This window comes from Ambystoma mexicanum, chromosome 1p (genome assembly GCF_040938575.1).
Source record: "Ambystoma mexicanum isolate Mex_15411 chromosome 1p, UKY_AmexF1_1, whole genome shotgun sequence".
Taxonomy (NCBI): Eukaryota; Metazoa; Chordata; class Amphibia; order Caudata; family Ambystomatidae; genus Ambystoma; species Ambystoma mexicanum.
Window position 1 is genome coordinate 1,399,701,598 of NC_090921.1, and position 72,089 is coordinate 1,399,773,686.

A 72,089-nucleotide genomic window follows, 5' to 3' on the forward strand; every position below is an offset into this window, starting at 1 on the left:
ACTCTAATCATTTCACACATGTTCAAATAATACATTCCTGGAGTTGAACATACAATGCCCTTCTGCGTGAACGAGATTGTCATGTTTAACTTTGTCATTAGGTCTCGTCCCAATATATTCACTGGTGTCTGCCTTGAAGATAGCAGTGGCACTTTCATGTCACATTCTCCTATAGAAACAGGAAGTTCTTTTGTAAAAGGAGCACAACTTGTTGCTCCTGTAAAGCCTTGAGTATTTATGGCATCGCTGGACAAAGAAAACTTGCCTTCACGTATACAAGAGCATGTCGCACCCCTGTCAACTAAGAAAGAATAATCTTTATCCCCTATACAGACATCTACCCTTGGTTCCTCGTGAGGTTTCGGTGTCAAAGATAGGATAGAACACTTCAGGTCTCCCAGTGAGCTGTCCTAGTCCATATATGATCTTATCCCACTGTGAGTGAATGGATTTCCTCCATCACCAGTGGCATGTCTTATTCCAGAATTCAGTGCCTGTCCTGTACCTGTTGTTTGTGACAGTTGCATTGGGGACTGTTGAGACTGTCCTTGTGGAAAATGTGTCACATTCTGCTCTGGCTGCAAGCTTTGCTGTACTCTTGGCGCTTGCTGCCGCACCGTGTGATTCTGCACAACTCCATTTCCACCCGGCTGCAAGAACGCAGGTGGATTCACCATCCCCCCTCTTGTGAATTTGTCGTTTTGCACCATTCCTTGACTCCTGCACATGAGTGCTAGGTGCTCTGTTATCTCACATGTCCAACATATTGGCGGTAGTCTGATTAATTGTCCATTTTGCATATCCCGGTTTCCGCCTTGCATGTTTTGAAACCCTCCTTGATTATTTTGAAAACCTCCCTGATTATTCTGCCATCCTCTTCCTCGAAAGCCTCTTCCTCTTGGGTAAAACCTGTTATTGCTTTGATCAAACTGTCTTTGGCTATTGGCCTGCTGCATGTTTGATCCACCTGTATTATTTATCATTGCCCCTTCAATGGCATACTTCGATATTTTTTCGGCACTAATTTAGCCTCCTCACCTTTTCATGCAGCATCCTTTTTACGATTCTTCTCTTGCAGCAATCTGCAATAATGTGCGATGGTCAGCTGTATTTCAGCCTCAATCCCAACCAATTTCTTGAGCTGCTTCTGTACCTCTTCTGGCAGCCCTTGGCATAATATATGGTAAAACACGGGTGTAGATTTCCCTCAAAATTCACGAGTTTCCAGCACCCAGGCATCTTGGAAATTCTGAATATAAAGCAAAGGATCATCTGACTCCTTCATCTTACGTGTCATTATAGCTCCCATATCAGAAGTGTCCGGGTATAGCACTCGAAGCTCTTTCCATACCGCGGATCTGCAATTGTTAAATGGCACCCCGTTATGTGCAGTATTAACTGTAGTCACTCTAAGGTAACCTGCTCGTGTCCACACATCATCAGCTCTATCACCAAGTATGGCGATTAACTCATGTATCCATTTTCCAGCTCCCGATGTCAACATTGGGAGCTTATTTTTCAGGTTTTCTCTATCCATGTGTGGCCAAAGTATATATGTTGGCCGTGTTCCTCCTTTTTCTAGTAAGGGGAACTGTCACACATGGCACTCCTTTTCCTCTCTCATCATTTTTCAGTCAACCGCAGGGGTAATATTCCTGCAACGCCATCTACCTGGCAATGTCTGTAATATGTTCACATAGGGTGGTGGAGACACCCCCCTCTGACCGTATGATGTTCCTTCATGCCGATCTGATTATATGGCTAACTCCGATGCCTTAGGTGCAGACCCACTAGAATCTGACCATCTTATTCCCTTTCCCCTAGAGAAGTGTCTTTTGCATCTTCTCTCGTCTTCTCTTTCTTCACATTCTTCTTTTTCTGCGTCCGATATTGTCTGTACTCAACTCGTGCAACTTCTCTCGTCCTCCTCTCATCCTCCTAATTTCTATTTAGAGTCAGCCTGTCTAAGGTAGCTCTCCATTTCTGCTACTTCGGGAGGCATCCTCAGTATCGTACAACTGAGTGCTCTGAAGACGCACATCCTCTTCTTCCCTTTGGGGTACCTTTTCTGGCCCCATTTTACCGATTGTCTCTCCGATGCTTCTGGTGTCGAAGTCATCTTCTATATTTGCTCTAGACGTGCCTGGTACTGAATCGTACACAGGAAAGCATTCTTCTATATCTTCCCAGTCTACTACTGGATCAGGTTTTTTAACCTCTCTTTGAAGATATTCAAGATCCCATGCTCTCTGTCTTCGCTTGTGTTCTATGTCATCATCAAACTCTCTATGCTTACTCGCTTCCTCTCTGACCCTGTCTTCTTCTTGCTTCCTCACATCTCTTCGTTCATTTGTCCTTCGCATTTCCTCATCTCTTTGTCTTTTTATTCTCTTCTCCTGTTTATTTTGTTCTTCTTCTTCTATTCTGCTATGTTCTGTTCTAGCCTGATCATCAGCTGTTCTCTGCTTATGATCGTGTTTTCTTTGTTCCTCTGCCTTTTCCTGTTTTCTGACCTGCTCATCACGATATAACTGCTCTTGTTTCTGCCTATCTTTTTTCTTAGTTCCTTCGTCTCTCAATCGTGTTTCCTTTTCCTTCTCTTTCCTTTCTATTTCGTCCTGTTCTCCCCTTTGTCTCATATCCTCAATGCCTTTATCATTGAGTTTCAATAAAATCTGACCTCCCATCCATTCGCTCTGTGTGAATGGCATCTCATCAGTCCTATCCTTGTCTCCTTTCCATCTCTTTACCTCTCTTCCGGTATCTAGAGATGCACTTGCGTGTGCTTGATCTCCTTTTTCCTTTTCACGTCTCTCCTTGTCCTTGACATTGGAGGTAATATCTCTTTCCCTGTCCTTCTCTGGGCTTTCGTCACTACTTTGCATAGGTGACTCATATGACGGGTTGATATATCCCGTGGCTGCTTTAAGTTCCCTTAATGGGTACAGTACTTCATTTTTACTAGCTTTGCTTTTAATTTCAGATGGGGCGGGTGGCGCAGAAGGCTCCTCACCCCCTCTGTGCATATAATCAATATCCAATCTAACGGTGGCTCCTACTCTTTGCCAGTATACGTGGCGTGCAAATATGTCATGTGCTGCAGGACTGTTTTAGATAGTGATCCGCCTTGTGGCCATGGCATAAACATTTGGTCTGCGGTCCCTTAACCCATTCTGCAGTATACTGTTTAAGCTCAGGTGCCTTGTCCGGCAGCTGTTTGCACATGTGTATCAATGGGGTACTGTCTTCCATGCTTGACCTGTTTATCTCATGTTTGTATACCACTTTGTTATGCTTTACATTTCACAAACAAGATCAACAATATGAGCGAGCACCAATCGTCGCAAGCTCCAATTCTGTTTTTCCAACAATAAGTTCACTTTTACTTTTGTTAACTACAACCATCAATCTATGCCATGCAACATCATTTTTTTTTTAAGTTGTTTACCTTATGACATCATCGATCTACCTAAACACATAAAACAGACAGACAGACTACGGCCGGCCACACAAATATCATGCCATCTGCTTCCTCAGATTCATTCTGCACCTAATTTGTATTCCGACATGGAATTTTAGCCCATTTCTTTCAGATCGTCTTTAATCGATCTGGTCTCCTACATCATCTTATCAATTCAGGACCTTAAATGAAGGCTTCGGCTAGTGCTCTTTAAAACCTAGGAAAATGGGCGTATAGTCTTTTCTCTGTCACTCCTGGTATCTCTCTATATTGCTCGGCCACCCTAGAGTCAATATTTTCCCCTTACATATACATTACACTCTTACATTATTTTATGTCCCACCTCCCTCCGTTACCTTCCCTTTACTTGTTTTTAAGGCATGCAACTTTTTGCCATAGCATTTCGTCTTTTTCACTCACCGTTTGCATGTTTTTCCTCTCCGGACGCTCGGGATCACTGCCTTCGTTACTGCCTTTCCGTGCCTCTCGTTCGATCGGCTCCTCGTAGACATGGGAAGAGGCTCTTGGGGGAAAGCAAAGGTCCCTTCACACCTAACCTGCAGGGTTTTTAATTAAACTGACCACTATCTACGTGGAGCTTCTCGTTCTTCAGCCGGATGGCAAAGGACTTGTGATATTGCTGAGGACCCGAAGTTACTTATGTCGACGGTCAATGGGTGGATTATCTAATCTAACCATCTAATCACTGCTACCAAGTGAACTGGATGGACCCCAGCGGCCCATGTGACTGGGGGTCTCCAAAGAGCCCTTTAAGATGAGTAGCAGCACCCTCGAGATAGATGGGGATGCAGATTTGTACTCTTGCACCAAATAATTATGAATACTCAATAGTTTGGCAAAGGGAGTCTGCTTAATGACAAGTACAAAAAACAGGGAGTTCAATGAACATCAGCAACCGCTCGATGTTCCTTCTCGCTTAAAACTCCACTTCAGAAAAAACACATTATTTATATCAAAAACTCGTCATCACTGACACGTAATCTTAAAAAACCTAACATGCAATGTGATTGGTTATAGGAAGTTAACGTTAACATAGGTACTATAACTGTATGTGGGAATGGGGAGAGGGGATTGGATAATCAATGTCAGGTGGGGCAACTAAAGGACCCTAGATTACAAGGTCCACTATGATTGGGTTAGCATCAACCCCACTCATACTTTTCCTTTGACGTCTAGCAGCATGCAGAACAACCAGCCAGGTGCAGGGAGTTTGACTGCACCCCAGCTTTCCTCCAATTATGTTACAATCAATTATCACCTCAGTGGTCATGTGTAAATACATTTGCCTTTAAGTTTGCTTCTTGGTCTGAGAAAGTTAAGGATTATGGGTATGGCAGGGATCCATGCTCAGGTGTGAAAGTCTCATCACTTCCAGCCTGGGTTGTCACGTGACTAGGACACCGTGAAATCAACCTCTTCTTCATCTATTTTCGTGTATTTGAGTTAATTATGCCAGTCTTCTACCATCTGTGGCTTACCTTGACCTTTCTGAAGAGGATATTCTGTTCTTTTCTCTTTAATTGTATCCACTGTTGGCCTTTTCCAGCCCGATACGACCTTGGCTTCTTGGCATGGTTACCTTCAGCTGGGTGTCTCTCCATCTTAAAATTCTCCATTTGTTTGCTGCAACACTCTCCTCTTGAGACCTTTAGTAACCTCTGTTCAATTCTGCCTATGTGCGTAGTGGATTTTCACTCATTTATAAAGTGTCTTTTTGAGGTATATATATGTATAGTTGGTGCTTGCTGCAATCTATTTTCTACCAAGCATAAGCAAGCTTCACAATTTCTTTGCTTCTTGGTGGTTTCTTGCATCTGTACACGTTTAAACTAACTGAATATCTTCATTGTGCATATGGTATACGTTTCTTCATCTTGACATCAACTGTTTCACCTTAGTCACGAGATGTCACTTGTCACGTATCCATGGTATTTCATCTCTTTGTCAGCATTCTCATGTCTTTATATCTTTTATATGTGCGTCAGTCCGATTTCTTATGACGTTACCATTCGTCTTCCTTCAGTATCTTCTTGCCTTCTTCGGGTCTTCCATTCTGACAAACATCATTTTGTCTTGCCTGTAGATGTGGTTTTCTCAATGGGTACCAAACTGTCCAGGTTTTCTTAGGTGTCAGTACTCCATAGGTGCTGTTACTCTCATAGGCACTGGGCAGAGCCCAACTGCGGCTCTCTGCTGGTTTATCTGTTCTCCACACGTCACATATTTTGGCGTGAACGTACCTGGTACTTCGAAGGGGGCGGCTGGATTGTGGATGGTGCTTGGCACTATCTCTTCAAACTGTAAGCACATTTGGGTAGATTATCAATTGGCACCACTTGACAAATCTCAGAGTTTTTGATTTTCAAATGTAGGCAGGTCTGGATGTCCCTGGAGCCTCTTGTCAGAGTTGCCACCTATAAATACTACTTTCTAGCGCTCTCCATTTCCCCACGAATATTCAAATCTTGAGTGCGACCCAGTTCATTTGCACTGTTTGGCACAACAGCTACCTATTGGACGAACCACCGCACAACAAGGATGTACAGAACCCAACTTCGGAAAGTCCGGAGAATATGGTTCCTTTCCATACATATTTCTGCAATCCGAAAGCTGCCACCCACTAATGTGGAACACACAACACGCTCCTCCACCCACCAGACCTTCCTAGTCTACGAGTTTAGCTCAGAGACTCTTCTCCAGGTTTTCTGCGGCAGGCCCAGAGTCGCTGCGGCACCACCCATGCCTCCATCCTGTTTGACAGATAAGTTGGGCTAAGGCTCTTCAATCATTTATGTGTTAAGGAGAGCAGATGAAAGGTGATCCTGGCATCAACTGGAAGCCAATGAAGCGCTCTCCTAGTTCAGAGATGTGAGCTCTTTTACCTAGACCTTCTACTGCCCCAAGAGCGCCGTTTTGAAGAGTCTGAGGTTTGGTGGGTGCTCCTTTCCCGGTGCCCTTCAACACACTGGCACAGTAATATATTTTTGAGTCAGAAATGGCTCTAGCAATAGTCATGTTGTTGTCATGGGTCATCAAAGGTCTACGTTTTGTCAACAACTTTATATAATAAGACGAGGAAGAGACAAGACTGTTAACATGTACATTCATATTAAGTTCTTGATCAAAGACAACACCCAGTATCCCTACTTTGGGAAGCGTAGTAATAGAGCAGCCAGCTGTGTGGAATTCACAGTATTTGGGGTCTAACTTCTTGAGCTGGGCTGCAGTACCTGTTGTCATCAACTTTATCTGGAATCATTAAGAGCAAGACCATTGTCCATCATACATGATTGAATCATGATCAATGGAGGTCAATGCTGGAGCTCTCGAGGTGAACAGTGAATGGATGTAGATCCTATTTTCCAGTAGTTCAACAGTGGGTTCGATGCTGCTAAAAAAACTATCTTCAACAAGCACAGCTATCAGGTGGCTTGTGATGCTTCAGTGCCAAAGAAAAGAAAGTGTGCTGAAGGTTAGGTACAATGCTGGCACCCACCCTTGGTGGTAGCACTCATCAGCTCCATCAATCAGGGGTCCAGAAGCAGATATTCTCCTGTGAGTGGCTCCAGCACACAAGCACATCAAAGCACCTCCATCAACTATCAACAGTGCTTACCACTGCAGCTGCAAGATTGCTCAAGGCAATTCCTCATTCAGACAGCAGTCTCCCTTGCATGGGAGGGGGAACTGGCCTGGGATAGTCTAATCCAGTGACCCAAATAGCAAGCTTATTATACACTGATGAAACTGTAGTCTGTCAATGTGTACCTATTATTTTGCAGAGGCAACTATGAATATAGGTAGAAAGCATTCTAGAAAATTGGGGTCAGATGCTGCTTATTTAAGAACGTACCCTCAGATACCCTTGAAGACCGTTTTGTAATACCAGCAAACAAACTACAATGTTGACACCTTATTATCAACCTTCAACCAAACCATGAAGGAATTGGTAGACGTAAGACTATGTGAACACAAGAAAAATGCTGGTAAAAACAGATAAACCCAAGGACCTCCTCACCTTAATGGCGTGATGTAGTACATGCTTGGCACGCATCACTGATCCTAAAACTCTGTGTTCTCCATGGCTATCACGGAAGCTTCTAACAGGAATCAAGCCCTATTTGTGCCAGCCAAACACTATTCCAATACATTAACTTACACAGTAATTGCAGTTTCCACAGAAACATGTAACACAATTAACACATTTTCCATCACCAACATATATAAAATCAGGCAACATATTGCTCACGATCGGCCCTCATGCAACACAACCCCCAGACATCCTTCATAACCCTTATTCACAAGGACTTCCATCACCAACATTGGCCTTATACGAGGACCATCCTTACCACTGCCATCATGAACTAGTTCTTAAAATCCACCCTTACCCCAGACTCCAAAAAGTCAATGCCTCACTCGATCTGGCCAATTTCCTGAGCACCTTAATAATAGGGTTAATGGTTGTCCCGGGATCTCTATTGAAGACTTATCCAGTGCAAGGGTAAGCGAGAGAATCCATCATGAGTAAGGTTATCTGGACGGCATTCAATGCGTGGTCAAGGTAACAAGTGTGTACCTTATAGAGATCCCGGACAACCATTCTTCCCATCACACGTCCTGATGAAGGCCTGCTTACAAAGCTGCACCATACAACTCTCCTAGGCCGAAACACCATTGTGTCGACGATAATACCATCCAAACAGTGCACAATTCAAGCATTGTTGTTGTGCTTTTTTGTATATATGTTCAAGAATGTGGGTCTATGTTCATTCCTGTAACTGCACAATTGAAATGATTGGCCAACAGTAGCAGTTTTTTGTTTGTTGTTATTCCATTGAGATCTAGTCTTTTTCACTGGATCATACCTACCTGTATTTTGTTTTTAAATACTCCCGGGTGATCTATCCCCACTAATATTATTCAGATGTTATTAAAATCCATTCAGTCAAAAAATGCATTATTAGTGACTGTTATATTTGTTAGACTGTTGGAGTGTTGTGACCTCTCACCCTGAAATTTCGGTTTTGTTTATCTGGATACATCCAGGCCATCTGATGCGGCAAATGGGCTTTACCTGTGGCTATGCCCAGTTCCCTCTTTACTCAGGCTTTGCCCAAGCCATTCACTATTGCAAATATCCTGGGCCTGTTTCAGGCCGTGCTCTTCAGCCATATCCTGGCCATCTCCTAGAGAGTGGGTCAATGGGCTCATTCTCACTGCGCAAACTGGTCAGTCACTCAACATGGCATCTGGGCATAGCCTGCATTCATGTCCAGTGGCCCTGGTTGGTCCACAGGCATAGTCATGCCTGCAGGTTCATATCCGGGTCAAGCTGTGTCAGAGACCTGTCTCTGCCTGTGGACCTTCTTGAACCTGTAAGCCTAGCTCAAGACATACAGACCAGTGTTTGAGATGTGGGCTGTGTCCCATGAAAAAGATAGCAGCTGATCAAAACTGCACCATCACCGTCATAAAACAATAATAAATCAGACACATCAAACTACAAAAACAAAAAAACCTAACAATTAAAAAAAAGGTTTTGGGTGTGTGTTATAACTAAAAAAGAGGTACAATGGGACTCTTGTCATAGATTAGCCGTGAGCCTCCTTTTATGAAGTTCAGGTTCCATTATTATACTTATGTGCAGTGCCCATTTACAATTAAGCTTGGGGCAACAACATCCTCCACTCAAGCCTAGGCCCAGCTGTCTCTCCCATTGAAACCATAAAGCTAAAATGTTCCTGAGCTGTCATTCATGCAGCACGCACCAACATTCTATCAGCACTCATGGTTGGCCAGCAGGAACAGACATACTACATCTAAAGCTACAAAACGTCCCTTCCTTAAAGGCAATAAACCAGAAATTCAAAATGTTTTGCTCAAACAGACATTCAATCTCAGACATACTAGAACATATTCACATGCCATCCAAAACTCCAGATGACCATCTGACCCACATTCCAGCAACCGAATCATTGCAACATTGTGGATCACAACCAGGCACGCAGTGGTCCCACAGCAGGGAGCCAAGGAGGCAAACACTCAAACCAATGCAACTGTCTTGCACCCACCCTATGGGTACAGGGAGATGGCACAATGGCCTAGACATCCTTGCTACAAATCCACTGCACATGCACAGAGTGGTGTTGCAGCCACCCCATGGGTGCAACCCAAGTCATGCTGACCTAGAAAGCCTTCCACTTTGACACAAATTACCCTTGCAACCACCCCCAGCAGAGGTGAGAAAAAAGGTATCACTGCACCCCATGTCCCCACAATTCCATGTAACCACGAACTACAAGCAAACCTGCCAAAAAGCATTAATTGTCCCACAGCCACACCAGTCTTGCACTCATGTCCGCAAACCCACGCACTATTCTTTCTACATAGATTTATCAACCCAGCAAATGGTAACTCCAGGGGTGGTATTGAGAACACTGGAATGAGAAAACAAGTGTAATACTATTTAAGGAATGCCATGATAATTAACAACCGCTACATATACCTATTCCTATACCACTGATATGGTTTATCTAAAGGAATGCAGCCTAACTCAAATGGACTAAGTCTTTAATCAAACTCAGAAACCTAAAACATGGTGCAACCATTAAAATGTCATAGCAAACACCAAGCACTCCAGATAGAAGGCAGTGATGGTGAACATGCTGTCCCTACCAGCATGGGCCCCAAGCCAACAGCACACAACCCACCAATGATGGGACAACAATGTTCTGTTGTGAAACCAGTGATGGGGGCTGGGCGCTGGATCCAAAAGCCCATCCGTACTCCACAGTATTTTAAGGAAGAAAGAGGGGAGATTGATACCTCTTGCTCATCTTTTTCCCCCTTCCTGCAAAACTGCTTGTCATCCAGTGAAAACCCGGGCACAGACGATACACATGGAAAGATGCATCAACATCCCCAATGGGGCTCGTAAGAAAGAAATACCATGTAACACAACAGAAACCAGAATTAAGAATTAATAGATGTGAGCACACAGTAGGCTACATTGTACAAGAGGAGACCACTGCTGACTGCTAGCTGGCACCATAGCGATGTGATACCACTACCAGCTTAAAACTCATCAACTTCTCATCTCTTTTAGCAGCACGGATGCTAACTAACTGGTTAAAGACTGTTTCGCAGACAGAACTGCAGTGTTTTGGGAAACTGGAGCTCTCTTTTCTCCCTTTTCCCAAGAACCATTAAATTACAACTTGGCTTGAGCTGTGCCCTGCTGCCAACTGGCACTACATAGTTCCCATGAGTATTCTGAAACACCGGTTCCTTCTCCTTGACCGCTTACCTTGTGAGGATGGATGTTACATTTGGGGGCTGGGGAGGGTGCTGTTTTCTTCGGTACTCCCCCAGCTACAGCACCTCTTCATTGCTCTTTTGGGCTCCTCTTGCTGGCTCTTAAACGCTGTTGAAACTACACAGAGAAAGTGTGATGGATCCCTGGTCAGAGACCAGCCTTGAGCCTCTTTGCATGAAAGTCAAGGTTGCTTCATTATAATTGCGTACAAATGTCATTTACTCTTAGGGACAAAATGTGAACCACAAGCTTCCTCCTGCTCCTGTTTCTCTTGTGACTATAATTAGTCAGATCCAAGCAAAACACATACTTCAGGAGTTGCTAACTGCTGCCACTCCAAAACAGACCTCTTTACATAAGAAATAGCCCTGTTTCTTATCCAAAAGACATATTTTATTCAAACATTGTTTTGATAATTAATCTGGTTGCCTACACATACTAATTCATACACATATTTAAAAAAAAAACATATACACAAATCAATCTACATTAGAGACAATTGCATTCATTCTGGGTTAGTTCATTTTTGGCCTAGAGTATTTTACCATGGGGTTTTTCATACCCTTACATCTGTTTTTATACTCCTGAGGTATGTGTTTTGCTTGGATCTGACTAATTATAGTCACAAGAGAAACAGGAGCAGGAGGAAGCTTGTAGTTCACATTTTGTTCATAGACAAGTACCTTATATACCACAGGCCCCTCGATAATATAAAATTACAAGGTACAACCTATTTTTACATTTACTTTTAGGGTACAGATCCCATCCACTGGCCATTCTCATTAACACCAACTCAGGACCAACTAATCCTCTCAGCCCACTCACTCAAATAAGCTGCCAGGTTTCTCCTGATGTATCATTCATTCAGGGGACCCTCAAGGGTCATCTCTTTCCCCACTTGTCTTTAATATATATACTAACACTTTCCATGCACTCATGTGCAGCCTATAGGTTAATTACCAATATTGCGTGGATGACTTGCAATTATTATTCAAAATAACAGGAGATTGTAGGCATTACAACAAAAGCTTGAACTAGTATTTTAAAGTAATACAAATCTGCATGGTGCAAAGCTGGCACAGTCTAAATAGTAGTAGAAGGGAGCTAGCTTTTCATCAGTATCCAACAAAATGCAACAAGTCTGAGTGGACAGGGCCCATCCTGACAATGAATGTTTATGCATATATTCACAGAATGGCAGCAGAAGAAGGAGTCTCCATCTTCTAGCTCTACTGCCACAATGTCCACAGCCATGTTTTACAGGCAACATAGATGATCTGAGCCAAATTGTGTCACTGGGATTTATTCCGTACTACATTGCCATTTGCATGGTCTCTAGGTACTCTGGCAGAACTAAAAGAGAGTAAAACAGAGGGGGGAGGATCTGATTAGAGGGGAGAATGTGCAAATGTAAGATAGCGCTGGTGTCAACTTGATGCGTGCAGGCAGGAGGTACCCTGAACTCTGCTTATATGTCAGTTTCTAGGCACTCTGTATCGAGAGCCTAAATGAATGTGTGTCCCGTGGTGCTAGGATACATTGCCCATGGCTCTGGCATGTACGTTGGTTGTGTAGGCGAGGTGTTCAGATGTTTGATGTGTGTTGAGTGGGTGTTTAATTGCCATGTACTGGCAGCTTAGTTGGTGTGTATATTGTGTGTTGGGAGAAGTTGAGAGTGTAGATGAGTGGGGCAGTCAGAGACCTTAATGAGCAGGTTGATTAGGGGTTCAGACAAACTTAAAGTGATATATAGCATATCATAACATGAAATGGCAAGGCATTAATAAGACATGATAACAAAATAAAGCATTGGAAGTCATAGCAACACACAAAAAAGGCCCAAGTGCACAAAACAATCTCATATATTCCACATGCTCTTACCCCTGACCTCAGCTCGCAGTTCACTTTCCCACTTTCCCAAACGCTGGCCTCCTCTCTTTCGCTCTCCACATCTCTCTCGCCCTCAAATAGAAACACTGGGCCAGATTTTCACAAAGTAGTGCAAATGAAAGGAGGGCAGAGAATACGCTTGTTTCATTTGTGGTCAGGTTGCCTTATTCTTAGGGATGACCTGAGCATTTCTGGAGGGGCTGGACAGTAGCGCAATGATGATCTGTCCAGCTCAGGGGTGGACTGGCCTATACGGAACTCTGGAGATTTCCCGGTGGGCCTCTGCACCCTGGGCCTCTTTTCTGTGGTATTTCCAAATTTTCTCATAGGAAAAGCATTGGGCTTGCTGAAAATGTGTCATATGGGGCCACTTTGAACTTTATTTCCATGGCCTCTGTTGGTCCCCAGTAATTATTTCCAGGGCCTCTTTTAGTTCCCAGTCCAGCCCTGGTCCAGCTCCCTTGCATACATTAGTGTCAGGAGCGTGCTCCCAACAATAATTTATGACAGACTCCCAGCAGCCACGTGGTTGCTGGGAGTGCATATCACAGGGTCCGGCTTTTAAAGGGCCGTTATCAGCAAAACGCTCCTAAAAAAGCATTCCTATCCCTGTTTGGTGGATGGAAATGTAATTCTGACCGCCGCAGTTCAACCCGCGGCTGTCACACTTCAATACAAATTCAGAAATGACCCTGCCATGATTTGCACCTCCCCTGCACCTGTTTCAAAAGGTGCAAGATCCCCTTGTTTCTGGCCATCTTAAAGCACATAATGCTTTTGAATTCGGATTGCATTTTTAAATGGCCAGAAGCTCCCCCTAATTTGCGCAAATGGCGTTGGCGCATCTCATCACTTGTGCCAAAAACATTTTGAGAATCTGGCCCACTGTATTTGGTGTACAACAAAGATCTGGGGACTGGAAGGTGAAGGGAGTGGGGAATATTTCCACAAGCAAAATGGCAAGGTTTATGGGCTGCCTGTGCGTTTCGTTCAGAAAAAGGCCTGCCTGAGATATGAAGACGCCAGATGCTACTTTGACCTTCCTTAGTACGTTGACTGGCAGGCTGGAACTTCCTTAATCCTCACTCTAGCTTCCTCACATGCTGTATTTTGTGTCTCGGGAGGATAGCTCAGGGGCAACACGCTTGCCTTGGAAGCAAGACGGTGCAGAGCAATACAGGTTTGATCCCTGGCCCAATGTTTAAAAACCTCTGGGTATAAATAACCAATTATAAATTATACATATCTGGGCATCACCCAGGACAGGGACCACCATCTCTCATGAATGTTTCTCAAATATCTACATGTGCGTTTGCAGCAAGTCTAAAACTCTTCTCTCACATTGTGCACACTGTCAACCAAAAGAAGCACTGGACATTGTTTTCAAAGTGGCTCCATATTACACGTTTTCAGGAAGCCCAACCCTTTTCCTATAAGAACATTTCGAAATTAAATTGGTTATCACACAAAAGAGACCCAGGGTGCAGAGGCCTGCTGGAAAATCTCCAGTGTTCCCTATAGGCAAGTCCACCCCTGACAACCAAAGGCCTACACTAAATACCTCCTGCCCTTACCTGCCACAACCTCACCTGGTGTTGAGACAGCTCCATACATTTGGTATCCTTGTTGCTAGAGGGCAGCATGGCATTGAGACTCTTCACAGGCTCTTGACCAGGTCTGTTCACTCTTACCTTTGGGCGGACTCTATCAGGTTGGCTCAAATGTGTTACTCCAATCAATGAATCATCTCTCTTTTCAAATTAAAATCATCCAGGAACTGGTACCCTAGCTCCCCTTCCAGATTGCTAAGCATGCATACTAATCACCTATGAGGAAGGAGCCTTGCCGTAGACTTTCCATATGCCCAAGAGGGCCACATCTTGCTGTAATTACCCAGTAAACCAATAGTGGCATGTCTCAAATGCATTTTCTCTGTTGAAACTTTGCTTGTTAGATTTTGCAATGAGCTAGTACGGACATGTAATTTCAGGAGAGAGATATTTTTGTATTTGTATTCTTTACTTGCCCACTGGAAAGAGTATTAAAAGCATCCAAATGCTAATAAAAAAACTATTAAAAAAAAAGCATCCATCGCTCATGATTCACTGACCTGCTAGACGTTGATGATTTTCCAGTATAACACACCTGGGGCCAGTTCTCTGTTATGCTTTTGGGACAGGGAAGCACATCTTCCAAGCCTAAAAAGGCTTTCAATTTATTTGGAGGTCAAAATACTCTTTTGCTTATACATTTAGGAGTAAACGACTCATATGTGCTAAGATGCCCCATTCCATTCTGCAGATAATAGTCCAGTCCTGGTTCTAACTTTGCAGTTGGGGGAATGCTAGCATTTATAACGACATCCCACCCTGACAAAAGAATCGCTGTAGCTATATAATGCGCAAAACAGGTACATTTCTTCTCCATTCTTTTATTTTTCAAGTTTGAGAACAAAACGGAAGACAAAGTAGTAATTGGATTTGTAAAGGTTGGAGCCTGACCCCGGGGAGTGATTGGAGCTCCATTAGAACTAACAATACCACCACCACATTTACAAATACCTCTGCATGATCAAATTTAAAGAAATATGCCATCTATGGGAGCCTTTAACTTCCTAACTTCCTATATGCTATCTTTAGAAGTTTTTATTTTTCTTTGACTTCAAAGGTTCAACAGGGGCTCAATTGTTGCACTGCCTGGGCCAAGTCTGAACCTGAAAGCTAACAAGGTGGTCTAGTCCATAATGGTGGCGGGCCACCCATGCCCCTTGCCAGTAACAGTCAAACTACCACAGCCCCCAACACTTACAGAATGTAAGATGGAAGTATTTCTTGCAAAAAAGAGAATTTCTTCATGGGCCTGGTATTTCAAATCACAACTTTGCAGTAGCAGAGGCGATCAGTCCTTTGCAATTTATACACTAGATGGGCACCCACGCCAACCAAGATTATCCAGGATTTGGCCTTTGGACTGATTATAATTGTACTCTGGGTACACAAATAAATAATTTGCGCTGTGGTACATTTTTACAAGGCCAGGCCAAAGGAAATGAATAAATCTGCTGTAGACAAGGACACAGCCGCCGGCACACACCAAAAGAGTAAGGCAGGGAGCTGCATACTAATTTGATTCAGAATTCTCAAGTGCCAAAATTCTGAGCTAAATACCCTGTTCCAACTGGCATGTTTTGACATACAATAATAACACTGAAAGGGCAAATTGCCCATTTGGCTTGCGCTTGGTTCTGTAGCTCTGCTCGGATGTTAAATGCCATTAGGTAGTACTTCCTAGGATTTGCTCTTCCAGGACAGCCCTCTCTGTTTAGGCATCGAGTAATTAGGCATAGTAGTTTACATATTCTCTTGCTAGTCGTATCCCCTCACTGTCTGTGTAGCAGTCAAAATGGCACAGTTGAAATTAAGACTTCCTGTGATCGTGCTGCTGGGAACATATTGCCATTTGCAATTACATCTCACGCGACATTCTTTTTAATATTAGTTAAACATCGCAGTTTGTGGTAGTTGCATATATATACTATGGCTGAACATTGCAGTTCGTATTACTTCGTTTTTTGTAAAATATAAAGATGCGGGTTTGGGGTGAAGCAAATGAAGAAGTAAGAAGTTTGAAGAAATATGGAAGCAAGTCAAGGATCTAGTGAGCACAGGCCATCCATAGACTATTGAAGGTCACCATGAAAGAGAACATTTCGCAGATTGGCATAGATGAATCTATCAAATTTAAAAAAAAGTGAAAAACAAACCGTAAACAATGCAGTGGTAAAACATATGAACATATAAAACACATGAAAGGCCCAATTATGAACAGGTAATCTTTATTAATCTGAGTCACAGTGGTTACTCAATGAGGAGAGTCCTGAGTTGGGACTGTGGTGATTCATAAGCCCCTTAAAGAAAAGTTTTGCTATTCCATATTTGTTCCTAACTCCTCCACTAAACTGGGAGTAAAAGCAACTTTCACTTTCACTGAAAACTTCTGTTTGATTACCAAGCAGTTCAGAAGAACAAGGTGTCGCAGTAGAGAGGGATGTGAAGGAGTGTGATGAGGAAGAATTGGACACGGAATAAAAATTACCAGTAAGTCATTGGGCATTTACCTCCTTGACCATCTTCCTTGTTACAGTCCACAGTTTTGACTCTATGAGCATGAGCCAAGCCGGAATCCTTCCAGAGATATAGCCAAAACCGGCACATACAGGTCTTCCTTTCAAGATCACTCTATGATAGCCATCTAACTTAGAAGATGAACAGCAGCCCAGTGGTACTGAGCTAATACACTGAACATGTCAATTATGTCTTGAGTAGTCTGGGAAACAAATTAGAGCTCCAGAAGCCCTTAAGAGCAGTGGCTTTCTTGGAACTCCTTGGAAATCCAAGGAAGCCCCTGCCCTCTGACAGCCTCCTCTATAAATGAAAGGTACGTAAGAAAAATAGCCCCAGTCTTTATGTAAGGCCCAAAGAGAGTGCAGTTGGATACACCCATGGATTAAAAAGTATGAACAACAGAATGTATCTGATGCATGTTCTCACTTCCACAGCTACAACTTCTTCCAATCACCTTGGAAGGCAACATCCCAGAGAATTTGTAGAAGTTAAATGCAGGCACTGATAACCTGCAGAGCCTGGGAAGGCAGTAGGGAAATATGCCCTGACTAACACCCAAAAGCCCAAGAACAAGAAAATGATTTCCTAGACCCTTGAATTTTAAAAAGATTCTTGAGGTGTCCTGAAATGAAATATGAAGATGGAGGATTATCAATCGGAGCACTGAAAATGGCAGGTTGTCGCCATAGTAACTGAAGGGCAATCTATTCATGGACAGGAATTGCATATGAAGGGGAACGTTAAGAAGAAAGGTTTAGAAGATAACAAATGGAAGGTGGCACTAGTACATAGCCACTCATAAAAGGGCAGATAACAACAGATCCTACTCATCTTTAAGCAATGCACACATTTCGTTCATAAATACACCACATGAGGAGAATCCTCAAAGTTCCTCCTCTTATGGAAATGTATACAAATCAGAATGAGTCAACCATGCAAGCTGAGACCATCTGAAACCTGGAGATAACTGTACCCTTGAAACTGTAACATGCTGCAGCAAACACCATTGCCAACCAAGCCAGGGGGGGGTTCTTTGAGAGCTGACTCAAATCAACAAGAGAGGTGCCGCTGCAGAAAGCAGACCAAACATAACTTATAGAATAAGAACCCTAATAGTGAATCACTGACATTCCCATCCACGTGCACAATAGGTGAACTTTGACCTACCACATAATTGGCCAGCCATGTGTAAATATCTGGTAACAGGAAAAATTAAAACACATGGAAAGGAACTTAAGTGCAGAACCTAGAAGTTTGACCGAGAGATAGCCCTACCTGGCATGAGTTTGAACTCAAAATAGTAGCCTTATATGCAACCAATAAAAGTACCATAAACACATGAAAGGACTGCAGTTAGCTATTTCAGACTAAGACACCAAAGGTTAAATCCTTAGACCAACCTGCGATTGACTGGCCCTTAAGTGCTAAGGGTGTCTATGTTTATCCTAAATTCCTGAAATAATGTAGGCTCTGTCCACTCCAGCAGTTAAGTTAAACCATACAAACGGCAAGGGTGCTCAAAAGACAAATGTCAGTAGTATAAACACAAATTATTTATTGTGCATGGACATAACCCAATATAGACACTCTTGTGTTCATAGTATAGCCTTATTGACCAGGAGAGGAGTTATTATAACAGGATAATGGCCACCACCAAGTTATGGCCCAAGGCAGTTGGGGAAGTGTCGCTATCCCAAGTGATAATGCACCCTCCCAAGGTCTACAAGGCTATTAGCACAGAGAGGTAATAGCAATACATGTTTTGGAGTTTTCGTGGTGAAGTACAAATGTTACGGTTATATTTACGAAAGTAAATACAGACATTGAGTTACTGAATTAAATGTTTTTATTTTGTAGTATTTAAATAAAGTTGTCCTCATAAGTAAACTATTCAAATTGAAATTTGGTTCTGCTGGAGCAGGTTTAACATGAGTATACATTTGTTGTCATGTAAAAGGAAAAGATTTCTCTATAAGAAAGTGAAAGCATTTTTCCATTTTTAGCATTCTCTTTGTTGTGTTAAATAGGATGTTAAATCAAGGAGAACGCAATCACACTGCAGTGATGAGTTGAATTGACAAGGATTCAATTTAATCAACCAAAACTGCCGACCCGTGTTTCGACCTTCACAGTCTTTTTCAGGGCTGAATGAATACATCGTGTCAGATCAACAATACGATATTCAATCCAGTGCTCCAAGGTAGACAACAAAGTATATTGAGAATAAAAACACAATAAATATCAACCAAAACCAATATGATTATCTAGGTTACAGATTGGTCAAACAGGGGGTACAATTTGGGTGTAAGTGGAGACTGGTCAGATTTGGGTGTAAGTGGAGGTCCAAAATAAAAAACATTGTAAATGGACACATATCCAACCAATGCAAAATACAAAATACAATAAAGTGAGGGAAAGTAAAAGGAACCACAAGAAAAACAAGCAAAAAACAATAAAACAAAATATTTTCAAACAAAATAAAGAGAGAAAAACAAACAAGAGATCCAAATTACATTTAAGCTAAATGGTTCAAAATAATACAAGGCCTGATAGCTATAGTGACTCATCTGAGTCATTGCCATGCCCAAAAGTATCTCACACTGCAGTGATGATTTGAATTGACAAGGATTCAATTTAATCAACCAAAACTGCCGACCCGTGTTTCGACCTTCACAGTCTTTTTCAGGGCTGAATGAATACATAGTGCCAGATCAACAATACGATATTCAATCCAGTGCTCCAAGGTAGACAACAAAGTATATTGAGAATAAAAACACAATAAATATCAACCAAAAACAATATGATTGTCAAGGTTACAGATTGGTCAAACAGGGGGTACAATTTGGGTGTAAGCGGAGGTCCAAAATAAAAAACATTGTAAATGGACACATATCCAACCAATGCAAAGACAAAATACAATAAAGTGAGGGAAAGTAAAAGGAACCACAAGAAAAACAAGCAAAAAACAATAAAACAAAATAGTTTCAAACAAAATAAAGAGAGAAAAACAAACAAGAGATCCAAATTTCATTTAAGCTAAATGGTTCAAAATAATACAAGGCCTGATAGCTATAGTGACGCATCTGAGTCATTGCCATGCCCACAAGTGTCCCTGCATGAACATGCTTCAAGTGGTGCCCCTGCAACAGTACCTACAAGTTATTGTGCCTGTGTCCGATATCCCATATCTTTTAACTAAAACGCTCATCTGAGCTGGTTCTGGCATGTAACCTGATTAAATTGCATGCATAGAAAAAAATTGTGCATCTACAATAAGTCATAACTGGGTGTGCATTCCCGCATGCCGGCCGTTGTGGCTCATCAATCCATGGAGTCATGCCTACTGTTATGTTTCTATGGCTGTATGTTTGCCAACCTGCACAATTAATAGAACCTGTCAAGAAAACTTAAAATTACTAACTCCTGACTGGAGCCTAGGGATACCGAGATAGTAGACCAATTCAAACACCACCAAACATACTGATAAGTTGTAAGAAGAACAAAGCCTACCTCCAATTGAGCTAGGGAATGGATATAAGACACATTCCAGTCCTTGGAGTAATAATGTCTCAAAGAATAATATAGACCCGGTCAACTGGCTTGTCAAAAAGACTAAGAGTAAACAACACGCCACCATAACAGCATCACTATAAAATGCAAACGTGGGGTACCTGCAGCAAACTTGTATGCTCCTGCTATTTCACTACAATGACCAAAGTAAAGCATGCACAGCAATTATTATACAAACTGATACCCAATTCAAACACCACCCTAAATCAACATGTACATAAGGTACCTTGAGACTGGTCAGCACTTACTTATATTCAAAAGCATTCTGGCATATGCGCTCGACCTGCTCCCCGAAACCATGACAGCCTCAAAATATATTTCGAAAATGCTGCTCGGTCTGGAAGTGAACATCCTCGAAAAGCCGGGCGCCATCTTGGCGTGGAGCAGGCTAGACAGATTAGCCCCAAATTCTACTGAAACTGCAAAATAATAGCACCATGCGGCCATTGCCGTTTTCACTATTATATGTGGCCACTGTCATTAAACAATTTAGCTGAATTTCACAAGGGGTCCTGCCCTTAGCGCTCATGTTATGTGTAGATGCAGAGGCAACACGGCCCGTGTTAAAAACTGATCCTGATGCACACACCATATTGGCATGAATGACTATACTAGGAACACATTGTCCTGTCATCCTCTAACTGGAGCAAAAGAGAGCCAGTGCCCAATGATCAGTGACATGACAAAAAATGTGACATATATTGGATTCAGCTTTAATCTACTGAAAACTAAAAAGACAACAACTTGAAAACTGAATTTGGTGTTCATCTCTATTCTCTAGGGTGTGCCTGAAGACTGGTAACAAGTTGTTAATGTTACCAATACTACATGTATATAGCTGCAAAATATTTGCTTAGAAAGCTTCAATGTCCTGGATAAATATTAGCCCTCTGTTAGGGGCTCCATGGTGACACTAAAAACCAATGAATGCAAATCGTAGGTATGGGTGAATATTGATGCAATATGTTAAAATATGTAATTTTGGTATCCAGAAAGGATGTTGGTCCTATATTGGGGCTCCCTAGAATTGGCTCAGATGCTCCCTATCACACAAGAGCTGAACCTGAGAACACAAATTTCAATGCTTATCGTTGACTGATATATAGGGCCCGATTCATGGAAATGTGCCCAGAAATCCTGCAAGTGCTGTGCGCTGAGAAGGACACTGCATGAGCCTGCGTGCAGAATAAAATATACACACCCCGTGTATTCATGGAATTATTTGCGCAAAGTAACAGTATTCGCAAGTCGCTGCCGGAACGCCACCAACATGCCCACACGCAAATCATAAACAGCAAGATCAGCTACCTTTGCACACTCCCCCAGGCACAAATACACGCATCCTTCAAACAGTTTGTGTTGCCCCCCCCGCAAGCAGGCCTGCATCTCAGGGACCCTGCGCAGGATCCCCTGTAACTGTTACCAGCACCCCAACAACCTGCGTATGAAAACCTGCATAGGAAAAACTGCCTGGAGGCCGTCCCCCGGAACGCCCACTTTTGTGCAAGTTCTTACTCATTTTTGCTGTTCTGCCCCCTTCCCAGCCCCCTGCACAAGCCAGGCCCATGTCTCGCAGAGACATGCCGAGCCTGTCCGAACTCCATGCAAGTCCAGGAAATGTACTGTTCATCTGATTCCATGAATCAATGAATGCCGATTTGTGCACATTTTGGCACGCAAATACCCTTTTTTCCATGCAAATAATTCCATGAATCGGGCACTTAACATCTCAATTGAGATTCTTAAATTCAACACCACATTAGATATTCTTTGGCAAGCACAAGCAGAAACAGGTGGTATATCAGTTGAAAAGACATTATAACCCATATATTCATGCTTGCTGGTATATAAACATATGCTACATGATCATTTGAATAACCATTTTCCCCACACAAACCTAATAGGCTAACATTTTGGACAGACCCATGGCCCTACTAGAACAGTTCTGCTATGGTTTATAAAAAGGCAGAACACTCATGATCAGTGCTGAGGCCATGGGACACAGTCCTGTATTTACAGATCAAACATGCTTCTTCTTGCCTGAATACGAGCTCCCGATTCCCTCCTCATTTCGGTAACATGACCTGCAGTAATCCAACAAAGCAAAGATCTTTTATATTGTCCATTTGATGCTACAACTGCCATTGTGATGCAAATGGATACTTGACATCCTGGCTCCCAATCGATTAAAAAATCAAAAGAAGGGTCATGGAGATTTATCCAGGACTTGGGCCCTCTTAATCAAATTGTAGAGGTTGATTTTCCATTAGTTCCTAATCCTGCGACAATATTTTGTAGTATCCCAGTTGAAGCTAAGTAATTCACAGTGATCGATTTGAAAAATGTGCTTTTCTCGATCCTGTTGCATAAGGACTCACAAAACCTTACTTCCTTTACGTTCAGACAAAATAGAGACTAAAACATACTCATTTACCTCAAGGGTATTGTGAGTCCCCATCAATCTTTAAGAGGGTCCTACAAATGGATCTAGGTAATATTGAACTCAAGAGTGTGGTAATTCAGTACGTAGATGACATATTTATTTGCAATGAAACAGAAGACGAATGCAGACAAGACTCTTTTCAGTTAAGGACTATGTTGGCAAACAAGGGATACAAGGTGGACAAGGAGAAAGTACAGTATTGTCAGGAAGAGGTGGTGTACATAGCCATTTCTTTTTCACATGATGGAAAGAAAGTGACACCTGAAAAAGCTGAGGATATCATGAAGACACCCAAGCCAAACACAGTCAGGCAAATGCAACCTTTTCTGGGCTTGTGCAATTATTGCAGGGCCTGAGTGTTTGACTATAGTACATATACTAAGCCACTTTTGCAAGCATGAAAGAAAGCAGATGTTTGGTAAGGAAAATACAGAATGGACTGAAGAAATGGAGGAAGGATTTGAGGAATTAAAAAGAGCAATTTGTACAGCTCCAGTTTTAGGGCTTTCCAACTATGGCGAGGAATTGTATTTATTTTCACACACTAATGGGTCAGTAATGACAGCAGTACTCACACAAAGAACAACATTAGGATACAAGCCTTTGGCATACTACTGTGGGATTTTAGACCCAGTTATGAGGTGACATTTCCCATGCGAACAATCTTTGGCTGCTGCCACATTTGCAATTGAGAAGTCTACAAGTATTACCATGGGCTGTTCCATGACTCTCTATGTGCAGCATGCCTTATTTGCTATTTTAGAGAAACTCAAGGGTACCTTGATGTCACAAAGAGCTTCAGCTTAAGAGGTAATGATTTCCAACCCAGCCATGAAGGTAATGAGGTGTAAAATAGTGAACCCAGCCACGTTTGTAGCTGAACCTGTAGAAGAAGGTGATCATGTGCATGACTGTTCAAATTATGTTGAATTCTATGATATACCCTGTGTGAAAGACAATGCTCTAGTAGGAGGGAAAATTCTCTTTATTGATGGTTCCTCAAAAATGGAGAGGGGAGAGGTATTCAGATTCCAGTAAGACACAGACTAAATGGTGAATTTGAGGTAGTGGAGAGTGCAAGACTACCGTCTAATTTTTCAGCACAAGCGGCAGAAGTGGTAGCGCTTATTGTTGAGCACGAAAAACACAAAGGGCAGAAAGTGGCGGTGTACAGCGACTCTGCCTACGTGATGTCAACCGTACATGCAGGGCTGTCACCCTGGAAAAGGAAGAGTTACCTCCGTGCAGACGGCACTCCAGTGCAACATGTGTCTTTATTGGACAGGCTCATTAAGGCACTAGAACTCCCAGTAGCCATAGTGGTCGTAAAAATGTACAGCACATATTAAACGAGCAAACGTTATCTCTTGTGGAAACAAAGCCACAGACATAGAAGCCAAAAGAGTTGCATATTCTACAGAAATTTTGAGTTTTGATACTGAAGATACTAAAGAAAATTTGAATAGAAGCATGCTAGTATGAGAGGAGTTTAATATGCTGTCAATTACGCAAATAATAGAGATTCAGGGTAGAACCCCACAAGAAGAGCAAGAGCTATGGAAATGTAGGGGGTGTTCTTTATTGCTGATGGAAGCATTATGGTGGCAGGAAACCACTGGAAAGCCAGTGATGCCAGCGGCTTTGTTGAAGGTTGCACTTGAGCAGCTGCATTACCCCACACATATAACCAGAGAAAGTCTTGCTGTCACAATTGCAGAAGACTGGTTTGTTCCCAATCTATTGGAACATGTTGCACAGTTCATGGTGAATTGCATCATGTGTCAAAGGTTTACTGCTGGGCATCCACTGAGGACAATTAGAGAAGTAATACCATGACCAAATGGTCAGTTTCAAAATTTGTATATCGATTATGTTGATATGCTGCAGACATGTAATGGTTACAGGTATCTATTAGTGGTAGTGTGTCTGATTCATAGATGGATCGAAGCCGGTCCGTGTACACACCCTGATGCCACTTGTACAGTGATGTTTTTAGTGCACAAAGTATTTCCAAGATGGGGTGTGTGTTAAGTACTAAAATCTGATAATGGACACTTTGTTAATGAGCTATTTGAACAAATTGAGCATAAAGCATACGTTTTCCTCTGCTTATCATCCACAAGCAAACAGGATATGTGAGAGTCTCAGCAGCCTCCTTAAAGAGAGGATAGCCAAGATCAAATTAACTTTGAGGAAGGGGAGGCTATATTGCCTTCCCCTAGCCCTATATTCCCTTTGAAATCTTACTTTCCACTAGTTAGTGACAGGACGTTGCATGAGGTCACCTCTTATGCCTCCATCAAGAGTCAGGAGGGATTCCCAAGGTGTAGCAAAGCTCTATGTGATGAAATGCATGATTATTTGACATTTATGTCTACCAGTGTTTCTTTCATTGCAGATCAAGTCAAGCACTGGAGGGAGGGGTCAGGGAAGTGGACAGTCCGGTAACCAATCCAAGTAAACTATTTCCACAGCCAAAGTTATATGCTGGCAACCAAATCCTTATCAAGAGCATTACCTGCAAGTGGCACAAGCCTAGTTTTAATGGTCCCTTTTTTGTTGTGGATGTCTCCCCATCTGCAGATAATGTATTGGGAAGAAGAGCTTGGCTGCATTTAGGATGTGTGAAAATCTACAAAGGTGAGACCCTCTCTCCAGCACCCATTGACCAAGAGGCCAGACAGGAAGTGGAATTTCTGCATGTGCAAACTCGATCGATGACCAAGAAGAAGGACGATAAAACAGTGTGTGGTTAGCACATATTACTTTTGGACTGGAATTAATTGGACACACCTTAAACTTGTATCAAGAAGTGCACATGCTTGCAGAGAATTCCAGAGGTTGAAAACGTACTTTCTAGAAATGTTTTGAAGGAGTCAAAATTGCATTAATACAATGGCTAAACTTTAGCTCCTGATTAGAAATTAGAAGAGAGATCAATACTCAGATTCATTTTTAGGAGAATATCTGTTTCAATGATAGATGTATGATACCTTTCGACAGTGACACACATCGACTTGTAGTTGCTATTTTTGGGTTTATACTTCAGTCCTACCCTGCTCTTATTAGGAGAGATGTTCATATTCACACCTTTCTACATGGCCGTAAAAATGGTCCTGTGAAACGAAGACTCTTAATCTCGATTATTGAGCAGATTGTGCAAGTACGAATGCAAAATTGAACTCCTGTATTCAAAGTGATTTGTGTAGAGGATAATGTGATTATAGAAAGAGCACACGTTCAACAAGTACTGGAATGGCGCACCAAATGTTTATCCAGACGTCTATGCCTGATATATATATATGCCTGTGTATTTTCTTTATGTTACTGCATCTTACATTTTGAAGTCTCTATTTCCCTAATGGTGCGGTTCAAAAAAGAGCTTCTATGATTTTTCAAAGTATGAGTACAAATTATGATAATTTCTTTAACCTCATTGGGCATTTCAGGTGAGACAAGAGAGATGCAGAAGAAGAATACCTATCTAGATAATGCAGCTCACCTGGGGAATATTATGTGGCATCAGTAAATCAAAAAAGTGGGGTTATATCGCATCTGAGGAGAATTGCTATTTCTGCTCTCTCATTCCCTTTGCCATGAATACAGTAAAAACCTTAATTTCAAACGAGATGTCAGCACATTATGCAAAGTGCCTCTGTCATCTAGCAGCATGCACTACTAGAGGACAGTTTCAAGGGAGCTGGGCAACCTTGCAATGGAGATCAAGACAGTCGTTCCCGTACCAGTATGATTATATCAAGACAACACAAACGGAGAAAGAGCCTGGACGGACAGACGGTATGCTCGTGTACTCTGCTGCAGGACAAGCCAAGGTGATTGTTGAAGAAATTAAAATAATGAGCTGTTCTAACATGATGGAAACGACTGGAATGCCTGAATGCTGGGAATGTTCACAGCTGCTGATCTATGGATGAGCTAGTACCAACAAAGGATGGGAAGATGGAATGCTGTCCTGTGCAGCTCATCTGCTGAGGAAGGAAGCAGTGAAAGGAGTACAGAAAGTGAATGATGAGTGTCTGACGTCTTGGGCCAAGTACTCCATACTGCTGACATGGGTGGAAGATGAAGCAGGCCCGGTGTCTGTAGTCCCATTGGTTAATGCGACAATGTGCTTGCAAAGCAAAGGAAGAAATTACGTTGGACCAAATAAGGGGTGCAGAAACACCTTTGACGTTCCAGGAATGAGGAGAGGGACGGCAGTCTGAATTGATTGATATTGGGCCTGCGGATCAAGACCATATATAAAGCTACCTAGAAATTGCAGAGGAGTCTGTTCCTTGGTATATATCCATGTTTCAGCATTGGTGATTCCTTAGAGTGATCTGAAGATTGAAGAATTTCCAAAGGTGGACGATTGCCTGAGAAAGAAAAGGTCAATAGAACTTCGGCGGATGAAGAGATCGAATTGTTTCTCGCAAAAATCACTAACAGCTTGTGAAACTGTTCAGCAGAACTGCAGTGATGTTCACATCCATGTTCATGCCTGGAATCTAAACAGCGGTGAATGCCAAATGGCTACAGATCACCAGATGGGAGCGCCTGCGGGCTGTGTGAGCGCTTTATAAATGAAAAATAAAAAAAAAATCAATACCACTATAATAGGATTTAACAATATAAAAGAATAGCTGAGGGCCATAAGGCTGATGACCCTCCAGAATAGATATGTCCTCGAAATGATTACCATAATGGGAGGAGCTGTTTGCGCCAAGATTGGGCCATTATGTTGCACATTGAAACCATCTCATGACAGCAAGAATGGGACCTTGACGGAGGCCATATCAATGTTGACAGATCTACACATAAAAATGGTGGATGAGACAGAGGCCATTGGAGATGACAATTGGTTTGCACACCTGTTCTCATGGATTACTTATTGGATGACCAGCCTGTTCAGGTTCCTTGGAGCAATATTTGTGATAATCATGTTTGGATTCTGTATGATCAGAATAATAATTGGGCAATGTAGGAAGATGGCAAAGAAAGTAGTGAGAATGAAGATCATGAATGATGCAAAGGATGGACAAGGTGCTGACTGAGGATGCCATCAGAGACTACATAAATGCTAGTATTGTGGCACCTGAAGGAAACAAAATTCTGGTATCCAAAGGATAAGAATTACATGGGATTTTGGGTCTACTGTACCCTGAATGGACAATGTAGCTACATGACCTGGAATGTGGATGAACATGTTAAAACAGCGGGCACCCTGAGGTGGGTGATGAAGATGTGGACACCAAAGCAAAGAAACACTTCTTCAAGAGAAAATACAAAGAAGCAGACAAATAGAGGAGTTGGTTGAGGACTCAACCAGAGGGTGGAATGTAGAGGAGCAGCTGTATACATCTGCAGGTGATCCCGCCCCCCTACCTTCCCTGTTTTGGAGACCCTGCCTTGCTTGACACCAGCTATTGTACCAATACCGCAGCAAGTCTTTGGAAGAACATACCCATTGAGACAACCCTATTGAATGTACCTCCTAAGTGACGACAACTTGCAGGAAGAACTCCCTAAAGAAATATGAGAAGGAACTAAGCACATGAACTGATGATGTCATGAGAAAGTGCATACAACATCCTGAGATACTGACTAAAGACAATGTATGGATCCTAGAGGACGAATGACGATGTAAGGAATCCTGTAACCTAATCAACATGGAATGAAGAAGATTACACATTAACAAAGTGCTGAAGAAAACAAAAGCAGTGAATGCACAGATGCTGAAACGCAAGGTAGATCAAGTCATCATAGATTCTAGTTATGAGTAGTAAATAGAATGCAGGCAATACATTGGTATCATTAATTAAATAAGCCAGAAACCATGAAGGGCAAATGGAAAAGCTGTGTCGCAGCCGAGTAGCAGGCTCATGGGGCTGCGTCAAGATAGTAGAAATTGAGGTCAGCTATCTACTCTGAAGAAGAACGAGTGTGCAGAGGATGAATCTTCTCATGTTAAGGTGCAAGAAGAACACAAAGGATGCTAAGTTTTAATTTATTTAGAGTATTTAAAACCTGCAAAGTGGAGCAGATCATGGTCTCCTGTCACGTGAGCCAAGGGTGGACATAAAGCTTGAACTTGGAGTTCCCAACATTTATTTATTTATTTTAATTCTTCATGAAGCGCCAAATTGCCCGCAGGCTTAACAGCGCACCGAAAACAAAACAAAATGGACACACAATCAAAGACGGTCGGAGCTCAAGGATCAGAAAGAGAGCACAGCTAGGAAGTGGTGAAAAGAAAGGTCTTCAGATTCCTTTTCAAGTCAACCAGAGAGGAGGACTTGTGGTGGAGTGGAATAGAGTTCCACATGACAGGGGAAATAACATCAAACATGATATAGAGTGCCCACACTGCCGTGCATTCTCAAAGATGAGAATACTCTACAAGGCCAAGTACAAAGACAATTTTCTGGTAGAAGGCATGGGCGAAGAGAGATGCTGGGCTAATTGGGTGGTGAGCTAGCTTTATGTCCTAGCTCCCTGCACCTGGGTCTGGGCTTATGTGCTGCTAAATGAACCGAATGTTCCAGACATGGCACACGCGTGACAATCAATTGTATTAGTCCATATAACGAAGGACCTTATAGCTTGTAAGACCAATGAGAAACTGTGTACACATTTTTCTAAAGTGACATGTTTTAAGAGGTAGGCATACGTTGTCCACCTGATAAAGTACAGCCAATAACAATCCTTGATCCCATATGAGTGTATATCTAGATGTTTCCCTTAACCAATCCCGACCCTTGATAGGTTTTACACTAGTGACACATAGTATGATGTCACTCTGATGCATAATTGAGCATATGAAGTATATTTTGTGTGGAAATCATTGAGAGACTGAGCATACGTCCGTTGATGTTGGTTGTAACCTCCCTGTTTTAGAGAATTCTTTATAAAACAGTAACTTGCCATCTTCTTGAGTTTGTCCGGTTATTTGGACTCATAATTTTTCTCGTGTAATCCCATCCATTGTATATGCACGTTTCAAAGGGCCATAAACTCATGTTTGTAAAAAGGAATAGAGCACAGCAGTCTATGATACAACAGATCTCATCTCCTGTGGACTATCAGCTAAACATGTGCTGTGATATCAAATCAAATTGTTTTTATTAACCATACAATGTAGACCTTCAATTAGCAACTCACCTCGCATTTCTCCAACAAAGGGTTTTTACTAATCTGCCTGACTGAAGACTCCTTTCAATTGCAAGACATCAGATTCAGGAAAACGTAGCAAATTTCCATTGCCACTGTAAATGGTCTTCACTTACCCAAACGTTATAATTATAGAGTGGTTAACATTACCTCCAGGGAGATACATATGGTACTTTAAAACAAAAGCAGATTCATGAATAGTATAACGTCATGCTGTCTTAACTGTCATTCAACCCTGATGTAACTTGAGTGGTGACTTCCTTGGCTTCAACAGGTCTAGTTATTCTTCATGTCTGAAACAAGCACTATTCCAAAAAAACATTAATATCACACCTTTCTGTTCCCAGAGCCGGCACTGCCAACATTTATGAAACGTACATGTTGAATACAAATTTAGTAATACGTGTTCTGCCTCCTACGCACCATTCTCTTCCATGGTAATCGAGGCCCATCAATGTGCCAACCTGAACTTTTAAATAAACTCTACTGCTGAGACCCAGCCAAAATTGTACTTGTTTTCCATTGTGTAACTGAATCCAAAGAAGAAGATACACAGTTTCAAGAGTGGGGGGCACTTGAGTGGGGGTATTGAACTCATATCCGTGGGGGTTAAAAGCCCAATCCTCTAACCACTGTGCTATAAAGGTTTAGCTGAACAGAGGCCAAATTATGCCTTACATCAAGAATTCTATCCATTTCAAATATAATGCCCTATTCAAGACTATTTAATTGACCTCGTTGTTCTGACTTTCATGTGAATTTATGACTTCTTCTGACTAACACAATCCTGCAAACACATTTACACCTTATCACCCCCGTCTTTAGCCCTGGATCATCTCTGAGAGTCAGACCTCCAAAACAGACCTGCATTGTGACCTACAATGCTGGAACAATTCATAGGCCCTCTCCCAACTCCTAGCCTTCAAACGTCTGCACTGTACTCTGCCAAATCTTACCTTTCCTGCTAATGACTTTGTTCATTACTTTTCCTATTCAATCTCTAAAGCTCTCACATCCCTTCTCTCTCTCTCCCACCTTTCTTCTGTCCAACACCTCAGCTCCACTTTCTACTCGAAATAAATCTGCCCTACCTCTACTATTGAATTATCACTTATTCTTCATAGCACCTACCCATCTTGTGCTCCTATTGACTTGTTAGCTCCTCAAACAGTCAACTGCTTAGTCTCAATCATCTACTTTGCTCTCTTAGCTCTTTAAGCTCTCACTCCACTGGACTCCTTCAAATCTGCATGGTTCTATCTGGTTCTATCTCTTTTGAAGAAATCATCTGATGACCCAAATGTCATTTTGAACTATTTCTCCATTATTCAAAGGTCATCGAGTGGGTGGTTTTGAACCGAATCACTATGTACCTTGACGATGACAGCCTTGGAGATCCACTTCAATCTGATTTTCACAGTAAACAATACACTGATGCTTATCATTACAAAATGTGTTCTATACTTATACATTTGGACCTCCCTGACATTTTAAGCATTATCAACCACTCCTCACTCTCTCTCATTCTCCAGGGTCTTGGGTTTCCGAAATCTTCTATCCCTGGATTCTCTCCTACTTCGAAGGTCAATCCTTTAAAATCTCCTTAAAATCACAAACCTCTGACCCCACCCCTCTCCCTGTCAACATCCTCCAAGGATAAGTCCCTGGACCTCTCCGTTTCACCCTCTGTGCCTGTGCCCCAGGAAAAACGTACCTCATCCTTTGACTTTCACTGTCACCTCTCTCCTGAAAAACCTAAAAACCTTTTACTTTTTCTCTTTTGCCTCCTTTACTTCACCTATCTCAGACTGCCCCAGTGCAATCCGTCACTGGATGGCTATATGCTGCCTCATGCTAAACTTGGCAAAAACAGAAGTCGTCTATCTCCCATTCTCCAAATCTATCTCTGCTCTCCCCTCCTCTATCTCCTTCCCGCCTGATTGTCTTGCTCACTCGCCAAAGGCTTGCAAATATGGCTCCTCTTTGATAGCAACCGCTGACTTCAACAACTCATCACTACCACCACTTCTGCTGATCGTATTTACCTTTTCAGCATTCAGAAAATAACTCCATTATTTATTCAACACCATACAGAAATTCTAATATCTATAGTCGTGCTCAACAAACCAGACAACTGTTTGGGCCTAATACTTGGCCTTCCTCTCTATTCCTTCATCCCTCTAGTCAAAGACCTAAACTTCCCTAGCCGCACTCTCTGCAATCTACCAAGAGCCTCCTTCACTTCTACCTGCCAACACCATGTTGGTTGGCTCTCTATGCATCATTGTTTCCTTTTCAAGTGTCTTCTTCTAGCCTGCAAAACTGTCAATGGTGTTGATCCTCAGTACCAGGCTAATTGTATCTCTGTCTACTTGCGATCTTGTTCCCTCTGCTCTTACTCTGCTCTCATCCTTAGTGTACCATTCCCCGCCCCCGTGCCTACTCTGGCTTACGCTCCTGCTACTTTCTCGCCCATTCCATTGGAACACGCTGCCCATCACAATCAGAAATGGCGTACAATAACACATTTACAGAGGCAGAGGAGTTCCTCGATAGGGTGCCTGTACAAATGCACAAATAAGTGGTAAGCCATTATATGAGTGAGGGAACAAATTGAGAAATATGCAAGGTTTGAAACAAAACAAATCATGCAAAAATAAGAAATTAGAAACTGGTGACTTACAACATTAATCTAGGGGGTCAGTGCTGAAAACTAGTATTGTACATTAATACAAAATTACATTATTACCTAGTACTGGAGGGAGTCGTGGTGTGAGGAATGGAGTATGGGTGGGTGTTAGGCAGAATCCTGGGGAACACTGCAAAAAGAATAAGACTACAGGAGTAAGCAGTACACCCAATTGGTAGCATTCTGCACCACCCAGATTTACCTGATAGCTGTGGCTGAGCAGTCAGACTTCTCTCAAGAAGAGGGGGGCAAGTATATACAGTATAAACAATATGGCTCAAAAACCCAGTAGAGCAAACAAACGCTGACCAGAGCTTTGTATAAAAAGTATATTATTATTTATTTAAAACACACTTTGGGCAATATACTAGAACTATAAATCAAAAGCAAGTTAAAACACAGTCAGGTAAAGTATGCACACCTCCCTTGATAACTATCAGACAAGTTAGAGTTAAAACACCACAATTTGTTAAACAGATGTGAGCGCATAACCTGATGGCACTCCAATAGTTCAGTTAAAGGGAGAGAAAAAGGCATAGCATAGAAATAAAACAAGTCCCAACACTTTTAGGAGTTCTCAGCAAGGGAATAAAGTATACACTGTAGAGCCAAAGTTCATAGGCCAGGCCCACTTTAAATGGAGCAAAGTGAAATGTGCCCAGGATCACATGGTTTAAAATGCACTAAAAGTCTTTGCAGAATTTTCAAAAGAGGGTGGGGCGATTCAAGAAGGTAAAGTTAGAAGGTCTGGGGCCAAACCAGTTGGAAAGACAAGGATTTAAGGGTCACCTTGGGCAAACCGAAGAAAGGGAGGCCAGGCAGGACACAGTACCTTAAAGAGAGAGGAAGCTCCAGCGGTGGCAGTTGTTCCTGGCAGTGGTTGCAGTTCATTGTTTCGACCAGGGGAAGAGAGGATCTCGTCAAGGAGGAAACGTGGAGTCGATGCACTGCACAGGGATGAAACCAGCCGCGGAGTTCGTCAGTAAATGGTGCATTCCTTTTATTCGCGGTCAAAGTGGTGAAGCATGGCTTCCCGGCCGCCGGGCTGCTTGGCACGGGCGATTCGACCAAGAGACATCTTTGGAAGGTGAAAGGGGCGAACTGGTTGGTCCCACCAGCTCAGTGGAAGAAGATTTGTCCAGCAGAAGATCTTCTTTTGTTGTTGGGAAAGTGGTGAGTTTGTTGCAGCAGGGCTCCACCGGTGGTGTCGTCGTTGCAGATGGCTCAGCTTCTTCCCTCTTTGGATTCTGAGGTCCTGTGGCGACTTCTGAAGTTCCAGTCCCAAAGGCGCTGCTTTTATGCAGAAAAACCTCCATTCAACAGCCTAGCTGTCACTCAAACATGCTAAGTGGTGAGCCGGGCGGCTCACCACTGGCCCAATCAGAACAGAGTGCAACTTGAGTTGCTAAGGCAAAGCAGTCCAGGGTGCCAATTCCCCTCCCGACCCATCCTGTGGAACCCAGACGGAGTGGCACCATTTGGAGGGCTTCTGTGGAGAAGCCCGCCATAAAGTGGAACAAAGGGCTCGACCTTGGTCAGAGTTACAGAGACGGACACAAACGCCATTTTAGAAAAGAGTTCTGGCAAAAAGACCCAACCGTGAATTTAATATTAAATAAATAAACCGGCGGTATCTTTAACATTGCACCAAAAAGTGGTGCGTTTAAAATCAGTGGGAAAATCCCACAGAGAAAATTCCGGTGGAATATTTTGCGTGGTAACCACTGCCACCAGCTACAAAATCTACAAGGGGGGACTGGACAGTTCCCCCTTGGAAACAGACCCAGGGGTTATATAATTAACCCCTTCCAGTACTTCCACAGTATGATGGTTTGTACTGGTTCTGTTCACAATTTAAGACGAGTAAAGTCAATGGGTACTTTACATGCCCTGTGAGACTGTAGTCAGTCCCAGGGTATGGAGTCTATGTTTGGGGGTCACTATGACACCCCTGTGTTACTGCACTGAGGGTGCTGTGTAACACATACACAAAAAACAGATGATACCCTATGGAGTAAAAGACCCCATAGCCCAAAATCACACAAATAGTCGGAGGGAGACATACCTCAAATCATGTCTAAGAGTGGGAGTAAAAGAGTCTCACTCTTAGCAGGAGAAAAAAACAAACCCCAAAAATCCAGCAAAGCTGCTGGGGGACTCACTAGGATTGGGAAATGTGCCTTTTAAGAGAATTCTCCCTAACACTCGCCCCCCACCCCCCAGACTAAGGAACAGGAGGATTGAATCCACTCCTGGATGAATCTCATACCTCTAGTCGTTTATAAACACCCTAGAGAGACCATCAGCATTTTGGTGGTGACACTGTGACCTGTGTTCAATGGATAAATCAAAGGTTTTCCTTTGTAAGCTATATGACCTACAGACCCTTTGACGAACATCTTCCTTGTTAAATTTATAGGGGATCTGGTTGACCAGTCCCTCAGAAGTTGGTACAACTTCTGAACCTGTGTTAGGCTTTTTCAAGGGGTCCTTATAAAGGATTCCCTTAGATCTAGAGGGGCCTCCAAGGTTCCTCACCACCTCTCTGTTGGGAGCAGGATGGATCTCAGGCCTCTTGGTTGGAGGGGTTGGGATTAGGCAATGTACCTGCTTCACATTCCTCTTAGATCTTACCTCACCTATTTTAGGAGTTTCCCTCCTAATGCTAGGATTTGAGTTGTAGTCTCCAGTAGAACGTCCAACAGTCTGAAGGTTTTTGGCCTTCGACTTTTCTTTTCTGGTTTTCCACCAGCACTGAGAATTACCAGTTCTCTTAGGCCTAGGTAGGGGTCCAGTTGGTCTATCAACCTCTTCCTCAGAAGCAGGGGGAGTCAGAGACTCTAAAACTGGGGGAATAATGATGGATCTTGGTTCGGGCTCTCATTTCCTTAACATTTTAGCCTGAAAGGTGCCTGGGTTAGAGGTCAATTTACCAACACCAGGGCTTGTAGTGGGGTTCTCTGTAGAGGTTCCCACAGGCTTAGAGTGGTCCCTTAAGGTGACCTCTCTAGCCAATTTGGTTAGGTTCTGCATCTCCATACTGGGAGGCCTGGGGGTACTGGATACTACTCCTAGAGTTTTTAGATCATTCCCCAACAGGGCTCTCCCAGGCACCTCAGTCTTAACACTGACAGGGATCCTCACTGTCATGTTATTACACTGAATGAGGGCTGGTAGCATAGGAACAGGGCCTCCAGAATTTCTAGTGGGACCTTTGGGTGCCTTAGCCACATCCTCGGGTTTGAAAAAGCTTTCATCCACTACTGTTCTGCTAGCCCGAGAGTCTCTCCTGGCAGGAGTATCCTGGCCATTGATGAGAACACTGTCCATGTAATATATCTTAGAGTTTGCTGGTAGGGAGTCATAGATTTCCCTATTCTGGCTGCTGACCAGACCCATAGGCTCTAATGATACACTTGCTTGAAGAGTCAAAAGGTCTTCAGCAAAGACTTCAAAGTGAGCACTAGCCACTTGTACTTCCTCCTCAGGAGTGAAGGCTAAGGAGACGGTGCTGATCCCTGCAGATTTACCCTTACATTTGGGATTGTAACGCTCACCTGATTCCCGCAGAGGCGCCGGTCTTGACTGGGTGAATGCCGTATCTTCAAAGGTGATGTGTAACACACGGTTGGCTCTTTGGGCTGGACCTCTGTGCACTGTATGTCTGACTTGAAGAGTAAGATGTCTGCAGATAGAAAATATGGGATTAATGAACTGGGGTTATTGGGTGCCTCTCTCCTCTTCCCTTTCTCTTCTCCTGTAGAACCCCAAAGGTTAACGCCCTCACCTTAGGTAAGTGAACGCCGAGCTCTCCATCTGCCTCGGGGCAGGGTGCCGTAACCAGTTTCTTCACTGGATAAGGGTGCAGGCCTCTTGACCTCAGAGGACTGCTGTCCGTCAATAACTGCACGAACGGTAAGTTCTGGGCACTTAAAATGTCTTAAAAGTCTTTTGTAATGATATCTCTTGTTTTGCAGGGTTCCGGCGATGGCGGATGGCGGGCTGATGAGAGTTGAGGATCGAACCCGCGTGAGGAATAGAAGCGCCTGGAAGCACGTAAGTAAGCGCTTGTAGCCTGCTTCACGATGCGCACTAACTGTCCCTTTTATCTTGCAGGTACAAGTTCGGAGCTTTAGAGAAGCTGAAGGGTGCTGGAATACCCACTGGATTCGGCGTGGGAAGGAGTAATGGCATGTGAGTAATAAAGTTGCCCAATGTCTTTAAACGCACCTTCTTTTGTCTTTCAGATGCGGGATGCAGCGCCGAAGGCCTGCGGAGCGTGCGAAGAGCTGGTAAGCTTTTGTCTTTCAGATGCCGGAATGCAGTGCGAAGACCTCCGGAGCATGCGAAGAGTAGGTAAGCCTTTGTCTTTCAGATGCCGGAATGCAGCGCGGCGTTGGTGACAGCCGATGGACCAGGTAAGAGATGCGCTGCCACTGAAGACCGTAGTGCTAACCTGTTCTTTCTTTGTCTTTACAGGTGCTGCTGAAGACTGGATTCCAGGATGGTAAGCCTTTGTTCCCTTAGGCCCAGGATCAGAAGCAGAAGACACGATGAGCGTTCTGCTGCAGAGAATGCAGAATAACACAAAGCAAGATTCATCCATCGGGTGTGGTTTAAATAGCCTCCTGTAGTGCTTAGGTGTCTCCTTCCACAGCCACGCCTAGGTAAGAAAAGAGTTCCTGCTTTCCAGAAGAGTTCCAGTGTTCTGAACCTAAGGAGTGGCTCCTGCCCCACCCAACAGGAAAAGTAGTCCCAAACAGAAGAGGATCAGGGGTTCAACTGGCAGTTAAGTAAGCAGCATGGTCTGCTGCAGGTAAGTCCACCCAAGCATTATGAGCCCGGCGCTTCCAGCGCTGGGACTGGGCATCTTTATGAGCCTGGTGCCACTGGCGCCAGGACAGGGTCCAAAAGGTCCCAATTGGGACTGGCTGGCACTCGGAACCGGGGTTATGGGTCTGCTTCCAAGGGAGTCGGGCAAGTCTTGATCTTTTGGAAGCAGAGATCATGACAGTACCCCCCCTCAAGGCCCCTCCCAAACCGGGCTTCTCCGGGGGTTTGGGCTTGTTAGGAAATGTTCGATGAAATCTTTTGATTAGACGAGGCGCGTGGACATATTCTGCAGGTTCCCAGGATCTTTCTTGGGGACTGTAGCCTTTCCAGTCAATCAGGTAAAATAGTTTAGATTTGGAGATCTTGGAATCCAGGATGCTTTTGACTTCAAACTCGAGTTCTCCATCAACTAGAATAGGTTTTGGAGATGTAGATGTCGGGTTTGAGGTTGCACAGGTTTTAATAGAGAGACGTGGAAGACCGGATGTATCTTCATGTGAGGGGGCAAGTCCAACTTGACCGCTACTGGATTTACTATGGTAGTGATGGAATAGGGACCAAGGTATCTTGGGTTGAATGTGCGTGGTCCTTTTAGAGGTAGATATTTGGTGGATAACCAATCTTGATCTCCTACTTGATATTGGGGGGCTTCCTTCCGATGTTGGTCTGCTCCTTTCTTGTATTGTTCTTTAGCCCTTTGAAGGTGAGAAACGGCTTCCTTAAAGGCTTGGGTGATTGTAGAATGCAGGTGGTCTACTGCTGGTGTTCCAAGATCTTGGAGTGGATCCAACTCCGAGGTTCGAGGGTGACTACCGTATAAAAGAAAAAACTGGGTCTTCCCAGTTCCCGAGTGGACAGAGTTATTGTAGGCATATTCGGCTATCCAAAGGATATCTTTCTAAGTTTTTTCAGTTTGTTGTAGCATGCAGCGCAAATACTGTTCCAGAGTTTGATTGGTCCTCTCGGTTTGTCCGTCGGTTTGAGGGTGGTGGCTGGTCGAAAGTCTCACATCAATTTGAGCCGACCGACAGCAACTTCGCCAAAAATGAGAAATAAATTGACTACCTCGATCCGAAATTAGAACTGAAGGAAAACCGTGCAGTCGGATGATGTTTTCGAGAAATTCTCGGGCCAGAGTTGCTGCTGTTGGTAAGCCTTTGAGTGGAATGAAATGCGCCATCTTGGAGAATAGGTCCACGATTACTAGGATCGTATTGTATCCGGAGCATGGAGGTAGATCGGTGATGAAGTCCATAGAAAGCGTATGCCAAGGGCGAGGCGGGATGTCAATAGGGCGTAAGAGGCCGGCTGGTTTTTCCTTTTGACTCTTGTTTTGGGCGCATACTCCACAGGACATTATAAAGTCTCTGATATCTTTTTTCCAAGACGGCCACCAGAAGTAGCGCTTGATCTTTTCCGAGGTCTTGGTCATACCGGGATGTCCTTCCATTAAAGCATCGTGATAACAAGAGATTACCTTTTTCTGTAAATCTGTGCTGGGCAGGTATAACCGTTCTTGGAAATATAATAGGTTGTCCTTCACCGTAAAGTCCTTTCCCTGCAGATGCCAATTCTGTATGTCTGCTGGAGTTACCAGTAGCCTGGCTTTATCCTTAACTTCCTCTATGGATTGTGTGGCGATTACACCTAGAATTCTTTGTTCGGGAATGATAGGTACAGGTTTAGGATTGATCAAATGTTCTTCCACCCCCATCCGAGAAAGGGCATCAGCTTTACCGTTTTTTGTACCAGGTCGATAGGTAATTATGAAGTCAAACTCGGCAAAGAATAGTGCCCAACGGAGTTGCCTAGAGGATTGAGCTTTTGCAGTTTTCAAATATTGCAGGTTTCGGTGATCTGTAATCACAGTAACGGTGTGTCGGGCCCCCAGAAGATAATGGCGCCAAGCCTTAAAGGTGGACTTGATAGCTAGAAGTTCCTTATCAGTAATAGTGTAATTGATTTCAGGAGGCGAGAATTTGCGGGACCAAAATGCCACGGGATGCAACTGATTGGTTACTGGGTCCTTTTGTGATAGAACTGCCCCCATGGCAAGGCTCGAAGCATCAGTTTCAACGATGTAGGGGAGTTCTGGGCGAGGATGTTTTAAGATCGGTGCAGAGATAAATCTAGTCTTCAAATTCTGGAAAGCTTGTTCCGCCTCGGTAGACCATTCAAAACGTTTGTTTTTCTTTAACAAAACGGTGATGAGCTGGACTATTCGATAGAATTCGGGGATAAACCTGCGGTAAAAGTTAGCGAAGCCTAACATGCTTTGAACACCTTTTACGGAGGATGGCGATGGCCATTTGAGAATTGCATCGACCTTCTTTGAAACCATACGCACTCCGCTAGGTGATAATATGAATCCCAAGAATTCAACTTCAGTCACGTTGAAAACACATTTTTCCAACTTAGCGAAAAGTTTGTGTTGACGCAATCTCTCGAGGACCATTTTCACGTGTTTCCGATGTTCAGTTTCCGATGAAGAATAAACGAGGATGTCGTCAATGTAAACAACAACACACACATCTATGAGCTCTCTGAGGACATCGTTCATAAAATAATGAAAGGCGGCCGGGGCATTGCAAAGTCCGAAGGGCATGACCTGATATTCAAATAGCCCATACTTGGTGCGGAAGGCCGTCTTCCATTCATCGCCCTCTTTTACTCGTACCAAGTGGTAGGCTCCTCTAAGATCCAGCTTTGTATATATGCATGCTTTTCTGACTTGGTCCAGGAGTTCAGGGATCAAAGGTAACGGATATCTATTCTTAACGGTGATCTGGTTCAGGGCGCGATAATCTATACAAGTTCTAAGGTCCCCTTCTTTTTTTGGAACGAAGAACAAAGCTGAGGAAGCAGGGGACTTGGAAGGACGAATAAACCCATTCGCTAGGTATTGATCCAGGTATTGTCGGAGGTGAAGATTCTCAGGCTCGGTGAGGGCATAAATTCTACTACAAGGAGGAGTCGATCCAGGTATCAGGTCTATCTGGCAGTCATAAGACCTATGAGGAGGTAGAGAGTTAGCCTGATCCTTCCGGAAAACATCTTGGAATTCTAGGTATTCAGGAGGTAACAGGGGAGCCTCCGAGATAATTGCTGCCAGTGCAACACCAGGTCGAGGGTGACAATAGAGACACATTCTGGAAACTGAACCGTTCTTGCTCGAGAAATCGATCTGAGGATTGTGCTTCTCTAACCAAGGAATTCCTAGAATAATCTGGAACTGAGGGGCCTTGATCACATCGAACACGATCTTCTCATGGTGTCCATCTTGACTTACTAGCGTCACTTCTTGGGTGGTATGCGTTACTGGTCCGGAGGCTATCTCCGTACCATCCACCGTAGTAATGACGTCCTTTACAGCCTTTGGACAAAGAGTCAGATTCATCCTCAAAACCATTTCATGATCCACATAATTGCCGATGGCACCGCTGTCGACGTAAGCTTCAATCGCATGTAATCGATCCGGATGTTCAGGGCTAATGAGGACCATAGGTATCACGAAATGCGAGGTCACTGAACTGGTTTTAACGCTCTGCAAGAGGACCTCTATTCTTGTCGGGCGAGGTCGTTTCCCTGCTCAGAGTTTGTGACCCTGGTAACTGCAGCTCCTACTGCCTTCTTGGCTGGTTTCACCGGACAGTCTCGAAGAAAGTGCCCCGAGTTTCCGCAATAGAGGCATAATTGCAGCTGTTTTCTCCTTTCCCGCTCCTTTTGTGTAAGTGGTCCTTTCAGGCTCCCTATTTGAATGGGTTCCCCGGAGTCTACTCCTTTGGTAGGAGTTGGTGGTTTGGAAAATACTCGAGCATCAAACTTGGAACGATCGGCCTTCCTGTTCTGCAGTCTGTGGTCAATTTGAACGACTAAGTCAATATAGTCCGAACAGTCTTGCGGGGGATTCACTACTTGGGCTAACACATCTTTGAGCTCTCCACGTCGACCTCTATAAAACAGCGTAATCCTTTTGTCCTCAGGCCATCGAGTTTCCACTATCAGTCTGTTGAAAGACGCAATATAAGCCAAAAGGTCTTGATTACCCTGTCGCAATGAAAGGAGCTCATTGTCCAAGGCCTGCCCCTGTGAATGTCTTGCAAACAGTTTTTCCATACTGAGCTGAAAAGCTTGAAAATCATGGAGAACCAGATCATCTTGATTAACTAGAGGGACCGACCAGTCTGCCGCATTGCCACTAAGGTACGAAAGCACGAAAGCTACCTTAGCTTGATCAGTTGGAAAGGCTGCTGGCCGGCATAAGAAGTGCAACCGGCACTGATTAATAAATACTGCAAACCTCTTTGGGTCACCAGAAAATCGTTTGGGCGGAGCCAGAGGTACATTCCTAGGTAGGTTGATCTGCACTGGGTTCGTAGAGGATGTTGAAGGAAGATTTGCCCCTGATGCGGGTAACGGAGTTTGTCCGGCTTGTGACTGTAGCAATTGTCTAGCGAGATCGTCTGTTCGCTCCTTGGAAATAATCAGTTCCCTTCTTAGAGCATTCGTTTCCTGACGGGCTGCATGCACTTCTGCTCTTAGTTCCCCAAGTAACTGGGCTAGCTGGTCGGTATCCGAGGTTTCCATAGGGCCTGGGTGGGAGTTTTGCGGTAGGCTTTGTGTTCTGTAACGCTCACCTGATTCCCGCAGAGGCGCCGGTCTTGACTGGGTGAATGCCATATCTTCAAAGGTGATGTGTAACACACGGTTGGCTCTTTGGGCTGGACCTCTGTGCACTGTATGTCTGACTTGAAGAGTAAGATGTCTGCAGATAGAAAATATGGGATTAATGAACTGGGGTTATTGGGTGCCTCTCTCCTCTTCCCTTTCTCTACTCCTGTAGAACCCCAAAGGTTAACGCACTCACCTTCGGTAAGTGAACGCCGAGCTCTCCATCTGCCTCGGGGCAGGGTGCCGTAACCAGTTTCTTCACTGGATAAGGGTGCAGGCCTCTTGACCTCAGAGGACTGCTGTCCGTCGTTAACTGCACGAACGGTAAGTTCTGGGCACTTCAAATGTCTTAAAAGTCTTTTGTAATGATATCTCTTGTTTTTCAGGGTTCCGGCGATGGCGGATGGCGGGCTGATGAGAGTTGAGGATCGAACCCGCGTGAGGAATAGAAGCGCCTGGAAGCACGTAAGTAAGCGCTTGTAGCCTGCTTCACGATGCGCACTAACTGTCCCTTTTATCTTGCAGGTACAAGTTCGGAGCTTTAGAGAAGCTGAAGGGTGCTGGAATACCCACTGGATTCGGCGTGGGAAGGAGTAATGGCACGTGAGTAATAAAGTTGCCCAATGTCTTTAAATGCACCTTCTTTTGTCTTTCAGATGCGGGATGCAGCGCCGAAGGCCTCCGGAGCGTGCGAAGAGCTGGTAAGCTTTTGTCTTTCAGATGCTGGAATGCAGTGCAAAGACCTCCGGAGCATGCGAAGAGTAGGTAAGCCTTTGTCTTTCAGATGCCGGAATGCAGCGCGAGGCGTTGGTGACAGCCGATGGACCAGGTAAGAGATGCGCTGCCACTGAAGACCGTAGTGCTAACCTGTTCTTTCTTTGTCTTTACAGGTGCTGCTGAAGACTGGATTCCAGGATGGTAAGCCTTTGTTCCCTTAGGCCCAGGATCAGAAGCAGAAGACACGATGAGCGTTCTGCTGCAGAGAATGCAGAATAACACAAAGCAAGATTCATCCATCGGGTGTGGTTTAAATAGCCTCCTGTAGTGCTTAGGTGTCTCCTTCCACAGCCACGCCTAGGTAAGAAAAGAGTTCCTGCTTTCCAGAAGAGTTCCAGTGTTCTGAACCTAGGGAGTGGCTCCTGCCCCACCCAACAGGAAAAGTAGTCCCAAACAGAAGAGGATCAGGGGTTCAACTGGCAGTTAAGTAAGCAGCATGGTCTGCTGCAGGTAAGTCCACCCAAGCATTATGAGCCCGGCGCTTCCAGCGCTGGGACTGGGCATCTTTATGAGCATGGTGCCACTGGCGCCAGGACAGGGTCCAAAAGGTCCCAATTGGGACTGGCTGGCACTCGGAACCGGGGTTATGGGTCTGCTTCCAAGGGAGTCGGGCAAGTCCTGATCTTTTGGAAGCAGAGATCATGACAGGGATCTCCTTTGATGTGGTCAGTTGCCCCACAGAGATAGCATGTTCCAAATGTCTCTGGAATGGTGGCTTGTTCTGACCTCCTTCTGGTTTGGGCCCAGAAGGTACACTAGCCTGATGGGGTTTCCCTGGTGGCTTACCCTGGTTATTTTGTTCTTTGTGGCCCTCTTTGGTATGGGAGGTATTAGAATTCTCTGGATTTACTTTAGGTGGCTGCTTTCCCTCATCCTTTTTCTGAGTGACCCCTGAATCCTTGTGAGTAGCCCTGTTGGCCACCCACAAGTCAGCAGCCTTAGCTAGCTTTCTAGGATCTATTTCCTTTGAATCAGCTAAGTGCTGTCTGAGCTCAGGAGAGCAGGCATCATAGATTGACTCCAACATAACAAGATTTCTCATTCCCTCATAAGTGTTCACTCTGTAACCCTTAATCCATCCCTCTAAATTCTTCAAACTTTCATTCACCTAGGTAGCCCAAGGGGTACCATCATTCTTTTTGAGGGTCCTAAACCTCTTAAGGTACTGAGAAGGGGTCTTCCCAGATCTAGCTATTAAAGCTAGCTTCACACATTCGTAGTCCATCCTATCCACCTCCCCCAACTCCATTACCACATCAGATGCAACGGGGGCAGGGGGGAGCCTAGAGAACAACCAAGGAAGCAACTGATTCCCTGTGATGTCCTGGAGCCCATGTATATACTCAAACATAGCCAACCAATATAACACATCCAACTTAGGTTCATACATACCCACAATCTCTTTAGGCATCCAGGGTCTTTTGGAACTGGAACTCCTAGAGGATCCGGGGAGAGAAGTATTTTCAACAGACAATTTCTTCATCTCTAGCTCATGCTTGAGCTCCATTTCTCTGAGCCTTAGTTCTTGGTGCTTTTGTTCAGATTGGGCACTAATTCTTTTGAACTCTAATTCAAGTCTAATTTTTTCCAGTTCAATGAATTCAGGACTTAATGTGGGACCTGACAAAGGTCCAGTAGACACAGGCTGAGGTGCTACAGCAGGCAGAGGGCCAGTGGGAACAGTTACATTAGTTTCCTCTTCCTCTTCTAACTCTACAGCAATACTATCATTACTTTGATTCATATCATCCTCATGACTCTGGTTTCCATTTGCTTGGGGAGGTAGGCACCTCTGAACCACTACCCAGACTTTGATTCTCTAACAATCTTTGTATCAGTTCCATTTTCTGGCCTTTTACAGGAAGATCCTTATGTCTACAAAGAACTCTTAAACAATCAGCAGTTTTTGCAGAAGGGGACTCCTGGCTGTAACTTTACATAGTTGACTTGTTAAAAAAATTATCTTTTATAGTGCTAAGCTTTGTGGTTAGTTGCACTAAAGTATCAGAAGCACTCTAAAATGTATACTCAATACAAATCCCACCGCTGAACACCAGTGTTAGGCGAAATCCTGTGCAGTTCCCTTGGGGAGCACTGCAAAAAGATTAAGACTACAGGAGTAAGCAGTAAACCCAATTGGTAGCAGTCTGCACCACCCAGATTTACCTGGTAGCTGTGGCTGAGCAGTCAGACTTCTCAAAAGAAGAGTAGGGCCATATATAGACTATACACAATAGGGCTAAAAACGCAGTAGAGCAAACAAACATTGACCAGAGCTTGGTATAAAAAGTATATAATTATTTATTTAAAACACACTTTGGGCAATATACTAGCACTCTAAATCAAAAGCAAGTTAAAACACAGTCAGGTAAAGTATACACACCTCCCTTGATAACTATGAGACAAGTCAGAGTTAAAACACCACGATTTGTTAAACGATGTGAGAGCATAACCTGATGGCACTCCAATAGTTCAGTTAAAGGGAGAGAAAAAGGCATAGCATAAAAATAAAACAAGTCCCAACACTTTTAGGAGTTCTCAGCAAGGGAATAAAGGCAGTATGCACTGTAGAGCCAAAGTTCATAGGACAGGCCCACTTTAAATGGAGAAAAGCGAAATGTGCCCAGGATCACATGATTTAAAATGCACTAAAAGTCTTTGCAGGATGTTCAAAAGAGGTTTGGGCGATTCAAGAAGGTAAAGTTAGAAGGTCTGGGGCCAAGTCAGTTGGAAAGCCAAGGATTTAAGGGTCACCTTGGGCAAACCGAAGAAAGGGAGGCCAGGCAGGAGACAGTACCTTAAAGAGAGAGGAAGCTCCAGCGGTGGCAGTTGTTCCTGGCAGTGGTTGCAGTTTGTTGTTTCAACCAGGGGAATCGAGGATCTCGTAGAAGAGGAAACATGGAGTCGATACACTGCACAGGGATGAAACCAGCCACGGAATTTGTCGGTAAAAGGTGCGTTCCTTTTATTCGCGGTCAAAGTGGTGAATCTTGGCTATCCAGCCACCGGGGTGCTTGGCACGGGTGATTCGACCAAGAGATGTCTTTGGAAGGTGAAAGGGGAGAAACTGGTTGGTCCCACCAGCTCAGAGGAAGAAGACTCATCCAGCAGAAGATCTTCTCTTATTGTTGGGAAAGTGGTGAGTTTGTTGCAGCAGGGCTCCACCGGTGGTGTCGTTGTTGCAGATGGCTCAGCTTCTACCCTCTTCGGATTCTTAGGTCCTGTGGCGACTTCTGAAGTTCCAGTCCCAAAGGCCCTGCTTTTATGCAGAAAACCCCCCATTCAACAGCCTAGCTGTCACTCAAACATGCTAAGTGGTGAACCGGGCGGCTCACCACTGGCCCAATCAGAACAGAGTGTGACTTGAATTGCTAAGGCAACGCAGTCCAGGGTGCCAATTACCCTCCCCACCCATCCTGTGGAACCCAGACAGAGTGGCACCATTTGGAGGGATTCTGTGGAGAAGCCCGCCAAAAAGTGGAACAAAGGGGTCGACCTTGGTCAGAGTTACAGAGACAGACACGAACGCCATTTTAGAAAAGAGTTCTGGCAAAAAGACCCAACCATGAATTTAATATTAAATAAATAAACCAGCGGTATCTTTTACATTGCACCAAAAAGTGGTGCGTTTAAAATCAATGGGAAAATCCCATAGAGAATATTCTGGTGAAATATTTTGCGTGGTAACCACTGCCACCATCCAGAAACTCGACAAGGGGGGACTGGACAATGCCCCCTTGAAAACAGAACCAGGGGAAATATAATTAACCCCTTCCAGTACTTCCACAATATGATGGTTTGTACTGGTTCTGTTCACAATTTAAGACTAGTAAAGTCAATGGTGACTTTACATGCCCTGGGAGACAGTAGTCAGTCCCAGGGTATGGAGTCTATGTTTGGGGGTCACTATGACACCCCTGTGTTACTGCACTGAGGGTCCTGTGTAACACATACACAAAAAACAGATGATACCTTATGGAGTAAAAGACCCCATAGCTCAAAATCACACAAATAGTCGGAGACATACCTCAAATCATGTCTAAGAGTGGGAGTAAAAGTGTCTCACTCTTAGCAGGAGAAAAAAACAAACCCAAAAAATCCAGCAAAGCTGCTGGGGGACTCACTAGGTTTAGGAAATTAGCCTTTTAAGAGAATTCTCCCTAACAGTGGGGGAGCAGGGGAAGCACAGTACGGATAAGGCCAAGCAGTGAGGTGATCGCAGTTGGGATAACTTAAATTGAACACTAGACATCTCTGTTCTTCAAATTAATAGAACTGCAAACACCTAGGGGTCTTCACTTGGCTCATGTTCAGGTTGTCTTGCTCATATTATCATGCAGTTGTATACAGTCACAGTTCTATAAACAATCCCTATAGACAATAAGCTGCAACACAACTCCCGCAAAAGGAGGGAGCAATGTCAACACAACATCACGGAAGCATGTGCTTTCGACAGCTTGTCAAATGAAATGTATCCCTCCTGCTCTTGGGGTAATGTAATGGCACGACAGCAATCCCAAAGCCAGCTCTAGGAAGCCTGCGCCTCGGATGTACCTTATCTAATCTATGACAACATCTGCCGCACAGAAATACGCAATGTGCCATGGCACGGTCACAGTTGTGGAACAGACTTCGGAAGCCTCCACAGAGCTGTGATGAGACGCGTGCACTGACGCGGCAAGCCAGACTCGGATTGTTCAAGCCTGCCCGGGTCGCCTGTTGTTGTGAACCCAGCTCGAGCAGCGCAGCTGAGCAGGTTTTACTCCCAGAGCTATTCACCCGTTTCCCTGATAATGAGACTGAGGGAAATGCAGATGCAGCTTAGAACAGGCCAGATCTAGATGTAAGGAAAACTGTGTAGAATACTGCACCTGTAAATCATACGTGCTGGAAAAAAGCCCAAACACGAAAACTCTTGAACAGGCTATACAAGTGCATTGTTAGCATATTTGGGTGAAGGTGTGTGTACAAACATATCTTTTTTCCTTTTTGTGAAGTTTTATTTCTAATGTCGTTGTTTTATATTTTTAAAGGTTGATACTATCAAACCACACAATAAAAAAAAATACAAATATATATTGTAGACCTGCACACATATATGACAGTGTTTATAGGTGGCATGGAATTTTGGAATTATGACAGTATTTTATAGTGCTTGCAAGCCAAGGCATGAGCATGAAGCTCTATATAAATATCATTATTTGTATTATAGCTACACACACACACACACACACATAGGTAACAATACTTACTATATATGCATCATTGGGCCTCATTACAAGTTTGCCGGTCCGGAAGCAACGGTACTGGTAAGCTTGCCGGTGCTGTTGTTTACGGACAGGCAAACTACAAGTTCTGCGAAAGGGTGCATTTCAGCCCGCCATATCTGAAAGGCACCCACTCGCGGAACTTGGCGGATGCACTGGCAGCATTCATGAATAGTGCCGGTGTATCCAGCCTCCCCATTCCCATTGAGTCCAATGGGACTAGGATGGGAATGAGGAGTAATGTTTTCCAGTTCCTGGCAATGGGCAATTACCGGGACCGCTGGGGCCGTAATGCCCCGATAAGTCCCCATTCCAGGGCGCCGGAAAAACAATGACTCTGGCGGTAGTCATGCCGTTTTTACCAACACGGATACCGCCGGACTCATAATGACCCCCATTGTGTCTATGTGAACAGGTGGAGAAATGGATAACAGAGGGGGTTCTGGGAGTATCTCTAGCGGCATGAAGACAGCCCATTGACCTGTTCTTGGGTGGATGGCCCCCGGGAGAGTCTTAACCAAGTCTTCAGCTCATTGTCCCTTTCACAGAGGAGAAATATTACTGCATATCAGTCTTTGCCCTGCCCAGGGGAAGTCCAGCACCGAAATGCTGGGCAATTCTCCTCTGATCAAGAGTACGAACAGCAACCCCCGAGAGGCGGTCGGGCACAGCAAGCAGCCCACAGCACACACCGCTTCCCATGGGTGTTTCCTTGGTGGCCGCCCACGTCATTTCAACACGAACAATGCACGCATTGCTCGCTTGTTTCTTTAGGCGATCGGGCACTTTTCCCGATCATATGCGATTTGGAGCAGTACAACGCTCCCGAGCACCTGGAGACTTTGATGGTGCTCCTGCAAGCCGCTTCCATCAGGTATGGACCAGGACTTTTGATGCCCTAAGCTGTGTTTCCCCCCAGCCTCACAACTTTTTCTGAAGATACATTCTTGAGTTTACATTCATTTTTCTTTAACAGTGTTGCTTGCCATCACCAGACCAGAGTACCTCCTCCACTGCTTGTAAAGATACAGAGGTATTTGTTTTCACATGGGAGTGGGGACCCAGCACCTCCCCTGTTTTTCCAGCCCATCCCACTCCCACCCCCAATGATGAGTTAGCCTGCACCGGTGTTCAGGCACCTATAATCTCCTGTACTTTATGACCATTAGGTTTGGTCACTTTAATCTCTCTCACTCATTTCGAGTGGATAGACTTCCCTTCCATCGTAAGGCCAGTCCCCTGTGCCTACGCCCCCCTAATTAGCTCTTGTTTTCTCCATGCCCCCCCTTCTGTGTCCCTGCAGGAGACGCCCGATCCAGTTCAGCCACTCTGAACTTTCTGATTTGGTCCCAACATGGAATTACGGTCCTGACGAAGATGGCTTCATCCACACTTGCCATTGAAACCGGTCGACCCCAGAGGTCATGAGGGCTCTCATGACCCATTACAAATATCCCCAATAAGAGGAAAAGGATATTGCTACGATTGCTCTCACGCACACTTGTGTGTAATTTTATGAGAGCCTCTTTTACACCTCAGGACCCCATCGCCCTTTTACTTTTACCTGTTCCCAGGCTTTTCCAATTTTTGAACTGCTAGTAGTTCCTCCTCATGCGACCTATTGGCAAGAATTAAAGATTGACACAGGAGAAGGAATACATACAGTTGACCTGCTCCCAGGTCTTTCCAATTACATCCAGCTAGCCACAGAATCTAATCCACAGTTCTGGACATTGCTGAACAAAAACGAAATTGGATCTGCCTACAATATTGAAGATTGTCTACAAGATTGAAGATTGAATAAAAATCATAGCTCTTTGTGCATTGGGTGGTGCTTTTATTGCATACATAGGTAACCAGTATAGAATACTAGGGCTAGCCCGTCTTTCTATTTCTGTTAGACAGGTGCCAGCACACACGCTACCTAGGCATAGGCACTCCCACTAAGGACAGGGTGTGTTTCCTTAGAGACAGGTACGTTGAGTTGGGTGATCCTCCCCGGCCCAACACCCCATCCGCCTCCCTCTCCACTCCGTTTGAGTGTTCTAAAAAACTGTTCTTTCATTTACAGAACCTTTTGAGTCACCTTTTCCTACAAAACTGTTGTTTTTGTAATACCACGTTCATCCTGTTAACGGTTAAAAGGATTTCAACGGTTTGTCTGTGTTGTTTTCGTTTTTACACTAGCTTAACCTGTTTGTTGTAAGAGTGCAAAAAGCAGCACCAGAGAGACGTGGTTATTCAAATGTGCTGAACGGTGCTTGAAACATCGTTTGAAGCAAATAGACGGCGAAACATAGGCATCTTGGCTAATTTGGCTCTCAGGTTATTCTCCCAATCCAGGGACTCAGGGACAAGATATGTAATTATTCACGTTCTCCCAAACACAAGGGATGCTGGATAATTCCTGCCTGAATCCACCTCCCGGGACATGCCTATGCCACTAGAGAGCAGGTGCTGAAGATCAGCAGACTGATGCAGCGGAGCACACATGTCACTTTGCTGTGGCAAGGAGCTTATGAAAGGGGGATCAATCTGGTTAGCATATCACCCTTTCTGAGAGGGAATTACCTGCACCAGTTTTTAAAAAATTTATAAAAATAAAAAAGCCTTGGATTCTACACCCTAGCCCAGACAGCAATTCTTCACATGCCCTTCAGCCACAAAGATAAGAGAATATACTGTTGCCCTTTACACTTGCATGTTGGGATCCAGCAGGTCCATTTTAAATCTTTGTAGACATAAAGCCCCTTGTCTAAGCTCTAGTTTATTCTCAATGGGGGCCCAGTATTTCTCTGCCCATTGTGCCCCCAGTGAATATAGGCAATGGACTGATCAGTTACTTATGTACTCTGCTGCATTTCCAGCTATACAGGACCCTGTCCGGCTTTTATGTTCCTCCACATGGTCTGGAAGTTCAAGAACCAAAGCCCTGCTCAAGCCAGCTTTTCAGGGGTGCTGAAATTTCATTTGACAGGCAGAGGAACGCTGATGTTTCTGTAGTGTCTGCACAGCCACAGATATGACATGGGCCCTCTTGGCAGTTATATCATTTTGTGGGGGATCCAACCTCCGAGAAGTTACTTCTCCTCTCACAAAACCACCCAATCACCACAGTTAGTAGATTTAAGGGTGGTGGGGGTGGGGGCGATGTACCTCTCCTGTCTTGTCAGTATGTAGGATGAACTGGGTAGAGTGCCCAGTTTCATCCCAGGGTTTGTAAAAATGACTGGACAAGCTGACAGGTGTCCCAGTCATATCTAAGTGGCCAGCAAATGTGTTAGGAGCCAAGTCTGGCAGGAAACCCCTGGGGTCTGGGTAGGAAGCCAACTCCTGACTACCCCCTGTCTCCGAAATCGTGGGCTCCTTTTCTTTGAACTGGCCAGGACATTTGCTTTGCCCCTGTTCCTGGTTTTGGAATCAGCCAGGGATCTTGCTCTGTGCTTGTGCCTCTATTTGGGGTGGCTGAGGACCTCTCCTTGCGCCTGCTGCCATGTCTGCCTCAAAAGACTTGCCCGAGTTGGAGAGTCCCACTGTACCAGAAAAAAGTCAACCTGACCTTGCACTCCTGCTAAATACAACTCCTTCAGTTCTGCAAGTCTCTTTAGGTCTTAAATGTCCCTTTCAACATGTCATGTTTTTTCTAGGCTACTAGGCAAACCTAAGATCACTGAATCTGGAACTAACTCCATAGGCTGTGTTTTTCTCTAGAAGAATTAAAAACATTCATATTGAAGGAACACTTGGAGTGACTTTATGAATAATGATGTTGGACTTGTAAACATTTTAAACTTAGATCAAGTGTATGGTGTGAGCACGAGATATTCTCCCGAACTACAATCTTTTCTGTTTAGTTGCTACAAGCTCTGTGGGAAGCTTGAGGGGAAATTATTACTTGCTGCGACCTTTCTTTTAGGTTTTAAGAGTGGTAAATAGCGCACACAATCCAATAGCGATCCCACAAAGAAACCACTAACTCCATAGTCACCTGAGTAGCCATGACCCCTCTCTCACATGAGTAAGCACAACAGGGGCTTCAGACTTGAAAGGGGAATTGGCAGAAAGACTGGTCTCTCACACTCTCTAACTGAGGAATCCTCCTGTTTTCGGATTAGGAAAGTATTTTCACTCTACTCCTGTTCCCCTTGTTGGAGTCACTCATGGCTCTGTGCTTGATCCCTGGTCTGCTTCCAGAGACCTGCCAGAGAAGGACAGTCCCTCTATTTTTCAGAAAAGTAAGCCTGACCTGGTACTCCAGCAGAATACAACTCATTCAGTTCTGGCAGGCCCTTCAGGTCTGAAACGTCCATGTCTACCATCTCAGGTGCCTTTTCTATGCCAGTTAAGCAACACCGAGATCACTGAATCTGGTGTTAACTCCATAATCAGCTCAGTGGCCACTGAGCCATCTCTCCCTTGCAAAGTGCCTCAGGGGACTTCAGGTTTGGACCCAGAGTTACCAGTGAGACAGTTCTATCACACACTCCAGCTGAGGAAGCCTAAGGGCATCAGCCCTTTAGCACGTCTTCTCTTGCTGCTCTCAGAACTTTTGCTTTAGTAACTGCAGTGACTATGACTGAGTCAAGGAGGTCATTACCCAAAAGACACCCTGATGTAAAGAAGTCCTTTACTGAAACACAGTAAAGGGAGTTTTCACCGCTCCAACTATACCCTACCATTCTCAAGGGACAGTAACTCAGACGATCAAGCCCCCTCAACAGTGGGTTTTGTCTTGGGATGTACTGCCCTTCCTTCACCAATTGTCTGATATCAGTGCCACTAGCATCAGTGTCAAGCAAAATGGGAGACTTTTCTTCATTTATGGACACATTAAATATCTGAGTATTAGCGGGAACTTGGATGTAAATGACCCAGTACTGTTCTCACTCTGAGTTAGGGAACCTTCTGCCACTTCCTGGCTTAGTGGGACTTCATATGATGAGATGCATACACTGAGTATTGCCTCTTCCTCACGCAGACCAACAGACACAATAGCCTGCTTAGTTTTCATCTTGTATTCTGGATCTCCCTCACCATGTGGCAATTATCCATTCAGAAAACAAGCCCTGGTTGTTGAAGGTGTGGAGGAATGGCAGGAGGAACTGCACGGACTCTGACAGGAAATACAAGTTGGGTGTACTGAAGATTAGTGTCAAGTAATTTTAGGATTAACACCTTGTCCTCGTTGTTCACTGTTGCAGTTTTGAGGATACTGAAAAGCAGACATTGGGCCTCATTAGGAGTATGGCGGTAGCCATGCCTTTATGGCAGACACGGCTACTGCCAAACTCCTGTCTGGGTCCGACACCCACGAATGGGCAATTACTGGGCCATTACAAGTGTTGCGGCCCGGTAATTGCCCATTTGCGGGTGCCGGTAGTACAGGTCTCCCCATCCCCATTCATCCTCATACCCCTTCAGCCCTTCAGGGCTGAATGCGTATGGGGAGCATGGATGCACCAGCACCGTTAATAACGGTACCGGTGCATCCGTGTGTTTCGCTCGCAGGTGCCGCACCTGGCGGGCTGTCAGCACCCACAAGCAAAACTTGTAGTTTTGAGACCGTTGGCACCGTACCACCAACCTTATAATGAGGCCCATTGACTTATTCTGAGAACATCAAACAGAGTTTCCATTCTGGAAATAAAGCAGCTTCAATCAGTTAGAGACCTGTTTGTAGAAAACTAGACCCCCAATTCTGAAGATAATTCACTACCAACCTGCTGCATAAAGCCTAAAATGAATGCCAAAATTAGGAGGGGAAGCATACACTTTGTCATCACTCTGACAAATGCCAATAAAACATTCCACCCACCTGAGCCCAATAGACCAGCATCAACGCTCCTGATGCTTCTACACTTCTCCATGGGCGGAAGATCTGACTTTTCCAATTAGAAGATTATAACTATTATCAGATGTATCCATCGACTAATTACAGACATTTCAAGTTATTTTTGCAGTCACAACAGGATTATTCCACTTACAAAATGTAACCACTGTTGTGATAAAATTGTGTGCTTTACTCCAGACAATAGGGAAAGGAAAAACAATGTTCTAAGCCTTTGAAGCACCAGGGCAAACTACAAGTAAGAAAATATCCAGGTTTAAATAATCCCCCAAACCCTCTCATGTCTTGATGAGGTGATTGTGTATTATCGCCGCACAGATGAAAGCCACCAGGTAAGTCCTTGTAAAGTGTAACTTGATTGCCAGTTAGGAAAGAAAACAAAAAGGATCCCTATACATGCGCTGACATCTGACAATAAAGATTTAGAAATTGATACAAGATCAGAAAATCAAGGAATTGTTTTTAATTGTGGTAGTTGAAAGGCCAGCAGTGCCAACACGTGTTTCAACCTAATAGGTCCTTTTGGGGGCACAATAGAACGTTCTATATAACACAGAGAAGGTCCTGGCTTGTAAGCCTTGAAGATGAATTTGGCAGGTGATTTCTACTAACTGACTAGTATTGTAGAGGCATCAGTCATTGTTTTCAAGTCAATTTCTAAATCTTGATTGTCAGATGTCAGTGCATGCATAGGAATCCTTTTTGTTTTCTTTTCTATTTGTTCACTAGGGGGGTAGCTTAGGGTTCCACTATCTGCAGCTGACATACACATGCATGATTCTTTTCGTGTACTTTTCAGACACGACCCCCACACACCTAGTCACCACAAACCTCACCGTTTTTCTATTAATTGCCAGCACACGTAGGATAGGTACGCAGAAAAGATACACTAAGGAAGATTAATAGGTAACAGAAAACACTGGTATGCCTGCACCCATTCTAGCCGTGATGTCACTAACTCTGACATCAGCACGGTAGCAGGCCCACAGCAACAACACAGAATACTACATCTCTCCCTCCATTACTATTACAACAAACCGGAGCATGAAAGACCTGCACCTCACAACCCTTCATTCCAAGACACCACATGTCCCAAACGCCCTCCTAGAAAGTGGCAACTAGAATAGGAAAACATCTAGTAACCAAACAGACATAAGGCAAAACAAAACCTGACCAAGACCTATAACGTGGGTTCTGTTCCACTAAAAGGTCTGAAGGCAAGTCCCTGAATGCTCACCCCAGAGAGAACACAACGCGTTAGGTTGAAAAAGGCCTGAGCAAATCTTGTAAGGATAACATGGTTTTAATCTCACAGGCAGATCAGAGCAACAGCAAAGGACTCCACTGTTAAGAACGTTCTGCCAAAAAGAGGTAAAAGCAGAAACTTTAAAGGTAGACAGCGTCATAATGACGCAGCAACATTCAGTAAAAACCCAAGCGGCTGATTGGATGGACCCTAAAAATGTTTCACCTATACCCATAAGGGATGACAGTCTATTAGTCCCAGCGCAGTCTGTCCGTCTTCCATCACGTGGGTGCTGCGGGGCTCATCTTCTTCTCACATCAAAGGTCAGATAACAAATTAATTATACTCCTACCATACGAATATTTTATCACTCATACTATGCACTTGGCAGGTCTTAAAACGGACACAAAGGAGGATCTGGGGCACTCTTACCTTCACAAACACATTTCACTCACTCTCCTGTGGCCATCTGGCTCAAAGGTCTCCACCCTTGTTTTGAACTAGAATGTATCCCTGCCAGCACTTCGCAATACAAATCACATGATTGTCCCTTCAACAATATGCCCTGTTCGTCCTCTATAAACATTTAAAGACTTGTTACTTTGGGGTTGGTGGTCAAAGGGCACCTGCTGTCATGGAATTCAGGATCTTAAGGTTTAGTCAGTTATACGGGCTATAACTCGTGGTCACCCGGGAATGGGTCAGGTCATGATTTGGCCAGTGTGAGCTAACATGCACACCAGGCGCTGGTCACTGATCACAGCCTTGTAGGACACATTCCTCTCGAACATATTTGCAACACTGTTAGAAAAATGAATAGGCTTTTGTGACGGTCGGGCGGGGTGTGTATTGTCCTCATGGGAGCTTGGGCATGGCTGGGGATTTCTCTTGTCTTGCAATTTTGGGCCTAGTGCATGCAATTCTGCATTTACCACACACGCATTGCCTTCTACCTATGGTTACTAATATCTGCACAACACTAGAAATGCTGTTCGCGCCTTATGCTGTATTATACGGAGAGACTATAGTTGGTTATACCAGAGTGGGGTCCTGTTAACCTGGGAGTTGTCCCTTCTCATCGTCCCCCCTCTCCCCTGGCCCATCATAGTGCTTCTAATGCATCTCTCATAGCTCTAAAGCGCCTAGCAGGGTGGGACAGGGCTGCCTCCTTCCCAACAGGTCACAGACAGTGGAACACGCTAATAAGCATGAAATAGCTACACCATTGCTAAAAATATGCCAATGCTCAAATGAATAGACCTCCAACAAAGTGAGCTGCCCCACAACATACGATAACAACCAGCTACAAAACCAACCTCATTCCCTTCCATGCCTACGAACGAAGAACATAATGACAAGGAAATAACTCCCAACAAAGTGAGAAAAGGACGCTGTCGACTGCCACTACAACCCAACAGGATGCACACCAAAAATGACTCTTCCTCATGCCTGGGACTGCCACTCCCATAGCCTCAGGCCTGCCATTTCTGAGTGCAAGCTTTTGCTCTCCCGTGAGAAAAAAGAAACCAACCAAACCAGCCATGACCACCAAAAACAAAACATGACCCTCCTTCTGCCTGGGACTGACACATTCATAGCCTCAGACCTGCCACATACAAGTGCAAACCTTGCCTACATGTGAGCAGAAACAACCAACCAACAGAAACCTGTGGGAGAACTACTCATAAAAGCCAACAGAAACCAACTTCCACAGGGCACAAAACAAAGCGCATGACTGTGGAGCAGAAATGGCGCACAGGGCAGATAAAAACACACCAATCAAACTCCAGGACAAAAACACACAGAAACTGCCTCCAAAACATGCAAGCTAAACCCCCCAAACTCTGGAAAGCCAAACAACAACTGCACAACACCAACAAGGACCGATGACCAAAGCCCACAAACACGACAACGTGAAAAGCTAACTGAATACAATACCCAAAGGTTGGAACCACCAGGTACGTGAAACATCATTGTGCCAAAACCATCAACTCACTGACTGCAATGCCACCCTAAACCTAACCTAAAGTTGAAAACACCAGGCGCGCAACACATCCTTGAGTCATGGCCAAAGCAAAACACCCAAATCAAAAATTTCTGGGAACGTATGGGACCCACCACAGTACTGTGCAAATTCTGGATCCCCAGCCCCACATTCACCTAATAATCCTATAGGGGCCATCCACAGACACATAAGAACACATGGAAACATTGAGTGCATGTGACCCAAACACGTGACCCAAACATGCAAATCTGAAACATGCCCGATGGAAATGATGATGACCAACCCCACACCCTCATGTCCATCCAGGAGTCCTCCAGCAAGAGAAATTACCCCCAAATTCCCTTAGCACCAAACGCATGTCCCAAAAACCCTAGCAAAAAGGAAGGCACCCATATAAGATAGAATCACCCCATAAAAAAAGTCCAAAAACCAACCCACAAATCCAACCACCTGTAAAAGAGAATTAAGTACATGCATTCTCTTAATATACAGTAGAAACACCCCCCCACCCCCTTCCTCCCCAATGCTCCAAATCTCTCCCATGTACTGGGACCCTATAACACTTGAAACAATAATTCCCTAACGAAGGCTACACACATACAGGAAAGGAACGCTCCAAGAAAGGCCTCATAACCTGAAGGACCATCCGTAATATCCATGTGACCGTAGACATAAACCCCTAAATGGAAATGGGGACAAAACAAAAACACAGATACAACACAGACAAAGCCCCAATACAGACATGACCACCAACTAACCCTAACCACAGTCAAACCTGCCAGGCTCTGTGAACCACAACCAGAGGTCAAAGTTCAGTTGCCTCATCCTGGTTATACTACGCCAACACCCCTCGCACACTTCGGCGGCCAGCCAGTCTCCCTGCAGGCACACGCGACAGCCTGGGGTGGAACGCCGTGGAGAATGCTATCCCTGCTCCTGCTCCTCCTGCTGCTCTCGCAGCTCTCCACTCCACTCCGACACAACAGAATTTGAAAATCACCTTCCAGGGAGCCACCTGGGAAACACAGAGTACCCACAACGGCAGGCTGACACATTACCTAAATCCTCACTGGCACCAGTAAAAACCCGGAGATGCTGCTTCAGAGCCTTAGCCAAAATGAAACGGCCGCACGTAGACCAGTGCTGTTGACATCTGCTCACAGTGCAATGTCATCATTACTGCCGCAGGATGGCAGGGAGACGTTCCTCCTGCGCCCAAAAACTGCTAGTTTTCACCAGCCCAGCATGGACTCCAGGGATGTCTTGCCCCAACCCCAACACCCAGCTGGCACAGACTGCCTCCGGCCATGACCACCACAACAGAATGGAAAACGTCCACCAAAACAGCTCTTTGTCACCAGCGGACCTTCTTCTGGCTGGCAGCCTGGCAGCCACCATGGGTGAGCCCGCTCCTCCAGCCCCTTACAGACCTTCCGCCTTCACTGCCTGGTATGAAGGCAGAGTACCTCCTTGGGAAAAGAACACCGGATTGCCACCAACACCCCCAGGAGAGCTCTGGGTCCAGGCTTGCAGGTTGAAACCACCCAGGTGTATGGAAATCACCTAGGGGGCAGTGTCTGTTCCGGCATGCTGTTCCCCCCGCCAGCAGTCTCCAGTCCTAGACCAATCAGGACAACTCGTCACCAAAATGAAGTAGCATTGCACAGATGACTGCCACCTGGTAAGTCTTTGTAAAGTGTAACTTAATGGCCACTTAGTCCGCCAGAACACATAGGATAGGTTCTCGGAAGACATACATGACAGAAGATTATTAGGTAACAGAAAGCACTGGTATACCCACAAACGGTGTCCGGTCAAATTTTCAAATGCATTTGATCTAATGACAAAATGCTCGAGTCAATTTGACCGAAAACAAAAAGGTTGAATTTTTTTTTTAAACTATATATATTTTTTTGCTCTAGTATAGGTAAAAAAAGGTGTTTTAACACCAAAAACAGGTGTTCGGGGGGGACCCCCCAAAAAAAATGGACTTGAGCATATTGTCATTCAATCAAATGCATTTGAGCATTTGACCTATAACCCCCACAACCTTCAAGAGCTACTCTCCAACTGCCAGTCCAATGGTTCTCTTTAGAACACGCCACCTGAACACTCTCAAACCACCGAGAATTCTAACCGTGATGTTAATGTTAATGTTAAAGGATATTTGTACCGTGCACTATCACCACCGGAGTGGTCCCCTGGTGCTCTGGCAGCTCTGAAAAAGGGAAAGGGGGTGAGTTAGTGGGAATAAGCTGGAAAAGTGCAAGAGAGCAGTGATGTGCTGTTGGTGGTCTCAGCCCGGTAACTCCGTTGGCTGGGCTTGGGGTGTTTTACGGTTGGTAGTCGTCGTGTGCTGTTGTGCGAGTCTATATGTCATTTGTTTTGTTGTTGCAGTGTATTGAAGTTTGTGCGGATTGTGTTGTAGGATTTTGGTTGTGTTTGGTTAGGGTTTGAGAGGTGTATGCAGAGGGGTGAAATTGTTAGTGGATTGGTTAATTGGCATTGCTGTCTGGAAAGAGGCACTAGACTTCCGTGTTCTCTCCAGGTGGGGTGCGTGAGCATCTATGCGTCTCTGTCCAGATCTGGTGGCGTCCGACATTCAGGGTCCCTTTCACACATGGCATCCACTCATATTCATAATCCTGCCCGAGTTTGGCCATGGCCATCTACGTGACACCTGTTTGTGTGCGGGGCAAGCAGGCATTTGTGCGTCCCTTGATATCTGGCGCAGAGAGCATTCTAAATCCAGTCGGTGAGCAGCATCAGTCAGCCAAGGCTACTCCATCCATATGTGGCAGCTTGTCGGCATTCATCATCTTATTCAGTTGCTTATGCAGGCTATCGCTCCCAGACCCTTCGGAACGTGGCACATGCCAATGCTTGCAATTACTTCCAGGGACAGCACCTACCTTCATTCACAACTCCATCCCGTCAGTGCCCATGCCAATGCCCACAACTTAGTTCAAGTGTGGAAAGTGCTAACATTGACACAACTCTATACAAGTATGAAACCTGGTGGGAATTATGTAGCGGGTGAGGTTGTTGGCTGGAGTTGGCTAGGGATGCTGATTTCTGTCCTCATGGGTGTCGCTTGATTCCTATTCGATTTAGCATTGTCTCTCTTGTTGTGGTATCACCAATTCTGACACCAGCACAATGCTGGGCCCACAGCACCAAGACAGAATACTACAGATTACCTACGACAAACAATGTTTACCAAAAGACGATCAAGGAGGCCATCTTCCAAAGACATGAAAAACGGCTGCTTTAAAATGTCTAAAACTGAAGGAAGATCCCATTAATGAAATGTAAGAAAATAAAACTCTAAGCAAACAAGACAGATATAGAGGCACACAAGACTGGTCCCACAAGATTCTCCATACTCCCACTGGAGCCTCAAGGTAGAGACAGAGGAACTAATCTGAAAAAGTGAAGAAACTCACAACACAAGACATTTAATGTCTAATTTCTAAAATACCATGACTCAAAGAAAAGGTGAGGTGCTGGTATGAAGGATCGACATCTGCCAAGGGTTTTGAAGCCCTGGCTTTTTTATTTTTCATTAATAATAAAAGGATGCAAGTAATTCTATCTCAGAAAGGGTGATCTGTTAATCAGACCCCACCTTTCAACAATCTCCATGCCAAAAGCACAGTGTAAACATGTGCCCTCCTACATCAGTATCCTGATCTGCAGCTCCTTCTTTCAATTGGCACAGAGCAGGATCTGAGGTCACAGGTGACAGCGGCAGCAATAGCCAAGTCACTCCAGCACAGAAGCTGAATTTAAGATATGCACTTCTGTTCCCAAATTGCATCAATATAAGAAAGTAGCATCCTGGTGGCAGTTATAATCTTTAGACATAATCCATACTGAGTTTAGGATATGGCGGCTGGTATTTCACATAATTATTAAAACCACACCTGAATCTGTACCATACATGTGTCAATACTGTAAGCCAACCCAGCCATGGATAGGCTATGGGTATTTTCCCCAGACTGGCTATCTCTGCTGCTGCAGCAGCAGGACCATAGCCAGTGGTGAATGCTTGCTATTGATCCTTTGTGAGTTTGGGTAATACATTTCTCCAGCAAGCTAGCCCCTCAACAGGGAAACCACAATGGAAGCGCAGACCCTACATAAATGGACTAGCCTCACACCAGGGTATTGCACAGACAAGAGTCTTGTATGCTATGGCTCTGAGAAGGGGCAGGGTTAGTGTAGCCAAGGAGAGCCTTGCATAAATGGGGAAGGGTTCTTCCATCATGTTTCTCCCTTTACCCCTTTGTCCTTCCTGTCTCCTTCACTTTCTTAGCACAAATCACTTTGGGTATGATGAAGGAAGGCAAGAACCACTTGTCAAAAGGTATGTAATTGGACCCCTTAAAGCAGGCTTTCTGTTGTCTGGTCACCTTTGTACGTTTGCCTGTAAAAGGGGGGGGGTCTCCCACTCCTTCTTTGATTCAACTTTGGACCATTCAGTGCTTAAGGAAGTTTGGGCATCTTTTGGTAAAGTGATCTTTGCAAAGCCCTGAGCAATTGGGGTGAGGAAGGGGGTTTCCAAGGCAGAGGCAAGCTCTGTCACCTGTCTACTCCTATGGCATATTGGGTGTGACTTTTACTGAGAAGTAGGACTTGCCACTCTGGACCAATCCTCCCTGTCTGAAAGAACTGAACCTGAAATGACTCATACTGTCCTACAGCTCCTGTTGTGGGTCGCATAGCATCTGGAGGGCCAGATCAGTCAGGATGTCCCAACGAACTTTTTGTTCACCTTGGATGTTAAGAATCTATACACATCAATTCCACATGATTTAGGAATACAAGCAGTTGATTGGCTACTGTTAAATACTGGCGAATTAGAAGCAAGCAAAGAATTCTTGATCATCCTGTTGGAGTTTATTTCCAAAACTCATATTTTAAATACCAGAAACAACATTATCAGCAGATTGCTGGAACATCGATGGGTGCCACCATGGCACCAACATATGCAAATACCTTCATGTACAAATTTGAGACAGACCATATTTTGAACCATCCCATATGGAAATCACACTTAGCTATCTGGATCAGGTACATTGATGACATTTTTGGAATTTGGACCCAGAGTGAAGAAAGCTTGCTAACATTCTTTAGAGATCTCAACACCATCGATGCCAGAATACAGTTTACACATGAGTATTCAAAAGAAAACATCCATTTTCTTGATGTGGAAATCAAGACTACAGGAGAAGGATACAGGACGAACATATATACCAAACCCACCGATCGCAACAATTTGCTTCATAGATTGAGCTTTCATCAGCCAAGCCTTATACGTAATCTCCCATACAGCCAGATGCTACGTGTTAAACGTATTATCAGTGATCCTACTGATTATACCATCGAACTACACAAAATGGGTGAGAAATTTATCAAGAGAGGCTATAAAGAATGTGAAATTACGAATGCAAAAACCAGACTCGAGACAATTAATAGGGAGGATTTATTAACACCGTCTAGAAGAACTAAATCTGAACCACCTTTGGTTTTTGTGACAAAATATTCTACACAAAGTAATCGCATCAAATCTATCATTAAGAAGCATTGGCAAATTTTATCATGTGACCTGAAAGTAGAAAATTTGTTCAAGGATTTACCTACTTTTGCATATCAACGGAGTAGGAATTTTAAAGACCATTTGGTAAAGACACGTCCGCCTCAGAAAAGATTTGAGACAAAACGTAAAGGGATGTTTCCATGTCTGCAGTGCAGCAACTGTGGATACATATTGAAAGGACAAATTATAAACCACCCACACACCGGTGAGAAATTGCCAATTAAAGACTTTGCGACATGCGAAACAGCTAATATCATTTACGCCATTAAATGTCCATGCGGGTTGTACTATGTAGGACAATCGAAGAGAAAGGCGAAATTGCGGTGGAACGAACACCGGTCATGTATCCGCAACCGGAATATGACTTCTTCAGTGGCCAAACATTGGACAGAGAAAGGGCACAACTTGGCACAGATACGTTTCCAAATACTGGAGGTCATACATCGATACGAACCTCATGAGAATCTCCAACAAAGACTTGATAGGAGAGAATGCTTCTGGATAGAAAAACTTGGGACACTTGCCCCCAGAGGGCTTAATGAAGAGATCAATTGGTCCTGTTATCTGTAGGGTACAGATAATACATGATCACCTACATACAGATGCACATTGTGGACATGTTATTTACTTTAATGTATTGGAGTTTTTGTTGTTTAATTTTGTCCTTTTGGTCCCAGTTTATCTCTTAGTGTATATTAGTTTTGAAAAATGACGTTCCATTTATTTAAGCATGATGTATTGATTTAACCACGATCAAACCAAATGTTTTGTTCAACTTTGGAAACACTAATCCCTTCTATTCTTAGTTTGGGACTCAGCGAAGGGATTTAAAACCTGCTTAAGTTAGCCGATTAGAGCTACATTTGCAAATACCAGAGAAAGGTCTACTGCCCATTATTTAGTGAACAGGCACGAATACTTTATATCAAGAAAATTGCCATACCAGTCATTGATATCCCTGCCTTGTATGTAGAGATACGATCTAACATACTTAATCATCATAATGGTGGTTCCAGCTCGCATAACTATGCACATTTGATCTATACGAGCGGGTATTTTCAACACTGCTTTTACTAAATGCTCATTTGAATAGTTATTCCTCATTCCCGTACTCCGATTCCCTTGGAGATACGGGACGCGAGGCACTGCCACTTCAACACGCTGATTGACGTTGTGCAGCGCCCTGCCGAGGAAACCATGGCAACTAATAAAACAAGGAAGTGAACGCCATTCACCTCCTTGGACACACGTACTTCTTGTGCTCCGACACACATTAATAAGGTAACTACTACAGTACGTGTGGTTATATGTAACGTTATTCGAAAAGATTCACTTTAATTATGGATTACTTATATTTAGTTACACACATATCCCATTTTTATTTACTTTTCTACGCAGCATTCGAGGGAGACAGTTTTTACTCCACACACTCGATTGGGATGAGAAATACATGGTATATCCAAGTTGAACTTCAGGTACACTTGCTCTTTTCAATCCCATTGGGGCATCATTGTAAAATTATTTAAGAAGCTTTATACATAAATTCTTTTCCCTCATTTGCATTTTTCTCTTTTTTTATTTTCATGATTTGCACTCCTGTTTTACTACGTCCTGTGTGCACGCGGGATGCGGTATGTATCTGTAATGTATACTTTCTTTCATTACACCCTTTGTGATATATTGTGAACATTCCATGTATATGATATGATGGACTTAATTTGTTTAAATTGTTAATTTTTTGTGGTTCATTAGATAAAGCATATTACGTTATGGTTTTTGCCCTGAGGAAGGAGCTAGACTCCGAAATGCATAGGCACTGTTAACCATATGTTTTTGGCAATCAACTTGGATGATGTTGAGCTTACTATGCATATTGATCAACACAATGATCAAACATATTTTGAATATTCATTAAATTGTGAAGAAATACGGTACAAATGGAACTCGAATTAACTTTATTTAGAAAATAATCACACCACGCAGTTCTTGGTACACAAACGTGAGCAGCAGTCTTGGCTGGATGGTCCATCCAGCCTCTTCTTTTTTGCCAGATCAGTCAGGATCCCTGTTCTACCGCATTGATCCGGTCAAACATCATTCAAACCATGTTCATTACACTTGGACCAGAGGGACTTCTGGTACTGCATTTGGCACTTCATCAAAGCTTTGGATGACCACTGCTTTGCATTACCCGAACCAGCTCACTGCTGCATCGTGCAAAAAATAGCAAATCACTTGTTCAGCTCATGCAACCTGCTTGCCGCTGTTCACTAAATCAAACTGCTGCCTCTCGGAACTTTGCATCAGATCATCAAGGTCACTGCATCAATCCCACGGAGCTCAACTTGAACCGCTAGAGTATTGCATCACCCATCGACCCAGCAAGTGGTTATGAACGTCCTGACTCGACATTTGAGCCAAACCTGGTGAGTCATCCAAACCACACAACCTGATCGCTGCACTTGACCCATACCCAGCTCCAGCTTTGAACCGACTAGATGGCAGCAAACAGCATAACCCAGCATAACTCACCACACCTGAACCTGATTCAACCTGCACTGAAGTATAGCCTGAAACCTGGTTCAACACTGTAGAACCAGCAAAAAAAATGGTATTAAGAATATTTGAACTGACCCTATTTTCGGTCCAACGTTTGGAGCCCTTGAGACTGGTTACATCCCTTCTGCCCCTTTTTATCAACTGGATATTGTCATTGCTTTCATGGGGAAGCCCCTTCCCCTGAGGCCAGGGAGGTCAGGCCATTACCAGATAGTCCCCCTGTGGCAGTACTCAGTGGGCGGAACTCATGGGGAGCAAAATTCTCCATGGGACCAGCAACAGTTATCTTGGGAGAACACAGTATTCCCTGCCATCTTGTCAGCCCCCTCCTTCCCTTCATACCACTCAGTACCCGGTAGTTCCTCACACTTACATTCACCTTCCTACAGTTGATGAAGATGATTCTCAAGAAAGTTCTGAGAGCGAGGAGAGGGATTCTAAACTCAATAGAGATCAGCAGTTTAGTACTTTGATGAGGAGGAACAGGTTAGGAGTGAAAACTAATGACGTGAACCAGAAGATGCAGTCTAATTGTTTGATACTACCTATTGGCCATACGGATAGAGATCAGCAGTTTAGTACTTTGATGAGGAGGAACAGGTTAGGAGTGAAAACTAATGACGTGAACCAGAAGATGCAGTCTAGTTGTTTGATACTGCCTATTGGCCATACGGATAGAGATCAGAAGTTTAGCACTTTGATGAGGAGGAACAGGTTAGGAGTGAAAACTAATGACGTGAACCAGAAGATGCAGTCTAGTTGTTTGATACTGCCTATTGGCCATACGGAAGACACATGTGAAGATGGACTGACTCCGCTGTCAAGTCTGCCCCAGAGGAACCGAGAGGAAAGTTTCAATTCTGCAAAGGTGAAACCACGGGAAGAAGCTGAAGACCGCGGAAAGAATGGAAAGAATCTGCTGTCTTCAAAGGTGCTGACACGAGCTGGCAGATACATAGAAGCGAGAGAGAACCCAAGCACGAGAAACACTTGGGATGCCTCCTGGAGCCAAGCTGTGCAGCCCAATGTGCTGAAGTTTAAAACAGCCGCGCAGCCCGACACGCCAAAGAGGGCCATGCAGGCCGTCACGCTGAAAGTGAAGCAGGATCACAAAAGAATAGAAAAAAGAGATAAAGAAGGTCATCAGAGGATGGGAGGAGCCTTAGCAGTACACCACACAGCCGTAGCCTGGAATCAAGGTACAGTGCTGCCTGGGTCTGGGAGAAGGGCTGGAAACTGAACAAGGGAAACCTCAGGACGGTCGGGTACCCAGAGCAAGTTGAAGATAATATCACATGGGACAAGGATCCCAAAGGGAATATAAGGACAAACCAATGCGCCAGATCAGTGAGCACTTGGCAGGAGAGTTAACCAGGTGTCCTGAAAGGCTGATGTGAAGGGGTCTGGGACCCAAGAGAATTACAGAAGTTAATTCAGGTCTGAGACCCGAAAGAAGTACAAGGGCAAAGAAAAGTTTAAAGGAACCGTGTAATATATCATATGTGAAATGGAACCTGGCAGGTCTGTGCAGTAGGACAGTGCAACACACCAGCGTCTGGTACCCATATGAATGTGGGCAAAGCCCAAACAAGCAAGCCACAGGGGTCAGAGACCCGCATAAAAGTAAGAGACACTTAGAATGGTATGAGCCCAAAAGCAAGTCAAAGAGAACCCAAGAAAGTACACCAGGTCTGTTCAGGGGGAAAGTTCGAGACACCCGGGTCTGGGAGCCATATGAATGTGGGCAATGCCTATACAAGTAAGCCACATGGGTCAGAGACCGGCACACAAGGACGGGACACTTAGAAAGGGCTGAAGCCCAAAACAAGTCAGAGAGAACCCGGGAAAATCAAAAAGGGTCTAGTACCTACAGGGATGGCAGAAGAACTCGGGGAGAACCAGAGAAAGGCCAGAGGGGTCTGTGACCAGTGTGAACGAGTCTGAGAGAACCCAAGTCAGCCAAGAGGGATCTAAGATCCATGTTGAAAAGTGCAAGAGAATAAAACAACAGGTCAAGGACCCACTCAAGAAGAAAGAGACATTTGCTTGAGTGCTGAATTCTTTGGTCAAGTCTGGCAAGATAGTGTACCAGACTTGGTGCTGCAGTTTTGAGTTGCAAACAGGGGGAAAGGAAGTGCCCCCTTTTTGGATATCTGGGAACTGTGCCACTCATTGTGTTTTCTCGTTGTGAACTGAGCTGTAACGGGGCCATATCTAGAGAGTGAGAGAAGCATCCTCCTGGATTTAGAAGACATACATTTTTTCTTAGTTAATTTAGTCTACGGGTCAGAAATAGGTTTGGATACAAGACGGTGGACATTTTTCATTGCGGACATCCTGACAGAGTCCTTAGCAGTTTTGTTTAGCAAGGGCAACCCGTCATAGACATAGGGCAAGATAGGTTTTCCTTTTCTTTTACATGTTATTAAAAGTCGTTTGCCAACAAGCATGTCATCCCCGTGTCAGACTCATACTTCTGCACCCTTACACAACTGAAAGGCATATCCTTTTTGATTTCATATTGCTTTTATTGTGTGTTTTTATCCCTGTTCAAAAGGGAGTGCTGCATCATTATTTTCTGCATTTCTCTGTCTTTCTTTTACAGGGTTGGGTTTTTTAAATACGTTTATAGTTACTTGAATATTAGTGTATTTTATTAAAGTATACATATTTTTATAGATCCTTGATAGGACATTCATTTTATTTTAGATGGTCGTGCTTGGGCTGCTGCTGAATCACATTTACACCTCTTCTGAGAGTATAGCCTTTCCTTGACAGACCTGAAGACAAGCAAAGGAGGTGTATCTCTTAGCTGTGCCTGGTTTATCTTTATCATTGGGATCACTGTTGGTTCTAAGCAGTGTGGGCGCGAGTCAGCATTTTAACCACTACTCATCCTTATACTGCTGTGCAGAAAAAGTCATTTAATGATGACCACTCAGGAAGAAAGGGGATGTTTGGCCAATAGGGACTCTCATAAGCAGACCCTCCAGTTTATAGCGATTTTGCGATCCCGCAAAATGGAGTTAAAACGGCTGTTTTTCGCAAAAATCTGCAAAAACGGCAGTTTTGTGCAAAAACAGCATCTTTAAAAAAACATTTCTTTTTACATTTATTTTTAAGTAATCTGCAAAAATTACTGTTTTAAAAAAAAATAATACTCAGGGTGCCAGGTTCTCAACTTTTTTTTACACAAGAAATGAAATGCACTAACACATCTCATCACTTGCGCCCCAAAAAACTGCAGCCCAATCCACAAGGGACACATGAATGGGCACATTTTATATGGGCGCCCATTCAGATGAACTTTTTCACCTCCTTGATCAAATAAAGTGGCGTTTCTGTCAATTTAAAAGCGCATCCCTCATTTCCAAGCAAGATGCACTTTTAAATGTGTAGAAATTTTAGGCAACCCTACACGCACGGGATGTGGGGCTGCCACTGCATGACAGGGTCTTTCCTGACCCTGTCATGCATTTCTTTTAAGGTATGAACCGCTGCTGTGTCGCTTGCATTTATGTTCCTCAAACAGGATAAAAATGCATTTTTCGGGTCGCATTTTACAGCGGCAGGCACCTGAAGGGCCTGTCCCTGTGAAAGGCGCTGGGAGCTTGCAGTACACTGTCGAGAAAGCGATTCTATTCAAAGTACTGCCCTTTTGATGACAAAAATCTATCGAATGTTACAATTTGACCTATTTCGTCCAGTACTATTCGATCGATTTTTATAAATACTGAACATGTGTTGCGGGGGTGTCACCCGCTCCCCATGTTCAGTATTTTTGGTCTAGGGTGGTTGCAGAAGTGTTTTCCCCTTTTTCCTCAAAATTGGAAACGGGGAAAGAAAAAAAAGAAAATAATGAAAAAGGGACCCTGCGGAGTCGGATCCGACCCGCATTAGAGGGACGGATCTGGCACCGCAGGGTTGCAGGGGAAGCGGCAGCGACCAAGCAGTTAAGTAGGGGAGTGGGTCGGGTGGTGGTGAAAGGTATATTTTGGGTTGTTTGGCTGAATTGCAAATCAATTTGCAGCGAAATTGACTACGGTCAATTCCGCTGCAAATAATTACACTTCGGTCAAACAACCCAGAACACCATTCAAGGCAGATGGCCACCGCACAATTTGCGCTACAGCTCAAGCTTGTGGAAATGCAGCGGTCAACTTTGAGAATAAGGTGACCTGCTCATTTCCAAAAATGGGTTGTCTAACCATAGCATATCCTCCATTCTTTTTTTAAATGCCCGATTATTTGAGGAACTGGGTCAAAATCTACATTTAAATTTTTTTAAAAAAAATGGTTACACTATGAGAGAGAGAGAGAGTGATGGGTGAGATGTGAAGTGATAGGCAAGAAAGCAGAGGGAGAGCAGTGGGTCAGAGGAGGAAGCGCTGCACAAAAGAGCAGAGGAAGCAGTGATGCGGTGGGCCAGAAATCTGAGAGCGAGCAGAGGTACAGAAAGTAGAGGGAGCGTGTGGTCAGTGAGCCAGAAAGCAGAGAGGAAGCGGTTGGCCAGAAAGAGGCAGTGAGCTGCAGATTGGGAAAAAGGATGAAGGAAGAGTGTGATAGAATGGCAGAAAGGATGCAAGATGCAGAAGCAGCACAAAAGAATGAAGGACTGTATATTGCGGGAGGAATTGTAGAGTGTAAGGGTGTGAGTCGGGAGTATGGTTTGGCGTGTTGCAGGAGCTGGGCAGTGCAAATTGTGACTTGACAGTGTGACATAGCACGTGAGTATTTGTATGACAGAGTGAGAGGTTAAGGAATGTAAGTTATGATGGAGAGTTGGTGAGATGTGTTTTGGTGAGAGAGGTGTGTGGGTGTTTGGGAGATTGGAGAACATAGATGGGGAATATTTTCAGCATTACAATTGATAATGATTAATTTAGTTAATACTATTAAATAGGCATGAACATTAAACCAGAAATGTAGCCAAATCAAACACTGTTCTGCCAAGCCAGAGACATCTGGGACTCTTCCTATTAAATTAATACAAAAGATACATAATAATGATACCCTGGCTCTCTTGTAGCCTTGCACTCTGCCTATTTCCTGCAATGTGGCAATCTTACACCCTCCAGTTAATACAAAATGTCCCGCAAAAATGCATCAATAAATAAAGGTTTGTGCCGCAAAATGTGCCATTTCATGCTGCAAAATCGTGGAAGGTCTGCATAAGGAATCCTCTAGAGCCACTCTTTAAGAGACATTGAAAAACAAACTAGATATTCTGAATCAAATAGGAACCATTATCAGAACATGTGACCCCTTGACCATCTTCAACACATCAAAGCTCAAACACAGAGGCAAACGAAGGAGCAAAAAATCACACCAACCATGATTACTTATCTAAACATTGTCTATAATCCACATATAATATATAATAGAACATTCTCCCAGGAGGCAGAGTGAATCCCCTGCAACTTAGAAAGAGTTCATGGAGAAGACGATAATAATCGAGGAGACAAATACCTACAGTTGTGTATATGAACTACCTAATGTGGATTACTGACAGAACTAACAATTGATCGCTAAGCATCGTTTAAGTTTAGTTGTTGAGGAGGCCACCTCTCTGAACTGAGACTCCAATGACATTTTAAATATGCATTCTTGGTTCTTAGATGATTTAGGAAGTTCATCCCATGCACTGCAAAGGCTTCATGATTTGTGTAAACATCTGGCGATTCCCTCCAGTTGGACAATCTTTTCTGCTCCAGATTCATCCAATGTTTCACATCAGTTAAGGAGCATATAGTCAACCCCCCATTTGTCAAGTTGGGGTCTATAGTATATGTAAGAAATGTTGAAGCTAGCTGTGCTAGGATGGGATGGATTCAGTCCCCAACTATAAAACTCTTGTACCTCGGAAGAGAGAGGGTCCATTATGTTTAAATCCAGAGAGCTTGGACTACACTAACTCCATAAGTAAAACAATACTGGAATCAAAAGGCGGCCTTCCAAGACTACTAACCAAGTGAAAGTTTCCAGTACAGCAGCCGGTTGTCTATTTAACAGAGCTGACAGATGAGCATGGAACTTGGGTGCCATTGCTGCTTTTGATGTTAGAAGAAATGCCATTCCAAAAAAAGATGGAATTCCTGTGCCAAGAGACATTGTACACCTTGTAGATAATATTATTCAAATTAAACTGGAGATGATTGCAAAATATAAAGGATGGTCTAAGGGGGCTTGAGGGCTTTCAAGAGGATGCCTCTTTGATCACATCCGTGCGGTTCCGGGCCCAATGCCGAGCAGTGGAGGCTCCATGGTTCCATGAGTGTGGGGCCATATACTGTGAGGGGAAGGTACCGAGCACGTAGTACCAGGAGGGGAACTGGTGCGGTGCCAGTACATCAGAGAGTTCCATCCCAATACTTAGAGTGTGAGCTGTGCTCTGGATCCAAGATGGAAAAACTGCATCACTGGCAGTGAGGCTGATGAGGTGAGGCTGCTAACAGGAGGTGGCCCTCGGCTTGACCTGCCAGTCTGGAGTGAGTTTACCATCCTCCCCTTTTGCTGCTGCTAAACCCGATGACTGGAGGAGAGCTGGCACAGAGCCTGTGCAGCACAGTTCCTCTGATCCTGCATGCAGTGGTTGG